This window comes from Salvelinus namaycush, chromosome 23 (assembly GCF_016432855.1).
Source record: "Salvelinus namaycush isolate Seneca chromosome 23, SaNama_1.0, whole genome shotgun sequence".
Taxonomy (NCBI): domain Eukaryota; kingdom Metazoa; phylum Chordata; class Actinopteri; order Salmoniformes; family Salmonidae; genus Salvelinus; species Salvelinus namaycush.
In genome coordinates, this window is record NC_052329.1 from 25,812,192 (window position 1) to 25,884,280 (window position 72,089).

At 45.8% G+C, this 72,089-nt stretch overlaps 1 protein-coding gene across 1 annotated transcript; it reads right to left on the reverse strand.

Annotated features, from left to right (window-relative positions):
• Positions 1-21,550: 21,550 nt before the first annotated feature.
• Positions 21,551-53,272, reverse strand: brip1 (BRCA1 interacting protein C-terminal helicase 1). Its single transcript, XM_038961785.1, has 19 exons — positions 53,180-53,272; positions 52,802-52,913; positions 52,386-52,583; positions 50,411-50,559; positions 49,943-50,092; positions 46,272-46,580; positions 43,718-43,939; positions 43,243-43,442; positions 42,589-42,721; positions 42,249-42,403; positions 41,893-42,061; positions 41,580-41,720; positions 41,107-41,268; positions 33,274-33,445; positions 32,951-33,072; positions 25,510-25,622; positions 25,255-25,337; positions 24,295-24,672; positions 21,551-22,509 (listed from the first exon to the last, which is right to left on the reverse strand). Exons 1-19 carry the CDS (start codon positions 53,270-53,272, stop codon positions 21,563-21,565), a joined length of 4,008 nt encoding a protein of 1,335 aa, XP_038817713.1. The 3' UTR covers positions 21,551-21,562.
• Between the last annotated feature and the right edge of the window lie 18,817 nt (positions 53,273-72,089).

Consider the following 72,089-nt stretch of genomic DNA (forward strand, 5'->3'; position numbering starts at 1 on the left):
AAGGGGAAGGTTACGAGTGGAAAGCCACACTCTCTGACCGCGACAATACCTAGGACTCCTTATCCTACGTTTATTGGCGGCTCTCACAGTCTGCGCCCTGTAACGGCAAAGTGCAGACCTGACCCTCCTCCAGGTGCGCTCACAACGTTGGACAAAAGCCTGAGCGGAGGGAACGCTGGACTCGGCGAGCTGGGACGAGAACAGAGGAGGCTGGTACCCAAGACTACTCTGAAACGGAGATAGCCCGGTAGCAGACGAAGGAAGCGAGTTGTGAGCGTACTCAGCCCAGGGGAGCTGTTCTGCCCAAGACGCAGGGTTTCGAAACGAAAGGCTGCGTAATATGCGACCAATCGACTGATTGGCCCTTTCTGCTTGACCGTTAGATTGGGGATGAAACCCGGAAGAGAGACTGACGGAAGCACCGATCAAACGACAGAACTCCCTCCAAAACTGTGACGTGAATTGCGGACCTCTGTCTGAAACGGCGTCTAACGGGAGGCCATGAATTCTGAACACATTCTCAATGATGATCTGTGCCGTCTCCTTAGCGGAAGGAAGCTTAGCGAGGGGAATGAAATGTGCCGCCTTAGAGAACCTATCGATAACCGTAAGAATCACAGTCTTCCCCGCAGACGAAGGCAGACCGGTAATAAAGTCTAAGGCGATGTGAGACCATGGTCGAGAAGGAATGGGAAGCGGTCTGAGACGACCGGCAGGAGGAGAGTTACCTGACTTAGTCTGCGCGCAGTCCGAACAAGCAGCCACGAAACGGCGCGTGTCACGCTCCTGAGTAGGCCACCAAAACCGCTGGCGAATAGAAGCAAGCGTACCCCGAACGCCGGGGTGGCCAGCTAACTTGGCAGAGTGAGCCCACTGAAGAACAGCCAGACGAGTAGAGACAGGAACGAACAGAAGGTTACTAGGACAAGCGCGCGGCGACGCAGTGTGAGTGAGTGCTTGCTTTACCTGTCTCTCAATTCCCCAGACAGTCAACCCGACAACACGCCCTTCAGGGAGAATCCCCTCGGGGTCGGTAGAAGCCACAGAAGAACTAAAGAGACGGGATAAGGCATCAGGCTTGGTGTTCTTATTTCCCGGGCGATAGGAAATCACGAACTCGAAACGAGCGAAAAACAACGCCCAACGAGCTTGACGTGCATTAAGTCGTTTGGCAGAACGGATGTACTCAAGGTTCTTATGGTCAGTCCAAACGACAAAAGGGACGGTCGCCCCCTCCAACCACTGTCGCCATTCGCCTATAGCTAAGCGGATGGCGAGCAGTTCGCGGTTACCCACATCATAGTTGCGTTCCGATGGCGACAGGCGATGAGAAAAGTAAGCGCAAGGATGGACCTTATCGTCAGAATGGAAGCGCTGGGACAGAATGGCTCCCACGCCCACCTCTGAAGCGTCAACCTCGACAATGAATTGTTTAGTGACGTCAGGAGTAACAAGGATAGGGGCGGATGTAAAACGCTTCTTGAGGAGATCAAAAGCTCCCTGGGCGGAACCGGACCACTTAAAGCAAGTCTTGACAGAAGTCAGAGCTGTGAGAGGGGCAGCCACTTGACCGAAATTACGAATGAAACGCCGATAGAAATTAGCGAAACCGAGAAAGCGCTGCAACTCGACACGTGACTTAGGAACGGGCCAATCGCTGACAGCCTGGACCTTAGCGGGATCCATCTGAATGCCTTCAGCGGAAATAACAGAACCGAGAAATGTGACAGAGGAGACATGAAAGGCGCACTTCTCAGCCTTCACGTAGAGACAATTCTCTAAAAGGCGCTGGAGTACACGTCGAACGTGCTGAACATGAATCTCGAGTGACGGTGAAAAAATCAGGATATCGTCAAGGTAAACGAAAACAAAGATGTTCAGCATGTCTCTCAGTACATCATTAACTAATGCCTGAAAGACAGCTGGAGCATTAGCGAGACCGAACGGCAGAACCCGGTATTCGAAATGCCCTAACGGAGTGTTAAACGCTGTCTTCCACTCGTCCCCCTCTCTGATGCGTACGAGATGGTAAGCGTTACGAAGGTCCAACTTAGTAAAGAAACTGGCTCCCTGCAAAATCTCGAAGGCTGACGACATAAGGGGAAGCGGATAACGATTCTTAACCGTTATGTCATTCAGCCCTCGATAATCCACGCAGGGGCGCAGAGTACCGTCCTTCTTCTTAACAAAGAAAAACCCCGCTCCGGCGGGAGAGGAAGAAGGCACCACGGTACCGGCGTCGAGAGAAACAGACAGATAATCCTCGAGAGCCTTACGTTCGGGAGCCGACAGAGAGTAAAGTCTACCCCGAGGGGGAGTGGTCCCCGGAAGGAGATCAATACAACAATCATACGACCGGTGAGGAGGAAGGGAGCTGGCTCTGGACCGACTGAAGACCGTGCGCAGATCATGATATTCCTCCGGCACTCCTGTCAAATCACCAGGTTCCTCCTGAGTAGAGGGGACAGAAGAAACAGGAGGGATAGCAGACATTAAACACTTCACATGACAAGAAACGTTCCAGGATAGGATTGAATTACTAGACCAATTAATAGAAGGATTATGACATACTAGCCAGGGATGACCCAAAACAACAGGTGTAAAAGGTGAACGAAAAATCAAAAAGGAAATGGTCTCACTGTGGTTACCAGATACTGTGAGGGTTAAAGGTAGTGTTTCACATCTGATACTGGGGAGAAGACTACCATCTAAGGCGAACATGGGTGTGGGCTTCCCTAACTGTCTGAGAGGAATGTCATGTTTCCGAGCCCATGCTTCGTCCATAAAACAACCCTCAGCCCCAGAGTCTATCAAGGCACTGCAGGAAGCAGCCGAACCGGTCCAGCGTAGATGGACCGACAAGGTAGTACAGGATCTTGATGGAGAGACTTGAGTAGTAGCGCTCACCAGTAGCCCTCCGCTTACTGATGAGCTCTGGCCCTTTACTGGACATGACATGACAAAATGTCCAGCAGAACCGCAATAGAGGCAAAGGCGGTTGGTGATTTTCCGTTCCTGCTCCTTAGTCGAGATGCGAATACCTCCCAGCTGCATGGGCTCAGTCTCTGAGCCGGGGGGAGGAGATGGTTGAGATGCGGAGAGGGGAAACACCGTTAACGCGAGCTCTCTTCCACGAGCTCGGTGACGAAGATCTACCCGTCGTTCTATACGGATGGCGAGTGCAATCAAAGAGTCCACGCTGGAAGGAACCTCCCGGGAGAGAATCTCATCCTTAACCTCAGCGTGGAGTCCCTCCAGAAAACGAGCGAGCAACGCCGGCTCGTTCCAGTCACTGGAGGCAGCAAGAGTGCGAAACTCTATAGAGTAATCCGTTATGGATCGATCACCTTGACATAGGGAAGCCAGGGCCCTGGAAGCCTCCTTCCCAAAAACTGAACGATCAAAAACCCGTATCATCTCCTCTTTAAAGTTCAGATAATCGTTAGAACACTCAGCCCTTGCCTCCCAGATAGCTGTGCCCCACTCCCGAGCCCGACCAGTAAGGAGTGATATGACGTAAGCGATCCGAGCTCTCTCTCTTGAGTACGTGTTGGGCTGGAGAGAGAACACAATATCACACTGGGTGAGAAAGGAGCGACACTCAGTGGGCTGCCCAGAGTAACATGGTGGGTTATTAACCCTAGGTTCCGGAGACTCGGAAGACCAGGAAGTATCTGGTGGCACGAGACGAAGACTCTGAAACTGTCCAGAGAGATCGGAGACCTGAGCGGCCAGGGTTTCAACGGCATGACGAGCAGCAAACAATTCCTGCTCGTGTCTGCCGAGCATTGCTCCCTGGAACTCGACGGCAGTGTTGCGAGAATCCGTAGTCGCTGGGTCCATTCTTGGTCGGATTCTTCTGTTATGCTGGGTGAATGAGGACCCAAAAGCGACGTAATAGAAACAGAGTCTTTATTCCAGTCTTAAACAAACAATGATTCTCCTGGAAATTATCAAAGGAAAATCCAACTCAGGAAACTGAAATCCTCTCGTCAGTAGAGAGGAATGACTGGAGACGCGACCACAGACTGCAGGTCGCTTCAGGAAGGCACAGGCCGTAGCTGACATAGACACCTGCTCACACGCGGCATCTGACGAAGGCAAAAACACGACAGGGCGGAACAAGAACACAGCACAGCAAACAACAAACGAGAATCCGACAAGGACAGAAGCGGAAAACAGAGGGAGAAATAGGGACTCTAATCAGAGGGCAAAATAGGGGACAGGTGTGAAAGAGTAATGAAGTAGTTAGGAAAATGAGGAACAGCTGGGAGCAGGAACGGAACGATAGAGAGAGAGAGCGAGAGAGGGAGAGAGGGAAAAAACCTAATAAGACCAGCAGAGGGAAACGAATAGAAGGGAAGCACAGGGACAAGACATGATAATAAATGACAAAACATGACACCCGCGTCTGAGTGATTGAAGCAGGGAGAACAGGTCATGGCTCGGGTGGCTGGGGTCCCTGATGATCTTCTTGGATTTCCTGCAACACCTGGTTTTCCAGGGCAGGCAGTGTGCAGCCAATGGTGCGTTCGGGTGCACATATCACCCTCTGAAGTGCCTTGCGGTCCGCGGTGTAGGAGTTGCAATACCAGGCTGTGATGCAGCCCGACAGTATGCTCTCGATGCTGCTCCTGTATAACACTGAGGGCCCAAGGGGACAGGACGAATTTCTTCAGCATCCTGAGGTTGAAGAGTTGCTGTCGTGCCTTCTTCACCACGGTGTCTGTGTGGTTAGACCATTTCAGCTTCTCTGTGGTCTGTATGCTAGTATTTCGAAGTTATTGACAGTGTCCACGGCGGCTCCGTTGATGATGGGGCGTGTCCAGCCTGGTTCCTCCTGAAGTCCACAATCAGCTCCTTTGTTTTGCTAACGTTAAGGGAGAGGTTGTTTACCTCAGCACACACCTCCGTATTAGGGGTCGAGGAGCGCGTCCAGCAGCCTGTGGCCATGCTACTACATCTCGGAACCGCCATGGATCGCTGGGAGAGAAGAGGAGTTCCTCCAGCGCCTCCACCAGCACCATTACTCACCCCTCCTTCACCCGGTCCCAGTGGGATTCGGCTCGCTCTTCTGAGGGAGTATGATGGGACGGCTGTGGGATGTCAGGGGTTCCTACTCCAGCTGGAGCTCTACCTGGCAACCGTCCACCCGGCTCCTTCGGGCCGTGAGAGCGTGTCCGCCCTTGTCTCTTGTCTCTCAGGGAAAGCCCTGGAGTGGGCCAACGCCATATGGGGGGAAGGAGAAGCGGTGTTGGACCAATTCGAGGATTTCACAGGGTAACACCACACTCCTGGTCGTTGTGGATCGGTTTTCTAAGTCCTGCCGTCTCCTCCCTTTGCCCGGTCTCCCTACGGCCCTACAGACTGCGGAGGCCCTATTTACACACGTCTTCCAGCACTATGGGGTGCCTGAGGACATAGTATCTGATTGAGGTCCCCAGTTCACGTCAAGGGTCTGGATGTCTGCTTCCGGGCAGTTTTCGACCACCGCCTGAGGGTAGAGCGGCGGGTGAACGTCTCGTCCACCTTAGGCAGGGGACGAGGAGCGCACAGGAGTTTGCATTGGACTTTCGGACCCTGGCCGCCGGCGCGGGATGGAACGACAGGGCCCTGATCGATCACTACCGTTGTAGTTTGCGCGAGGACGTCCGTCGGGAGTTGGCCTGCAGGGACACCACTCTCACCTTTGACCAGCTGGTGGACCTGTCCATCCGGTTGGATAACCTGCTGGCTACCCGCGGACGTCCAGATCGGGGTCTGTAGATTCCATCCCCCAGCTGGAGCCTCGCGTCAAGGGGGGAGGGGTACTGTCACGACTTCCGCCGAAGTCGGTCCCTCTCCTTGTTCGGGCGGTCGACGTCACCGGTCTTCTAGCCATCGCCGATCCACCTTTCATTTTCCATTTGTGTTGTCTTTGTTCTCTACACACCTGGTTTCATTCCCCAATTACATGTTCATGTATTTAACCCTGTTTCCCCCATGTTTTTGCGCGTGATTGTTTCTATGTTCATTCGGTACGTTATGGCTGGTTTTCGACGGGTGCTGTTTACACCCGTGCGTAATTGATTACCGTTTATTGTTGATGAAGTGTATGTTTACCTTCTGCCTTTATTTTGAGTAAAGTACGTTGCTCACTCATTCTGCTCTCCTGTGCCTGACTTCATGCACCAGCTATACCCACCTTCTGACACAACCTGGAACTTATTCCAGTCCAGTTGGAGCAAGAAGTCTGATAGGTCGGACCAACGCTGTACAGACCTGTCTCTATGTGCAGTTTAGCGTTATGAATGGAAGTCTTCCAGTCATTGCGTTAACGCTAGTTAGTATTTGCTCACGAAACAAGCTCTAACTTCCTTCATACTGGACGCAGGGACATCGACGAGTTCATCTGACTCTGGGGAAGTAGATTTTCCAAAATACATAAGTATCCCTTTAATTAAGGCATGAGCTCTATTTCATAGAATATTACAGCCACTATTCCATGAGTTCTACATGTGAAGACTTGTAGCAGCATAGCCATAGACTAGTAAACACGAGTAACTTAACACAACTTGAAATAAGATATTATGTTCTTTTGAAATACAATTCCTTCGTTTTTTGGTTTCTAAAGACCTGCCTAAATGAAATAATAGATTTATTTGTGATGGTGTAGGCTATAACACTTGAATTGTGGTGTTTTGTGTTTTTCATTACATATAGCCTACAGCAACATAAAACATTTTAATTAGTTTCCCCCCCTCAAATTCTAATGGTAGGCCTACCTAAAACCTTCATAAACACAACCAGATGATACATTCATATAAGCTATTGCAAAAAAGTATCTAGATCCCCAGCTTTTCTTAATAGTCGGAGTAGAGAAACACTACACTTAGTATGACCCCATGTCAAAATTCTACAAATATGCAGCTAAAAAAAGGACCTATATGCATTTCAGGTAAAATAACAACCCAATGTTCACCTCCCAGGACAAATTAGCTAGCAACAGCAAGCTAGCTAAATGTCCATGAATGTTTCATGTGTGTTTGACATGCCCCCAAATTAATATAGTTGGTTGACAGTTGGTTTAATATGTTAACCTGCGTGTCATGGTCTGATGTGGATGGACAAAATCAACATACACAGACACATGCGCGTGGCAGGTGTAGTCAGCATGTTCCTCCTTAGTTTCAAGTGCACTGTGTTGTATTCATGGCCAGGCAGCTAACCAGCAGGGTTCCAGCCACCATGCAAGCCTTTGTAACCCTTTAAACACTGTCTCACAGAACAGAGCAGAGGTCAGGTATGAAAGGCAGAAAAAAAAATGATAAAAAAAAAAATTGCATTCTAAAAAAACAGGTGTATTGACAATGAGACATTACATTTCCAACAGTTTCAACTTTTTATAATTAAATAGTCTTGCTGCGATTATCTGAAACTTCTCATCCATCCTGCAAACCACTCGCTCTCTCTCTGCCCGTCTGCGGGGAGGGTGTATGTTGTACGAGTCTCTGTCAGTGGCATTTGCAATGTGTTCCCAGCGCACTCTCAAGCTCGCGGCCATTGCTGTGGTCCTCCCTTTGTCCAGTGTTCCAGCTGAAAGGGGATTCAGCTGACATAATCAAATTCTGATCAGGAAATGCTCCCGTATAGGCTAGTGCAGGGTTCCCCAACTGGTGGCCCACGGGTGACTTTATTTGGCCCCCCAAGTTTTGAGCAAAAAAAATTATACGACTTTTTAAAATTGTTGGACATAAAATACGTTAAAATCATCATTAAATCAGCTCCAAGTGATTTTAATTTTGGACATCTGTTCCAAAGTGTTCCCACGCATAATAGAGAGATATGTGATCATATCCAAAATGTAAGCAAGGTTTGAAATTATGTTTTAGTCAAATATCATATCTGTTAATGTTTCTTTTGGGAAATTTGCAGTCTACAAATTATTTTGAATTATGTTCTGGCCCCTTGACCATCCGCTCAAGAAGAAAAAATAAATAAAATAAAAATAATAATAAATAAAATCGGCCTGCGATTAAATCTGATGATGAGAATTTCAATGGGGGAACCGGAGTACCGAAATTTTGACTTTGCTAGGGCATGCACCATTTTCTACAAGGGAGAAAATAGAATGCAACGGAGGGAGGGGAGGGAGATGAGGAAGTAAGATAATGAGCACATTAAATGTTGACAATATTTTATGTGGCAGTTTTCACAATAGTTTGTTTGCTGAAGTTCAAACCCGTTTGATTACTTGTTACATTGTGGTTAAAATTATGAATGTAAAAGACTGAAATCAAATAAATCATATTCATAATTAATTAATCAGATGCGTGTCGTGATCTTGTCATTTTTCCAATGCACCTAAAACGTTTGTAATTCATCAACACTGTCGAGTACAAGCATATTGAGGCTAATGACATAGGGTAAAGAAAACATTTTTACATACTGTAGCACCCTCTTGAACTGACCCATATTTTCCTGCATTCTAGAACACTGAGTGGACTGCTGTATTTATTGTCCATTTGTTTAATTAGAACGCAGGTGAAATCTGTTCAAACGCAGATTTTTGAAAATGATGCCGTTTGAAATATATTTTTTTATTTAACTAGGCAAGTCAGTTAAGAACAAATTCTTATTTACAATGACAGCCTAGGAACAGTGGCTTAACTGCCTTGTTCAGGGGCAGAACATAATTTTATCTTGTCAGCTCAGGGATTTGATCTAGCAACCGTTCGGTCACTGGCCCAACTCTCTAACCACTAGGCTACCTGCCGGATAAGGTTTGTAAGAAACGTGTCTTGTGTGTAGACACAGTGCACAACGTAAGTGGTAAACAAACTGAGCTGCAACACAGATGGCCAAAAGTCTGGGGTGTATCGATCGACAAAATATTGATCCAACATACACAGAAAACAATGTTGCTGGTAGTAGCGTTTTGCTGGTATTCACACTAGTGATTAGTATTTTGTGTATCTATGCACTCTCTTACAAACCTTCCTGTAATGTATTGAACAACTACATTTTCTTTAACTCAACTAGTAATCATGGTTGAGAAGACTTGTGGGAAATGTTTATACATGGTTTTCATATGGAGTTCACACATCAAACTTTCCCTTCTAATTTTCTACAACTAGCCTACCATCCCTGCTTTAATCTGTCATTGTCTGGTCAACTCAGGACAGAACTTTCCTAGACACTGCAGTGAATTTGTTCTGACCTGAGCTTACCAGTCAATCAAGGCCAAGCCTTTCAATCAGAAAAGAGGAATCGGCTAGCGGGCCTTGAGTTTGACAAGTGCTCTAGCCGATATAATTAGTATAAAAGATAATAAACTAGAAATAATATAAGATACAATCTCTCAGTTTATGTCAAAACAAGTCATTAAAATCATGTTCTAAAAACAGTACTGTTTATGACACAAATGTGCTAGCTGTCACACCCAAGCGTCCCCAGTGTGCTAGCCATTACCCCCAAGCTTTTGCAGAGGGGCATCTCTGTAATCTCTCATCACTCAATTGAACTATTAAAAAAGCAGCTTAGGAGTGATTAAGACGTCGTAATCGATTAAGACTTGGCAGCAGCCACATCTACCAACGGGTCAATAAAGGCTTGTTAACTCATTCACAAGGAGAAGCGTGACAACTTGGAATCGGTCTTCAGTCCGTCACCAATATCAGACAGATTATGGGAGATCTAATTAAATAATTATCCTGTCACTGTTGTGTTGTTGGTATTGATTTATTCACCCAAATGTCTCGCCACTCCACCCCAGGCGTAGTGTAGCATAGCATATGGACGCTTGGCAGGAGACAGAGTCTAAGTCCCCCAATTGCACCCTATATACCAAATAGGTCCTGGTCAAAAGTAGTGCACTATGTAGAGAATAGGGTGCCATTCGGGATGTAAACACAGAGGCACAAGTGACAAACACCAACTGAAACGGTCTGCCCTAAGAACATGATGTGCAAAAAAACAGTACAGTAGCCCTTTGTCTAGCACATGTACTGCAGTGTGAGGACATCAAACATATGGCCTGTTATTAAACCTCTTAAATGTAACTGCATGTAATCGAAAATGTAATCTACATAATCCCCCAAAATAAATATTTATCATGAGGGCCATAAACAATAACTAGTAATGCTGCATACATATCAGTGGGGCGGCAGGTAGCCTAGTGGTTATAGTGTTGGGCCATATGGGGATCGAATCCCGAGCTGACAAGGTTAAAAAAATATGTTGTTCTGCTCCTGAACAAGGCAGTTCACCCACTGTTCCCCGGTAGGCCATCATTGTAATTAAGAATTTGTTCTTAACTGACTTGCCTAGTTAAATTAAAAAATAAATAAATATTCCAAGAAAGGTTAAAATCTCACCTTTCTGGGAAAAATAGTTGCTGAGGTATGGACACAAGTACACATGAAATATATACCAAATAAAGTAAAAAATTATAAAAAGTAACACAATAACGAGGCTATATGCAGGTGGTACCGGTACTGAGTCAATGCGCGGGGGTACAGGTTAGTCAAGGTAATTTGTACATGTAGTGACGTGACTATGACGTAACTATGATAATGAACAGCGAGTAGCAGCAGTGTAAAAAAACAAATAGGGGGGGGGGCGGGTGTCAATGTAAATAGTTCGGTGGTCATTTGATTAATTGTTCAGCAGTTTTATGGCTTGAGGGTAGAAGCTGTTAAGCAGCCTTTTGGTCCTAGACTTGGCGCTCCGGTACCGCTTGCTGTGCGGTAGCAGAGAAAACAGTCTATGACTTGGATGACTGGGGTCTTGGACAATATTTTGGACTTCCCTCTGACACCGCCTAGTACGTAGGTCCTGGATGGCAGGAAGCTTGGCCCCAGTGATGAACTGGGCAGTACGCACTACCCTCTGTAGCGCCTTACGGTCATATGCCGAGCAGTTACCATACCAGGCGGTGATGCAACCGGTCAGGATGCTCTCGATGGTGCAGCTGTAGAACTTTTTGAGGATCTGGGGACCCATGCCAAATCTTTTCAGTCTCCTGAGGGGGAAACATTGTTGTCGTGCCCACTTCACAACTGTCTTGGTGTGTTTGGACAATGATAGTTTGTTGGTGATGTGGACACTAAGGAACTTTAAACTCTCGACCCGCTCCACTACAGCCCCGTCAACGTTAATGGGGGCCTGTTCGGCCCACCTTTCCCTGTAGTCCATGATCAGCTCCATTGTCTTGCTCACATTGAGGGAGAGGTTGTTGTCCTGGCACCACACTGCCAGGTCTTTGACCTCCTCCCTAAAGGCTGTCTCAACACAACAGGCCTACCACTGTTGTGTTGTCAGTAATGTCGTCAGCAAACTTATGTTTGGCCATGCAGTCGTGGGTGAACAGGGAGTACACACGAGGGGACTAAGCACACACCCCTGAGGGATCAGCGTGGCAGAAGTGTTGTTGCCTACCCTTTCCACCTGGGGGCGGCCCGTCAGGAAGTCCAGGATCCAGTGGCAGAGGAAGGTGTTTAGTCCCAGGGTCCTTAGCTTAGTGATGAGCTTTGAGGGCACGATGGTGTTGAACGCTGAGCGGTAGTCAATGAACAGCCTTCTCACATAGGTGTTCCTTTTGTCCAGGTGGGAAAGGGCAGTGTGGAGTGCGATTGAGATTGCGCCATCTGTGGATCTGATGGGGCGGTATGCGAATTGGAGTGGGTCTATGGTATCCAGGAGGATGCTTTTGATGTGAGCCATGACCAGCCTTTCAAAGCACTTCGTGGCTACCGACGTGAGTGCTACGGGGCGGTAATCATTTTTCGCTTCCTTGTGCACAGGGACTATGGTGGTCTGCTTGAAACATGTAGTTATTACAGACTCGGTCACACATTCGACAAGCATCAGAGCCGGTGTAGTAGTATTCAATCTTAATCATGTATTGACGCTTTGCTTGTTTGATGGTTTGTCTGAGGGCATAGCGGGATTTCTTATAAGCGTCTGGATTAGTGTCCCGCTCCTTGAAAGCAGCAGCTCTAGCCTTTAGCTCAATGCGGATGTTATCTGTAATCCATGGCTTCTGGTTGGGATATGTACATACAGTCACTGTGGGGACGATGTTGTCGATGCACTTATTGATGAAGCCAATGACTGAGGTGGTATACTCCTCAATGCCAATGGATAAATCTAGGAACATATTCCAGTCTGTGCTAGCAAAACAGTCCTGTAGCGTAGCATCCGCGTCATCTGTCCACTTCCGTATTGAGCGAGTCACTGGTTCTTCCTGCTTTAGTTTTTGCTTGTAAGCAGGAATCAGAAGGATAGAATTATGGTCAGATTTGCCAAATGGAGGGTGGGGGAGAGCTTTGTATGCATCTCTGTGTGTGGAGTAAAGGTGGTCTAGAGTTATTTTCCCTCTTCCACATGTGACATGCTGGTAGAAATGAGGTAAAACGGATTTAAGTTTGCCTGCATTAAAGTCCCCGGCCACTAGGAGCGCCGCTTCTGGATGAGCATTTTCTTGTTTGCTTATGGCCTTCCAGAGTTGGTTGAGTGCGGGTCTTAGTGCCAGCATCCGTTTGTGGTGGTAAATACACGGCTACGAATAATATAGATGAGAACTCTCTTGGTAGATAGTGTGGTTTACAGCTTATCATAAGGTACTCTACCTCAGGCAAGCAATACCTCGAGACTTCTTTAATATTAGATATCGCACACCAGCTGTTATTGACAAATAGACACACAGCCCTGCCCCTCGTCTTACCAGACGTAGCTTCTCTGTCCTGCCGGTGCATGGAAAATCCCGCCAGCTTTATATTATCCGTGTTGTCGTTCAGCCACAACTTGGTGAAACATAAGATATTAATTTTTAATGTCCCGTTGGTAGTATAATCTTGATTGTTGTTCATCCATTTGAATTTGCCAATGATTGCACAATAGCCAACAGAACGTACGGCAGTGGGGGTTTACTCACTCGCCTAAAAATTCTCAACAGGCAGCCCGACCTCCGCCCCATCTGTCTTTTCTTCACGCAAATGACGGGATTTGTGCCCGTTCCCGAGAAAGCAGTATATCGTTCGCGTTGGACTCGTTAAAGTAAAAATCTTCTTCCAGTTCGAGGTGAGTAATCACTGTTCTGATGTCCAGAATTTATTTTCAGTCATAAGAAACGGTAGCAGCAACTTCACTACATTCTTAAAGAAAAATATGTACTTTTTACTCCATACATTTCCCCTGACACCCAAAAGTAATTGTCTAATTCACACACTTATCAAGAGAACATCCCTGGTTATCCCTACTGCCTCTGATCTGGCAGACTTAATAAACACATGCTTCATTTGTAAATTATGTCTGAGTGTTGGAGCATGCCCCTGGCTATCCATAAATACACTGCTCAAAAAAATAAAGGGAACACTTAAACAACACAATGTAACTCCAAGTCAATCACACTTCTGTGAAATCAAACTGTCCACTTAGGAAGCAACACTGATTGACAATAAATTTCACATGCTGTTGTGCAAATGGAATAGACAAAAGGTGGAAATTATAGGCAATTAGCAAGACACCCCCAAAAAAGGAGTGATTCTGCAGGTGGTGACCACAGACCACTTCTCAGTTCCTATGCTTCCTGGCTGATGTTTTGGTCACTTTTGAATGCTGGCGGTGCTCTCACTCTAGTGGTAGCATGAGACGGAGTCTACAACCCACACAAGTGGCTCAGGTAGTGCAGTTCATCCAGGATGGCACATCAATGCGAGCTGTGGCAAAAAGGTTTGCTGTGTCTGTCAGCGTAGTGTCCAGAGCATGCAGGCGCTACCAGGAGACAGGCCAGTACATCAGGAGACGTGGAGGAGGCCGTAGGAGGGCAACAACCCAGCAGCAGGACCGCTACCTCCGCCTTTGTGCAAGGAGGTGCACTGCCAGCGCCCTGCAAAATGACCTCCAGCAGGCCACAAATGTGCATGTGTCTGCTCAAACGGTCAGAAACAGACTCCATGAGGGTGGTATGAGGGCCCGACGTCCACAGGTGGGGGTTGTGCTTACAGCCCAACACCGTGCAGGACGTTTGGCATTTGCCAGAGAACACCAAGATTGGCAAATTCGCCACTGGCGCCCTGTGCTCTTCACAGATGAAAGCAGGTTCACACTGAGCACATGTGACAGACGTGACAGAGTCTGGAGACGCCGTGGAGAACGTTCTGCTGCCTGCAACATCCTCCAGCATGACCGGTTTGGCGATGGGTCAGTCATGGTGTGGGGTGGCATTTCTTTGTGGGGCCGCACAGCCCTCCATGTGCTCGCCAGAGGTAGCCTGACTGCCATTAGGTACCGAGATGAGATCCTCAGACCCCTTGTGAGACCATATGCTGACACATGCACATTTGTGGCCTGCTGGAGGTCATTTTGCAGGGCTCTGGCAGTGCACCTCCTTGCACAAAGGCGGAGGTAGCGGTCCTGCTGCTGGGTTGTTGCCCTCCTACGGCCTCCTCCACGTCTCCTGATGTACTGGCCTGTCTCCTGGTAGCGCCTCCATGCTCTGGACACTACGCTGACAGACACAGCAAACCTTTTTGCCACAGCTCGCATTGATGTGCCATCCTGGATGAACTGCACTACCTGAGCCACTTGTGTGGGTTGTAGACTCCGTCTCATGCTACCACTAGAGTGAGAGCACCGCCAGCATTCAAAAGTGACCAAAACATCAGCCAGGAAGCATAGGAACTGAGAAGTGGTCTGTGGTCACCACCTGCAGAATCACTCCTTTTTTGGGGGTGTCTTGCTAATTGCCTATAATTTCCATCTTTTGTCTATTCCATTTGCACAACAGCATGTGAAATGTATTGTCAATCAGTGTTGCTTCCTAAGTGGACAGTTTGATTTCACAGAAGTGTGATTGACTTGGAGTTACATTGTGTTGTTTAAGTGTTCCCTTTATTTTTTTGAGCAGTGTATATTTAAAAAAAATGAAAATTATGCCATCTGGTTTGCTTTATAAGGAATTTGAAATTATTTTCATATTTACTTTTGATACTTAAGTATATTTAAAACTAAATACTTTTTTACTCAAGTAGTATTTTACTGGGTGACTTCCCATTTTACTTGAGTAATTTTCTTATCTTTACTTTTACTCAAGTATGAAAATTGGGGACTTTTTCCACCACTGCTTGTAACTGTGAAATACAGATGTATATTTAGTGTTAGAGAAAATGTGCATATTTTCTAAAGTTCTCTCTTGATCAAACATCTGCCCCATCACTGTGAACTTCTCACAGAGCTTGGCTTCCAGAACTTGTGAGGAACTTACCTATTAATCCTGTCCATCTATGACAGTGTTTTTAAAAATCTATGAATTATTTTAGATTACTGGCTATAAATCGGTCTCTGAATGTGCTACAGCGACGAAACCACTCTCTCCTGCTGCACTATGATGTAAGGATTCCAGGCATATGCATTGTTAGTGGCTATTCGTGACGTAGGGTTCAGTCAAAAGTTGATGGACAGTCGGAAGAGCGAATGAAATGGTCGGAGGGACATGCCAGCTTCAAGTGTTGTCAGATTTCACATCCTGCTTCACACAGGCAGAAGAGACATACTCCTGTGTCCATGAGAATCAGGACTACCACTAAATGCAAGCCATTTCGATCTATGGTGTCCACATACTGATTTATAAGTGAAAATGTCAGTCGGAACCGGTACTAGAACCAAGCAGGTCCCCAAAACAGGGGACTTTACATCTAAGAGGTTGTACAGTACAATGCCATCACACATGCATGCGTGCGCACACACTGTCGACAACAGATTGATATTGGCATGACGTTTCAGTCTTAATTTTGCATCATCATACAGTTCAATAATTACAGCATATTTCAACACAGAAGAGGGACAGATATTGGTTACAATGCAACTTTCATCTGTCACATTGGTTACTGAACCCACACTTCAAACCCACAGCAACATATGAAGATAGAAAAGAACATATTGTACTAAGCACAGAACAAAAGATGTATGTCATTACATAAATTATACCTCTCAGTTCTACAACTGATTCAACCTGTTATGGTCAGTTTAACATTACTGTCTTGATTCATAACTTGATTATGAGGCAAACATTTGGGGTATATTGACTTCCATTGGTTTTTGGTTAGAAAATGCTAATATTTTTGGTTGGTGCAAAGTTTGGTAACAGAATGATGTCACAAACCGTCATTCTGTTACAAAACTTTGCATCTGCACTGTTCTTCAAGCAAATTTATTTTTGTAGAATTTTCTGTGGAAATTGTGCTTAAACTGTATGGTTTGACCTGATGCTTTCAACTCTTAATGATCGGCTATGAAAAGCCATCTGACATTTATTCCTGATTATTATTTGACCATGCTTGTCATTTATGAACATTTTGAAAATCTTGGCTCTCTCTAATTCTCTCCTCCTCTCTTTCTTTCTCTCTCTCGGAGGACCTGAGCCCTAGGACCATACGTCAGGACTACCGGGCATGATGACTCCTTGCTGTCCCCAGTCCACCTGGCCTTGCTGCTATTCCAGTTTCAACTGTTCTGCCTGCGGTTATGGAACCCCTACCTGTCCCAGACCTGCTGTTTTCAACTTTTAATGATCAGCTATGAAAAGCCAACTGACATTTATTCCTGATTATTATTTGACCATGCTTGTCACTTATGAACATTTTGGCCATGTTCTGTTATAATCTCCACCCGGCACAGCCAGAAGAGGACTGGCCACCCCTCATAGCCTGGTTCCTCTCTAGGTTTCTTCCTAGGTTTTGGCCTTTCTAGGGAGTTTTTCCTAGCCACCGTGCTTCTACACCTGCATTGCTTGCTGTTTGGGGTTTTAGGCTGGGTTTCTGTACAGCACTTCGAGATATTAGCTGATGTACGAAGGGCTATATAAAATAAACTTGATTAACTTTACATTCATTGGTTTTTGTTTGACATACATTTTAAAGTGACAAATCTGAGTCTCAGAATCCTTCTGTTACCATGGAATTGCTCTAAACAAACCCAAAGAATGGATATTAGTCTCTCCTTATGCATAGGCTGCTTTCGAGGAATAAACAATTGTTTGTGTGTCTGTGGAGCACCAGCTAGAGGACAACCAGACCAAGCACACCTAGTACAAGGTGCTGTGTCCCTCCCTGTAAGGTTGAGGCTTTGAGGCTCACCTGGTCCAGGGTGGGGTCCCATGGGTGCTGGATCTCAGCTGCTACCACAGCAGCAGACAAGGAAGAGTAGGGGTTGTGGAAGGCACAACCTCTAGACTGTAGTAGCCTTGTCACAGAGCACTCCACTGGGTCCCAGATAGAATTGTAGGCTGTACGTGTGTGTGTGTGTGTGTGTGTGTGTGTGTGTGTGTGTGTGTGTGTGTGTGTGTGCTTCAGAGAGAGAAAGAGAAAATGAAAATAAAGGACAAAACAACTAAATGCAAAGTAACCCACAGAAAAGCCTGTAGGGAAACAGCATCAAAGGCCTCAGCCGCCAGCCACACATTAACCCACTCGTCAGCACAGAAAGTCATACACCTTAATCCTGGGGGAAAGTGAATATGTATAAACGCTCTTTGGCTAGTGACACTGATTGCTGTTTTATAACGACAGATAGTTTAAATGGATCATTACTTTGAAGGGACTGTAAATACATATACCAATGGAACTATAGAATGCTTTTGGTGAAGTGTGTACTGTATGTATGGATGAAAGGTGCTTGGATCAGAGAAATTGAATGATTCATTCTTATTCTTTGGCTTGGATAGCAACACTGTCAAAGGGAAAAGTGACTAGGGGATTCTAGCAGGCACCATGGCTTCTTTTGTCCTGAATAATCTATTGAGTCAGTGATTTGGGTGGATCCAGGTTATATCCTTTCAGTTGGGACATCGTTCAGACAGGTTGGTTTCTCTCACTCTCACTTCAAAGAGAGGGGAGCTCCCCAGCATAGCCTTATGGCATCAATGAAGCAGGGGTTTTGTAACTATGGAAACATCTTGCTGACTGCAATGTTTAGCTCCTATAACAGTGCTTCCCTCTCTTTATGGTCATCCCCAGAGGTACTAAAACAAGCCTGAACAAGGAAAGTCTGTAATAGCAGGTTCTTCGTATGTGGCTGTATTATTCCACAGTGAAATCACAAATTAACTAATTCCTGTAGGTTAGGCAACAACGTAAAGATTAAAGATAAAGTCAGATGTATGATTTATTTAATGTCTATCTGTAGTGTTGTTGTCCCTGTAAGGCTGAAGACAGCTTCTGAGGGCCTGTAGGGCCGCTATGCCCCCATACCACCAGTGTGGTAGGGGGGACATTGGGGTCTGGGTGGGAGGCATGGACACTGGGCTGGACCTGCAGCTGTGGCCCCCCACCCTCTGGTGCCTTTAAGCCTGGCTATCTGCTCCAGATAACACACAGTGCTCTGCAGCTCACTTAAGGTACACGGTCACAAGTTACAACATCCACTTTTGATTTGATTGAGGATTACTGACATAAGGATATGTGTTTATTTGTGGGAATTAAATGTACCCTCTGCCACAGGCAGTAGCTGCTGCCCACACACAGCACAGTCTAGTCCTCTGGAACAGGGTCTCTAGTTGTTAGTCCTCTGAAAGACAAGACTTGAGTTGGCATGATGTGCATCATATTAGCCTTGTTACACACAAACAATGTGCATCACTACTGTTCAGATACCTAGGCTCCAAACCTGGTCTATGCAGTGGCCCCTAATGCACCTTCCTCCTCCGAGAGGCCCTGTTGCCCCCTCTATCCTGCACCTTGATGCCTAGAGGGGGGAACAAGCAACAGATGGATGGTTTTGATTTAATTTTCCAAATGACTACTGATAAATTCACTGACAAAAAAAAGGATACCCTGACCAAATCACTCTGATGCGTACAGGCGGTCTAACCTTTCTGTAAAGAGTTCTGACTGCCAGGCCCTTCCTTTGTTAGACCAGTGGAGCTACTCTCAGTCTCAGGTTCACCTCCAGGACTTCCTGGGACACACACTCTACCCTCGCATTTAGGGTTGACAATGTCCAAGTGCACTGTTGTGGTGGCGGGGGTGCTGCTCGTGACTTCTTCCAGGCCCCCCCAAGAGGGTGGCAACCGTGCCTCTTTCCCCCTGAATCTCTTCACCTCTGTTCTGCATGTTGCCTTCAATCTCCCCCTGCTGCTGTACTGTTGGCAGAAAACACTAGTAACCTCCTGCCCCTTGGCCTTACTGCTGTTGGTCTCTGGCTTGGGAACATCCTCCTGCCCCCTGGCCGTCCTGCTGGTTCCTGACTTGAAAGAGTCCTCTGGCCCCCTGGTCTTGGCCATAATACTAGTCCCAGGCTTGGTAGAGGCCTGGTCCTTCCATCCTGTGACTGCCTGCTCTCCCTCAGTCTCCTCAGGACCAGCGACACTAGCAGATCTGACTCTGGCTGTCCTGCCCTGGACCTCTAGGCTCTGGTCTTTGGTCTGGGGCTGGACTGGGAGACTGGAGGTGGGTGCAAAGGGCACCCCTGCCTTGGTCCTGCCTCTGCCCCTCTGACTGCACCTGACATGGGTCTGGGCCTGGTTCTTAGCCTGAGTCTTGGAAAGAACAACTCTCCCTTTCCATGGCTGGGTCGGTCTTGCAACAAGGACCTCAGCGCAGTGACCTGCCAATTAAAGCAAATTATGTCAATATGCCAGCTGCCTCCTACTGCGTGGTGTTGTCTTTTAACTGGCAAAATCTCAAACAAGCTGAAACAAACTTACTTTCCAATTATCAGCAACATGGGACATAAAAAAATAATACTACAATTAGCCTACTGCGTGGATAATTGTATTTGTTCCAACTCGTAAGGATATATAAAGGCCTAGGCTCATCAGATACTAAAGGAACTTATGGAAGCCTCAGTAAATACTCCAATAACCTCACAGTGCTGCATAACAGCCTTACAGACCAACATCCGCTTACCCTCTCCCATGGTACCCTTGTTGATACTGATATTAACGAGGTACCCTGCCACATTCAGCCATGCAATTACATTAACTAACGAAGCTAAGGGACTGTCATATAGTGAGGCTGATGAGCAGAGGGATGAGCTTTAATTGAATGGTTCGGGTGTCCACGTTGGACTCCTCCGTCAACCAATCACAGGTTAGGGATCGTTAGGGAGGTTTGTGTTCTAACGAGACAACGTCCTGTCAAGCTAATGGGGCTTAATTTGCCAGACTTCACTGTTCCCGCCTCCCTCCATCTACAATTCAGCTTCTTTAACCAATGGTATGATTGATCATTGTCGGGGTAATCCCAAACCACGATCACAACTAATCCTTCTAACACTGTAAATGGCCTTTTACTCTTCACGACATCATTAAACCATTTTCTCTATTAAGGGGAATGGTTAGGGTGTCCGTGAGAACATATGCCATTTGCTTAACTGTTCGTACATACAGAACATTAGGCATATACGGGAAGCAATGGACATAAACAGGTCAATAAATATTTATTTACCAAGGTTTAATGAAAGCCATAATATCACATCAAATACAATAGTAACCTGCAAGCCGGAATGAAGAAATAGAGAAAATGACCACCACTATAGCAAAGACAAACAGGTCCAACTACTAATAAAATATTAACATAAAAACAACTACAGTTTAACAACTGAGACTAAAAATAAAAAAATACAGCATTTATAATTCTTCATCGGCTTTACCTTCTGATAGGAAGATAAAACTTATTTTTGGTACTATTGGGTCAATAACACGGTAACTGGCAAAGTAAAGCCAATACAAGGTGCTATATTGATGGTTCAAACTACCCATCTGCACTCTTCTACATCAATTTGACACCACACAAACAAAAACCTGCCAACATGATTTTATTCATCCATTTTCCATAACAGATGGCCACAATCATTATTTATTGATATATATATATGTAGTCACCCTGGAGATGTTCTCAAGATGAATGATGGTATTTCTGAGGTTTCTTGTGTTGCTGGAAAGGCCTTGTGTGTTTCCCCCAAGTCATTGAACACACATCCCCACACCCCACCTCCCTTCTAGTTTACATCAGATAATTAATTTATGAAAAGATTGTACAGTAACTTTGTAAAAATGCAAGATGTCTATCTGTGTGAAGTCAGGCATGCTGCATTCCCCCTCTCCTCACTCCAAATAACACACCTCATTAAAACACATAACAGGACAATGCTTCCATCGCATTTACATGAAAATAAAGACATTTTCATGCATTTTAATGATGTGTACAAAAATATAAGACTGCACGTTAACATGGCAATTTGTGAGAAGTTCGTTAGCTCCAGACTGTTTAAACAGATAATGTCGGTCAGACGAGTCAACCCAGTTATGCTGTCACGCCAGATAATGAGACATGATCTGAGAACTAACTGGCTTTACTGAGCGTTTTGGTGTGTCTAGTTATCTATATTTATAACCATAGTTTATGGGTAAAACCTGGGCCCGTGTCCATAAAGAGTTGATCTAGGATCATATCGCCCCTGTCCATTTAATTTGAATAATTATTATCTAAAATGAATAACTGATTCTAGATCAGCACTCCTACTGAGACCCTTTGTGAATACGGGCCCTGGTGCCTAATCATCTACAGTTATAACCTGGTGTCTAGTTGTCTATGGTTATAACCTGAGGGACAACAAAGAAGTAGCTGGTTAGTTTACCTGAGGATGGCTCTGGAGCTTTCTGTCTGGACCTGGACAGTCTGTGTGTCCTGCTGCCTGTCTGCCTGCTCTGGCCTTGGGTCGCCCCCTGGTTCACCTCCTGTCTCTGGGTCTGTTGGGCCTCGTCACCACTCCCTATCCTACTCCCCTCCTGCCTGTCCTGTTCCCATCCCAAACTGACACAGTCTCTACTGGCCGAGGGAGCGAGAGCGCCGCCCCTCTTGGTATCAGTGGTAGTGACTGTCTCTGTGTCCTCCCTGGGACCCTGCTCTGGGCCAAACAGGTCCTCAGACAGAGCCTGGGCTGTTCCGGTAGAGAGAGCAAGGCTGGACGCAAGCACAGTTTCCTCCCCTGTCATCATCCCCTGCACTGTCCTGGGGAGAGGCTTGGTGTCCACCACCTCCTCTTCGTCATCAAACATCTCAGGTGTGAAGAAGATGCTCTGGTCTTCCTCTTCCTCTAGCAGGGTGGGATCGTCAACAACTACAGTGGTCTGTCTGGGCTCACAACTGGCAGGGACCTCCACTGGGGAGAGGTCTAGAACCGGAGCCTGGTCCTGGCTGGGAGGGGTAGATGCCGATCCATCCAGCCCCTCACGGGCCATCCCTCCTGGGAAGGGGATCCAGGGATCCTGACTTACATTCTCCTGGTTCTTCTTCTCCTCCTCCACAGAGTCAGGCCGTGGCGGGTCATCCAGATGATCTTGACGCCTGCTTGGGTTCTGGGCCTGGAAGATTGGGGTCTTGAAGTGGGTGGAGCTCACAGGGGTGGAGGTGAAGAGGTGGTGCAGGGACCGTGGGGTGGTGAGGGGAGTGGAGATGTTCGGGGGCGGGGCCTTGGGATCACTGTTCGGATGAGTGGAGGGGTGTTGCCATGTCTGCTTCTGGTCACCTGCCCACAGAGAATACACACGTTATGGGAAATCATGGAAAGGAAAGACAACACGGTTGTATGAAGACTGTTACAATGCATTTAGAAATTCAGCTGAGGAGCTGATTGGAGCAGTCATCAGGTGTTGACAGTAAAGATGAGAAAATAACTGGGAAAGTACATTCAAGATGCCAACATTGGCCTCAAGGAACCTATAAGTTGGGCCCGTAACAGCTAGGTTAATGTACACATGTTTAGTGATTTAGGGGTGTCTCTCTCTCTTATCCAGAACAGTGCAGAGGAGAAGAAAACGGCACCACCAGCTCACGCTCAATATAACACAAACAATGGTCAATGGGATTTAATTAAAAGCAACAGTCCAACATCTGCTCATCAAGCTGCTTGCCTCAGCCCAACCCAGCACCACTCAGCCATGTAGAGGGCCTCGTAGTAATGAGACTGGTGTACACACACACAAACCCCACCCCCCATCACAGCCTGATGCAGCTCATGCCACCCCCACCCACCCCTCAAAACACAATTGAGCAAACAGCTCAGCCTTACAGTGACCCGAGTCACCCGACAGACAATAGACTAGAGCTCTAGAACGGAGAATACCCACCTCATTTAATAGACCCAGTGACCTCAGTAATATCATTGTTAGGCTCAGACGCATGTTTTTCTATTGATCCATCCTCAGTGAGGGCCAAGGCACTGTATGAAAACTGATATCTCGCTGCATTTACGCTCGTTTAGCTTGACACATATAAGAGGTTCAGTGGTAACAAACAGTGCAGGGTAGGAGCAGAAGAAAAAGCTAGCACTGTTAAATGAACCAGAGCAAGGTATCAATAACGGATTAGGGCCTTGGTCAGGGAGGTGACCAAGAACCCGATGGCCACTCTGACAGAGTTCCTCTGTGGAGATGGGAGAACCTTCCAGAAGGGCAACCATCTCTGCAGCACTCCACCAATCAGGCCTTTATGGTAGAGTGGCTAGTCGGAAGCCACTCCTCAGTAAAAGGCACGACAGCCGCTTAGAGTTTGCCAAAAGGCACCTAAAAGGACTCTTACCATGAGAAACAAGATTCTCTGGTCTGATGAAACCAAGACTGAACTCTTTGGCTTGAATGCCAAGCGACACTTCTGAAGGAAAAGCACCATCTCCACGGTGAAGCATGGTCGTAGCAGCATCATGTTGTGGGGATGTTTTTCAGAGGCAGGGACTGGGAGACTAGTCAGGATCAAGGGAAAGATGAACGGAGCAAAGTACAGAAGGATCCTTGATGAAAACCTGCTCCAGAGCACTCAGGACCTCAGACTGGGATGAAGGTTCACCTTCCAATAGGACAACAACCCTAAGCACACAGCCAAGACAATGTTGGAATGGCTTCGGGACAAGTCTCTGAATGTCCTTGAGTGGCTCAGCCAGAGCCCGGACTTGAATCCGATCGAACATCTCTGCAGAGACCTGAAAATGGCTGTGCAGCGACGCTCCCCATCCAATCTGACAGAGCTTATAGTGTCATACCCAAGAAGACTCGGGGCTGTAATCGCTGACAAAGGTGCTTCAACATAGCACTGAGTAAAGGGTCTGAATACTTATGTAAATCATTTATTTTTAATACATTTGCAAAAAATTCTAAAAACCTGTATTTGCTTTGTCATTATGGGATATTGTGCGTAGATGGATGAGGGAAAAAAACTATTGAATCCATTTTAGACTAACAAAATCTGGAAAAAGTAAAGGGGTCTGAATACTTTCCGAATGCACTGTATATACTGTATCTAATGTAATACATCTCACCTCTGTTTCTACTCTTTCCAGTGCTGGTGGTGGGGAGAGGCCACAGAGCAGGTGGGACCGTAGGGGGAACCCAGGACCTGAACCCCTGTAGCTGGGTGTGGGGCTCTGGGACCTGAGAGGTGGTAGTGTGGTGCACCGTGGCCCAGAGAAGGCAGTCTGAGCTGGGGCTAGGACTGGGCCGACAGTGGGACAGATCTTCCACAGTCACTGGAGATTGACTGGCTGGAGACAGGAAGGTGGTGCTGTTGAAGGTCTGGCTCCCTGCTCCATGGGTCTCTCCTGCCCCCTGTTGGCACTGGGAGAAGGCCACCAGCGACTGCATGGCACCGCTGAAAGTGTCGTGGTGCCTGACCAGGTTACGCACCCACTTGGACAGACCTGGGGTAAACAGAGACTAATCTTGTTAGTGGAAGGGCATTCCACCGCCTACACCCATTTAAAAACATACATTATTATAATATAAAAACAAATTATTTACAGTAATTTCTAATAACACTTATTCTAAGATAATTTTATTTGGCTAAATTCTGCATGTAAAAAGACCAATCCTCTAGGTTAAAACAATGTATAAATTTTTATTGTTTTTAAATGTATGTTTTATTTCCATACACTGGATAGGTGCAGTGAAATGTGTTGATTTTACAGGGTCAGCCATAGTAGTACGGCACCGCTGGATAAAATTAGGGTTAAGTGCCTTGCTCCAGGGCACACCGGCATACTTTCACTTTGTCGGCTCGGGTATTCGAACCAGCAACCTTTCCGTTACTGGCCCAATGCTCTAAACGCTAGGCTACCTGCCACCCTGCTCAACACAAGCCCTCTATCTTGTGGACTACCATCACCACCATGTGCCCAAGATATGAAACTACACATTGTGTAAGACAACGGGGACATTAGAGGGCTTGTTTGTGAGTACATGAAGCTCGAGTGGCTGCAACATGTGATCATTCATTTCAGTACCTGAGATGTATTTGTTGGGGTTGTTTCCAAACCTGTCGTCTACCAGAATGAGGGCTCCCCAGTCATTCTTGTGTCTGATACACCTGTGGTAGCAAAAACATTGTCAAGTTCAGGTAGTAACCACCTGGTTTTTAAAATGTATCAACACTTTTTCAGCCTACATGAGCCTGACTTGTGAGCTAGGAGGAAGCCTCCTGTGATAGGCTGAGTCAATGATGGAGAAACAAACAGGAACATAAACAAAGAGGCCCGTACCTGCCTAGGGCCTGGTTGAGGGCTCTGTAGGCCTGGATCTCATACCAGCGGGAGCCTGACAGCAGACCCCTGGCTTTACAGTGCTGGTCATTATACTTCATCTTCAGCTCCACCTGAAAACACAGCTGGAATGTTAGATAGAGACACACCTCACAGGACGGGTCATCAGGACACTGCTATGCTGCCACCACAGACCAATCAAAGCTGAAAACAGAGCAGAAAAGACAACAGGAGACAGACTGGTGTGCTTACAAAAACACTGAAAGATTAATAGAAAATATTTGTCCCATTTTTAAAACCTGGTTAGATGAAGTCACTAGTCTGTTACATATGGAAAGGACTGGTCACGATCCAGCACATTTGATAAGATATGGCAGCCCTTTCTGTCTTATCTATCATGTGATGGGCAACATGACACAGTCTGCAATCCACCCTGATCCATAGTAGCCTACTTAATCTTTAATGGAGCATATTCTGTTTGTGTCAAATTTAAATGAAGCATGGTAACGATTATTTTCTACTCTGTCCATTTTTTGTATAAGAGTTTTTGTTTTTGGGGTTTCTTTCAGGGGGTGTGTTATGTTATTGTTTGCTGTTATCTGTCTGTAAAACTGAAAATGTATGAATAAAATGTATTATTATATAAACTCAGCAAAACAAGAAACATCCCTTTTTCAGGACCTTGTCTTTCAAAGATAATTCGTAAAAATCCAAATAACTTCACAGATCTTCATTGCAAAGGGTTTAAACACCATTCCCCATGCTTGTTCAATGAACCATAAACAATTAATGAACATGCACCTGTGGAACGGTCGTTAAGACACTAACAGTTTACAGACGGTAGGCAATTAAGGTCACAGTTATGAAAACTTAGGACACAAAAGAGGCCGTTCTACTGACTCTGAAAAACACCAAAAGAAAGATGCCCAAGGTCCCTGCTCATCTGCGTGAACGTGCCTTACATGCTGCAAGGAGGCATGAGGACTGCAGATGTGGCCAGGGCAATAAATTGCAACGTCCGTACTGTAAGATGCCTAAGACAGCGCTACAGGGAGACAGGACGGACAGCTGATCGTCCTCGCAGTGGCAGACCACGTGTAACAACACCTGCACAGGATTGGTACATCCAAACAGCATACCGGTACACACGAGTTACACCAGGAATGCACAATCCCTCCATCAGTGCTCAGACTGTCCGTAATAGGCTGAGAGAGGCTGGACTGAGGGCTTGTAGGCCTGTTGTAAGGCAGGTCCTCACCAGACATCACCGGCAACAACGTCGCCTATGGGCACAAACCCACCGTCGCTGGACCAGACAGGACTGGCAAAAAGTGCTCTTCTCTCACGAGTCGCGGTTTTGTCTCACCAGGGGGTGATGGTTGGATTCGCGTTTATCGTCGAAGGAATGAGCGTTACACCGAGGCCTGTACTCTGGAGCGGGATCGGTTTGGAGATGGAGGGTCCGTCATGGTCTGGGGCGGTGTGTCACAGCATCATCGGACTGAGCTTGTTGTCTTTGCAGGCAATCTCAATGCTGTGCGTTACAGGGAAGACATCCTCCTCCCTTATGTGGTACCCTTCCTGCAGGCTCATCCTGACATGACCCTCCAGCATGACAATGCCACCAGCCATACTGCTCGTTCTGTGCGTGATTTCCTGCAAGAGAGGAATGTCAGTGTTTTGCCATGGCCAGCGAAGAGCCCGGATCTCAATCCCATTGAGCACGTCTTGGACCTGTTGGGTCGGAGGGTGAGGGCTAGGGCCATTCCCCCCAGAAATGTCCGGGAACTTGCAGGTGCCTTGGTGGAAGAGTGGGGTAACATCTCACAGCAAGAACTGGCAAATCTGGTGCAGTTATGAGGAGGAGATGCACTGCAGTACTTAATGCAGCTGGTGGCCACACCAGATACCAACTTACTTTTGATTTTGACACCCCCTTTGTTCAGGGACACATTATTCCATTTCTGTTAGTCACATGTCTGTGGAACTTGTTAAGTTTATGTCTCAGTTGTTGAATCTTGTTATGTTCATACAAATATTTACACATGTTAAGTTTGCTGAAAATAAATGCAGTTGATAGTGAGAGGACATTTCTTTTTTTGCTGAGTTTATATAGTGTATTCAAAAAATGTCCAGACCCCTTTACTTTTTCCACATTTAGTTACATTACAGCCTTATTCTAAAAATGAATAAAATAAAAAATCCTCTTCAATCTACACACAATACGCTATAATGACAAAGTGAAAACAGGTTTTTAGACATTTTTGCAAAATGTATAAAAAAACGAACAGTGCATATCAGAGCAAAAATTAAGCAATGGGGGCGAAGTTTCACCTTCCAACAGGACAATGACCCTAAGCACACAGCCAAGACAACGCAGGAGAGGCTTCGGAACAAGTCTCTGAATGTACTTGAGAGGCCCAGCCAGAGCCCGGAATTGAACCTGATCGAACATCTCTGGAGAGACCTGAAAATAGCTGTGCAGTGACACTCCCCATCCAACCTGACAGAGCTTGAGGAGAGAAGAATGGGAGAAACTCCCCAAATGCAGGTGGGCCAAGCTTGTAGCATCATGCCCAAGAAGACAAGAGGCTGTAATCGCTGCCAAAGGTGCTTCAACAAAGTACTGAGTAAAGGGTCTGAATACTTATGTGAATGTGATATCAGTTTTTATACATTTGCTAAAGACCTGTTTTTGCTTTGTCATTATGGGTTATGTAGCTTGATGAGGAGAACAAATAATTTAATCAAGTTTAGAATAAGGCTAAAAGGTAACAAAATGTGGAAAAAGTCAAGGGGTCTGAATACTTTCCGAATGCACTGTATATACAGTATATATACACGTACACACACACACACACATATATATATATAAATAAATAAATAAAGAGAAAATAAATAAATCAAATGTCCTTGTTGGGGATCAATAAATTAATGTTGAACTGAAGCAGCCTTCGATTTTCCAAAATCATGACATTTGAATTTATCTTGTGTAGCCCGGAACATTATCTTTGACATGAAGTGAGAAGGACAAATCAATCGCTACCCGTCAGACACCCCAAAACCACCAAATGTGCCCCAGTGGCTGGAAGGCAGCTAATAGGCTAACTATAGCTGTAGGCCATCACCTGTGCTCTGACCTGCCATCCAGCACCTTTCAGGCATCAGGCAGTGCTCATCCATTGAGAACTAATGTGATTAATGTGGGCTGTGGAGTGGGAAGGTGAGGGGCAGACAGGGAGCTCAGGGGGAGACGCCAACCCTGTTAAAAATACATAGGGCCTGAAGAGGTTTATTATTGCCTGCCTAGAATGCCCCCTCAGACAGATCTGTTGTGAAAGGGGGAATAAAGGGAGGATACAGCAGAGGTGAAGAAGAGACGAGAGGTAGGAGGGGGTCTAGTCAATACAAGTGATGAAGAAGGTGGTGTGGTAGACAGATCTGTTGTGAAAGATGGGGGAGATCGAGCAAACAGGCAAAGAGGTGGTGAGACAGGAGGTAGTTGGGGCAGAAAAGGTGGTCCAGTCTACACAAGACAAGCAACAAGCTATGCCACAAAAAGGCCACGAAGGCATCTATCTCCATCAATTTGCATCCATCCATCAGTCCTGGACTTTCAGCACTAACCTTTCGGGATTGACAAGTGAAAAGTTCATATGGCGTCTGACGGGCGGGACATATGGGACATGCCGGTGAACAAGGCTCTAACAGGGACTGACAGGCAGGTGCCGTGTGTTCACAGCCCAGAGCACCATGACCCCTAACGACACAGGCATGTACACACTGCTCCCCTCTCTCTGCTTTCTGTCCTAGGAGAGATGATGTGTCATAACTGGACGTCAAAATGGAAAACGGAAAGGGCACTTTTTTAATGTTGATCTAACCATCATGATTCTGTTTTATAAATCATTCATTGAGAGCATTCTGTCCTACTGCTTGACCTGCTGGTTTGGGAATATCAAGTTTGCACAGAAAAATGGGTTGAGAAAGATAGTCTGGACTTATAATTATAAAATTATAATAAAATAATGGGGCAGCAACAGCAACAACTGTCATCTCTCTACCTGGGCAGAACCCTCCAGAAGGCCAATCAAATAGCGGTTGACTCTTCCCATCCACTCCACCCTGAATACCAGCTCCATCCCTCAACGCAGGTACAGACTATCTAAGGTTAAAAAAATAGGGCCAAGGTCTCTTTTATTCCAAACGCAATTCTGTAATTTAACAAATGTTGGACTAATTGCACTTAGCACTTGCACTATGAAATTGCACTTACCCTGCCTATTTGTAAATAGCCATTTTTAGATGTTATATGTTTTATGACTGCTGCAAGATGAATTGCCTCTGAGGACATTAGAGTTCTGAATCTGAATGAGTCCGTCCATACTCAGTACACATATTTGATCTGAACCAAATAAAAAGGAGCAGGAACTAGATCACTTTTTAATTTTTTATTTATTAAGAAACACTTCACTAGACCATGTCAAAATGGACCTGCAGTAAGCCATGCTATTTTCTTGCTGGCCAGATGTATACTACCTCATGTTATTGGGGCTCACGAGGCGCAGGCTAGCGGCTGTATGGTGAGATGAGATGTCTCCTCCTGTCAACCAGAGGGGTTGACGCATCTACTTCTGAGAACACCAAACTAACGGAAATGGCCAGTAGCTAGCCCCGAGCCGCCAATGTCATCGAAATCCAAAGGGAGTCCATTTCAGCATCCCACCCTTCACGTCCCTGCACTATGTCAACACCAGATCTGACATGACAGGATGCATATGTGAAAAAGCCAATTCTAGCTTCTAGCGAATCTCCTCCTGAAAGTGAAAGAAACATCCAGCTAGAAGGGATTAGTTAAAATGTCAGGAGATCGCTAGTCGCTCGCTTTGGCCCGGTCCTCCCTCCGCTACCTGTTCATGCTTAAAAACATACATTTGACCAGCAAGCATGGTTTGCAGGTGAGCGGACCCGTTCGTGTGTGTGTGCCCTTGGCAGTCCTAACCATCTTGTGCCTGTCAGTGAGATTATGGAGTGCTCCATCTACCTAATGTGGCAGAGCTGACAGCTGGGTGCCTCGTCCTCAGTGTGTTCCTGTGTGACGTGAACACACATGCGCAAGCACCTAACCAGGACGCACGCACATACACACTCTTACACACCCCCCACACCAAAATTCCAAAGTGTCTCCCACTCAACAACATAGGATCTAAACTGTCTGGTCCTCCTCCTCCATAAAGTATCAAAGCAGAGACACCAGGTCTCTATAAAACAGTGTTCAGTGTCTTTAAATGTCTGCTGTGCTCCTCATTAAGCAAACAGAGATGCCATATCAGCTGTAAGTGTCCTTTAATTGCCTGTTAAACCAGAGAATTGTTTCTCTCCCACACACACACACACGGCTGCGTATTCTAAGACATGCCTGTTGGGGGAAAAAACTACTCTACATGTGTATAATGTAACATTGGGTGCGTCCCAAAAGGCACCCTGTTCCCTATATACAGTAGTGCACGGCTAAGGTCAAAAGTAGTGCACTAAATAGGGAATAGGGTTCCATTTGGAATGCGTACTTGATGTAATAGCAGCTTAGCAAAGCTTTCGGTGTGGAGGACTGTTTCCAGTTCACCTTTGATCTCAGGCACGATAAAAGGCTAGTAAACACAGTGCTGCTCTGTGAGTCGGTTAAAACCTTATTTTTTTTTGCTGAGAGTCGAGTCTGGGAAAAGCAGTCTAGGCACGAAGGTAGGCGTCCACACTACATGAGGGGTCTACATAAGCTATAGGGGGTGCATGTTTGAAATGTGGGACAGGGTGAGTAAGTCCAAGTTAATGTGTTCTGAGAAGGGAATGTCTATATGTGCTTGGGTAAAGGTAGAAATGTTAAACAGGTGGGAGAGTGAGAATATACAGCATGTATTTTTGTGGCTCTGGGCATGTGAGTGAGACGATTTGAGTGTAGTATGAGTGTAGTTGTGCGAGACAGAAAGTGTGCACTACATGTGTCATATGAGCATGCGAGTGTGTATCTGACCCCTCTATAAGATCCCTGTCACAGCCGGGGCAGCGTTGTGTTGCTGTATACCTGTGGCTTCCTGCCTGCCCGGCGCCCGCTGGGTTGTTTTAGCGTAGCTGTCAGAGGGGCCGTGGGAACATACAGTGACCTGGCCCTGACAGTCATTAGTGTCATGTCCAGTCCCTACTTCTGGTAATGGGGGTCAGCTAGCAGACCTTACCACCCCTAAGGGCTCCTCTGGGGCCAGGGCAGGCAGCTGACACACCACGAGAAGAAAGGAAAGAATAGAGATTTACCCTATTTACTCAGTAGAGAAGAGGAAAGGAATTTAACAGAACATATCTGCTGTGCTATTGGGTGAACCTGTTTCTCAGCATGAGAAGGACAAGGGGAGCCCATAGCTCTCTCCAGTCTTCGGCCACATCTAGCCATCTCCCATCCCTCAAGGGCTACTCAAAAGGGAGCTGCGAGCGGGCTACATAAGGCTAAATACTGATGTTGGGCCTCGCGACCCTGACCTGCTCATCACAAACTTAATTTGAACTTACTCTTACCTGTTGTCTGCTGATTTCGTCCTTATTTTGGGTGGAAATATGAGACAAAATATCCTCAGAAAGGTGTTATTAACCCGCATGTCTCTGTGTGTGGCTATCATAATTTGCTCATCATCCCCTAAGGCAAGCACATAATGATGAAAGTACACGCGATGCATACCAACCAAAGTCAAAGCGCTTTACATGGTTTTGTGCATGTACAAGGTGATTGAAATCCCCACAGCATTACCAGCGTTTTGAAAAGTTAAATAATAATAGTACTTTCTGTGGACATTTTTTTCGACCCAAAGGACCAATCGCACAGACAACCGGTAGAGTAAGTTAAAATGCTATATATTATCTGGCTTGTAAGAGAACTTTACAAGTGTTTGCAGTGCTTTAATTCAGACTTTGTACCCAGAAAGCTGGTATCAGACTGATTTATTAGGCAACACTGGGCCATGACAAAAAGGTAAGGAAGGATGGAGAGAAGAGGACAGGGAGGGAGGAAGAGAGGAGGGAGAGTGGAGGAGGGTAGAAACAAAGGTCAGCTCTATCTAACAGAACAATCACTTTGAGATTATGTTACAGATCACCAAAAAAGAGGAGGATATGCTTTTTGTTTGTGTGTGTGCACGTGTGTACAGAACAGAACGTTTTCAGGGTTGGCACTGGAGGTCTGTAGGAAAATACATTGGCACCCAGCAGATTCTGTGAAGCGCAAAGTCTAACCTGCAGGAGGCTGCTAGAGAGGTGGTCTCTCCACCTGTATGACTGGCTGGACAACTGTAAACATGGGTCTCTCTCTGTCCCTCTGGGTCCTCTGCTGTTAAACAGACCTGATGGGGCTCGCCACCAAGACGTTGAGCCACCTCTGACCTCGGTCTCTGGTTCTTACCTGCAGGTCCTTGATGTTGGGGAAGGGGATGCCGATGGTGACCACTGCTCTGGCGTTGTCGTCTGTGAAGTCCAATCCTTCACTCACCTTCCCTCTACACACTGCCATCAGCAGAGCTCCATCTGCGGGGGCAGAAACAACACCAAAGGTACCCAACACCAAACATTTTATAACTGTTTGTACACAGCTAATCAATGCTGAATTAACCAATTGGTGCTCTGTAATCCCTGGCAGAGAAGAGATAGACAGACAAAGATAGAGACAGAGAGAGAGAAGAGAGAGAGAGAGATAGAATGAAATAAAGAGACACAGCCCAGTCTCACCTCTGTCCCCTGCAAACTCTCCACTGATTCTGATGGCATCATAGTACATCTGCAGCAGCTCATCAAAGTCTCCCTTCCCTCCTCCTCTGGGCTCTGTGATCACAGTCTTCCTCTCCTCCAGCTTCTCCCACAGCCCTGTGTTGGTCCAGCGATCACGCAGCTTGTCCAGCATCTAGGAAAACAGAACACCAGCAAACTGATCAGGGCTTCATGCATGCATCAACAATATTAAACAATGTGATTTGTTCATATCTTTTTCAATTCATATTTTTGTTACTAATTTTCCAAACTCAGTCATCAGCAAATTCCTGAAGTCTACACTACATAACCTTCCAATAAATAAATAACTATCAATTGGTGCCAACATGAATCAGGCTTGGCACCACTATGGGATAGAAGCTATTCTTCACATGGGTCTTAATGACCTAATGAAGCAACAGAGCAGGAGTTGAAACTATAGTAAACAGGAGGAAAAACTAGGGCCATATTAGACCAAGAAATGTGGTCCACATTAGAGCACGCTGAGAAAACCTTTCACATAGCAGCATAATATACTCCTCTCACAGGACATACAGAGAAATAGGTTTCCAGGTTTCCTTTCTACAACTCTAAACTGTTTTTAGAGTTAGTGGGTGCACCTTGAATCTGTTCAGGAATACACAGTACAGTACACTGTCCTTACAGCTTGGCATCCAGACACTGCAGGTATGTGTATGTGTGTGTGTGTGTGTGTGTGTGTGTGTCTTAAAGTCTGAAACAAAGTTCACAGCATGATGGCACGTGAAGCTCCTCCGCCCCCCAACCCCCCAGCCAGCCGCTCTCCCCTTTTTGCCCTCCCATGGCTCAGTTCCCCCCTCCCTTTCCTCCACAGAGTTGAAGCGTTTAAACTCCTCTCCTCCATCCGTAATAAAATCACTGTAGCTGTGGTTAGTGCAAAAAGTCACGATCTCTCCTGGGAGGAACATTGATCTAAAAGCCCTCTCCTCGTCAGCTCCTAGCAGAGATCTAGTCATGTCTCCACCGCAGCGGATTATTCACATGGCTTCACAATCAAAGAGCATCTTCATTGGTTTGGAAATGTGTTCGAAGGGTTAAGTAGAAGTTATTTTCGTCTTGCAGTCAGCAGGAAAACTTCTCACAACAGGGCAACAGGGCTGGGTTTGCTCCTGGCTACAGGGGGAAGGCCGAAACAGAGGGGATTTTCATACAGGCCTTGCTGTCCCTGTTAAGTGAGATACAGAGAGAGACTAGGACAGAGAGATTGACCAAAAGGGAGGGGGAGAAATTCAAAGAGCGAGATGGGGAGAGAGCTGAAAGGGAGGAGGGGGTGTTTGTTTGGGCCACGTTATCCCTTGTTAAGTGTAAACGTGCTGTTTACTGTCAGTGAGCAGCGGCGTACTCATCAGAGACGATACCCAAAAAGAATCCAGGCAGTACATGGTTTAGGACAAATAATTATGTACGAAAAAAATATATAAGCAGTTAGTAGGTTACTCTAACAAAGTGAGAAAAGGGAAATGAAACATTACAAGAGGGTGGATGGATGGATGGTTCCTCTAGTTCCTGGCACACTAAGGTGACTGACTAGCTATAGCCTGCCTGTGATTGTGAAATGAAGCAGAGGCGGATTTCATTAGGTCGCCTCACTTAGCGTCACAAAACAAACGGGAGGGCCGGGAAACAGAAAAGTTTCCATCAATAAAACATGACACTTTCACAAAACCCTCAGCTTTACATCGACAAGGCCCCCCGCTGGTCTTTTAGCAGCTTTTCGTTCATCAACCACCACCACGACTCCTCCACAAAACTGGTTGTCCCAACAATTGCTTTCCGATCCAATCCTGACTGAAAATGGGCGAATTATTAAATGTTATGTACTTTAGGATGTGAAACAAAACAGTCATTATCTTCCATGCTGCACTTGAGGAAGACCAGAGGAGAGGCCGATTCAAGGAGGAAGGGAAGAGGGGGGAAAAAAGAGGGTGAAAAAGCTCCCAGCAAGGAGGGGAGAGGAGACATGCGAAGTTCATTCTCTTGCTGATCTAATTGATGGTCTGGGTCACTGTAGTCAGCATCTTGGATTGTTCTTTATGTAGCCGACGTAAACTTCTGCCAGGGAACAGCGAGTAACCTGATAACAAGGGAAGCGTAACCCAATAATAAAAGGCCAGCCAGGGCTCTTAAAACACAGGGTATGCGTCACAAATGGCACCCTATTCCCTATATAGTGCACTACATTTGACCAGAGGCCTATGGGACATGGTAGTAGTGCATTATATAGGGAGTAGTGTCCCATTTGAGACACAGAAGGAACACATGCACTTGAACAGCACAAACGGTCCTTGTACAGAGCTTGTTGTTTACATTCCCTGAGCTGTAATTTGTAAAGTCCTTATAAAAGCGGAGGGTGAAATACAATCCAGTCAGTGCCACTCCAGCAGGAGCCCCTTGGCTTGCAGCAGGGCCCAGGGTAATGGTCCCTAATGTTTTTATCTCTCAGACACTAAGAGTAAACATCACTCTGGCTGTGAACCAAATAGAACCCTACTCCATTTATAGTGCACTATTTTTGACCCGGACCATAAAAGTTGTGTACTTGATAGGGAACAGGGTGCCATTTGGGACAAACACTCTGTGTCTTGTTGCCCCGACTGATGCTGCCATTTAATTACGAGCACATTTTCCTTAATCTTGACTGAGTAGAGCCGGGTTCAAAGGTGACGAGGCGAGGCAGGGCAGAGAATAGGCAGGGAGCATAGACATTAAAACCAGTAGCTAGTGATAGCGCTGACGTCATCCACGTATTCCTATGCAACCGATGGTGCATGAAGCCGGAAGTATTTGAATTTGAAGCGCGCCATATCGCTGAACCTTATACCTCAGTGGGCTGAATGGCACAACGCCCGTCTAAAAACATTTTGTTTGGCCATTCTGGCGATCATAATTTACATAGGCTTTCTAGGGCAGACCAGGGCTTTTGGCACCGCTAGGTTGCTACTCAGTAGCCGACCATCAGAGCTCGTGACTTCAGACCGGACACTGGGGACCTGGCAGGGAGACAAGGAGGGCTGGCTAAGTCTAGGAGAGGAGACTGTGCTACACTACTTTATGGAAAGGCAGGCAGACAAATGACAATCACCTAGCTATTCATCTAGGCTCGTCTCCTCTGCCAGACAGCTCACCTTGACCTCCAACTGATCCAACAGCTAATGACAGCTAATGAAATGTTGCAAGAACTATGTACAAGCAACCTATGAACACCAAAGAGAGGACCTGTGTAGAGTTTATGCTTCTGAGTCCACACGTAGTACAGAGAGTATGAATGGAAGGACGCCATGGTGTGCCATGGTGTGTGTAACTTGGCCATGACTCATTTAAGGGCATTATCTGACAGGGAGGTGGTGTATCTACTGGGCTCACATTGGTCTGGGGCGGTCTACTGAAGCGCTATGGCAAATGTCAATCTGCACACTCGGCTGGTGCCCAGGTGCACAAACACGACAGGAACGACCCAGCGCACCCCCACAGAGGATAAACCACCACACACATTTCAAAGTAAAATGGCTCCTTTTGAATTTAACGGTATTGTACTTAATTTAGACAAATATGAAGGAAATAGAAACTGAAGAAGGTTGCAAACATGGGAATCAAACCCCCGGCCCCAAGTGGCAATGTGTAGTCCACAACCACTGGCTCTCCAGCAGGGCAGTGCTAGCAGGCCCCTCATTCAAAACATGCCATAAGGTTCCACAGCAGCCCTGAGATGCTGTTGGTCCACACAACATGGAAAGAGGAGGACTACAGTATTTAGCCAGTCTCAGAGTAACAAACAGGCACAACTAACAGTGAATAATTCATGGCGATTTCTGGGTATGGTGTATGTGTGTGAGCGAGTCGCTCAGCTTCTGGTCATAAACAACATGGTAGAGTGGGCCGGATCTCTACTTTGTCTGGTCTGGAGGGTCGAGTGCCACTCTTAGGTATTGAAGTGTAGACTTCCTCTCTCTTTCGCACGTCTTCGCTCCCTCCATGCCCCCAAAATCTCCATATTTCACCTCTTTCCGCTCCCCCCAGTGTCGGTGGGCTGTGTTGCGACACGTCACTGTTCTCCTAGCGCCTGATAAATAATGGAGGTGGTCTTGGGCGACGGTAGTATTAATTAAACATTAACGGGAGACGTGTTGCAGCCTTGAATTATTCAGCCGTTTAAATATGACAGCAACAATCACACCAAGAGTGGTGCCACTGCTTCCACGCCACCTGCCACTGCCACCCCAACCCCTCCCCTGGTGTCCACACTTCGAGAGTGAAGTTTGGGCTGTCAAGTTAAGCATTGAAGATCTTCTTGGTGTCAATCTCTCCAGAATGGTTAGCTGTTAGTAAGCACAGACAGGGGTCTAAAGGGAAACTCCACTGCAAAACGCATTATCATGATGTTGTGGACGGTGACACTTTGCTTCTTGAAAGTCCAATATCTTGAAAACGTGACCACTGACATGCAAAACATTTTGGGACTGTATCAACAATGGACTAATGAAAAAAATATAAAAATATAGTTTGAGTGGAACTCCCCTTTAATGCTTTGCCTCCTCAACGCTGTAGCTTAGTGAAACATTTAGCCTACAACAGCAGTTGTTTCCACTGTAAAAGGCCATATAAAACATCATCTCAGCTGGAACATTAAAGACGGATATGTGCCTGTCTGAGCCCACAAACACAGACACACACTGTAGAGATGACCGCACACCTTACGCTGAGTAATAATCTCGAAGTGTGACTGGGAGACAGCAGGGCGGACGTGTGTGTGTGTGTGTGTGTGTGAGAGCATGCCCCCAGCCTCATCCTCAGCCCCCTTCAGGCGCCAGCGCGGCTGCGTCTTCACAGACAGCTAGGCGACATCACTCCTAATGGCCCTTATCTCAATCTGCTTTAAAAGCATCTTGCGTTTCCCTGCAATCTTTTAACCTCTGCAAATCCCAGTTTTTAATAAACCCACCTCTCCACCCCTCTCTTCTCAACCCCCAATGGTGTGTTTTGTCCCTTTCCTCTAGCGGTGCGTCCAGACGGCGAGGCGCGGGCAGAGGGGTACCGTGGTTTTAATGGGCATTAACTGGGGGGCTGTTGAGGCTCAAGTGCTACAAACCACAGCTCCAGGAGGGTTCTGGGAGATGTCTGAGTGTGTAATGTCTGCATGAGAGTGTGTGTATGCCCACACACACACGTGCGTGCAAGCGTGAGAGAGAGAACCTTTAACTGTGTGTTCTTGAGTTGTAATGTATGTTCTGTGTGCGTATGCACATTCAGAGTGTGTCTGCCAGGAGTGTGTGTATCTGTCAGAGGGTGACAGACAGAGCCGAGAGGGAAGGAGGACGCCTCTACGGCCTTTGTGTGATCTTAGTACTGTGTGACTGGGGCCTCTGTCTCTCAGTACTGCAGCCTCTCCGATAGGCATCACCCAGACACACTGACAAGAGGTGAGCCTGGAGATGACCCATCCTCTGTCTCACACACACACACGACTCACCGGCTCCAGAGGGCCTCAGACTCTCCAATTAATACCCCAAGTAGCCCCTCATCTCTTCATCTTTAAGCTCCGAATGTCTGCACATTAAATATTAATGCACAGAGGACATAGAGCTCCTACACTAGCCATCAATAATACACAATATCCACCCAGTTGTTCTGTGGCTGTCTCTGCCTGCCTGGCGTCATGGCAGGGGGGGAAATGAGAGGGGAAAGAGACAAAACTGGATCCTAAGAGGAGACTGTCAGCTTTCCTTTCATATTCTGATATCATTGATATAGTCTCAACTGGATAGTCAGCTAGAGGAAAACCTGGAGCTTTGACAACACCAAAGGGTCAAATACAAACCATAGACCTATTGTATAAGCATAAAGAATGAGTGCAATGCAAGACACTAAACAGGCACACAAGTAGCCACACAAAGGTATGCAGCGCTATGCAAAAACGCTAACAAACCTTCACATGTAACACTCTCGTATGTGTGCACGTGTGAGCACCAACACGCCAACAGTGACATGAGTGAGCCAGCTGGTCCCTAAGTGGACTGGTGACAGAGACTGAATGGAAATCTATTATTGATGGAGGAAAGCATAACAAACAAAGGAGGACCAAGTATTTATCAATGGGCCCTTAGAAGTGTCTGGTTAACTGAAAGGGGATACAGGGTTTTATGTAAGGTATTTGTTAGCTTACCGCTATTTAAGAGATAACTATTAACTCTACATTATAGCTGCTCACCATATATGGACTCTTAGGACCTCTTCCTTTGTCACTCAAATCAAAATCTAATTTTAATGGTCACATACACATATTTAGCAGATGTTACTGTGGGTGTTGCAAAATGCTTCTGTTCCTAGCTCCAACAGTGCAGTAGTATTTAACAATTCACAACAATACACACAAATCAGTATATACATATAACATGAGTAAAATAGTATGTAAACATTATTCAAGTGTACAGTCCCTTCAGAAAGTATTCAGAACCCTTTACTTTTTCCACATTTTGTTACGTTACAGCCTTATTCTAAAATGGATTTAATAGAAAAAAAATCCTCATCAATCTTCACACAATATCCCATAATGACAAAGCGAAAACAGGTTTAGACATTTTTGCAAAAGTATAAAAATTCAAAAACAGAAATACCTTATTTACATAAGTATTCGAACCTTTGCTATGAGACTCGAAATTGAGCTCAGGCGCATCCTGTTTCCATTGATCATCCTTGAGATGTTTCTACAACTTTATTCGAGTCCACCTGTGGTCAATTCAATTGATTGGACATGATTTGGAAAGGCACACACCTGCCTATTTAATTTTTTTATTTAACATTTATTTAACTAGGCAAGTCAGTTAAGAACAAATTCTTATTTACAATGATGGTCTACCCTGGCCAAACCCAGACAACGCTGAGCCAATTGTGCGCAGGCCTATGGGACTCCCAATTATGGCCGGATGTGATACAGCCTGGTTACGAACCAGGGACTGTAGTGACGCCTCTTGCACTGAGATGCAGTGCCTTAGACCGCTGCGCCACTCGGGAGCCCTCGGGAGTCTAGAGAAGGAAACCTGCTGAAGCTCTCAGGACCTCAGACTGGGGGCGAAGGTTCACCTTCCAACAGGACAACAACCCTAAGCACACAGCCAAGACAACGCAGAAGAGGCTTCAGGACAAGTCTCTGAATGTCCTTGAGTGGCCCAGCCAGAACCCGGAATTGAACCCGATCGAACATCTCTGGAGACCTGAAAATAGCTGTGCAGCGACGCTCCCCATCCAACCTGACAGAGCTTGAGAGGATCTGCAGAATGGGAGAAACTCCCCAAATACAGGTATGCCAAGCTTGTAGCGTCATTCCCAAGAAGACTCAAGGCTGTAATCACTGCCAAAGGTGCTTCAACAAAGTACTGAGTAAAGGGTCTGAATACTTATGTAAATATGATATCAGAAGCAGAGCTGCCATGTCTGTCGGCGACATCTTATGCATCTTTCTGTTGAAATCAAACAAAATGTCTCTACTCTACTTATTAACTCAACTTCCTTCTCATACCAATTGTGCCAAATGTGCTTATACACAGCAAGGATGGCATAAGAGTACATTAAAACGTTCAAACTCAATATGTGGTCTCTAGCCCCTCCTGGTGGTAAACGGTAGGAGCTGAAGACGTTTTTAAACAAGAGAAAGAGTGGTGAGTGAAGGATCACATCAGCTCAGTGGTTCTTAAGCAAAACGTTTTGCATACGGAAAACAAAAATCAATTGGAAATGTTTCAAACCTCCCCGAACTAACTTTAGCAAAGAGACTGGTCTTACCTTGTAGGAGGGCAAAAAGCAGAGCACTCCCCTTCCAACGGCCTGGCAGACCCTGAGCAGCAGGGCTCCCACCTCATCCTGGAAGGCATAGGTCTCAGCATGCTGGAAGGTGGCACACAGCTTCCTCCCCTGGGGCCCAGAGCCCAGCGTACCCACCCACACCTGGCGGAAGGACAGGGACACGTCAGACACTGACTGAACACACTGAGCAGGGGTATACCAACTGACAAGCATGCAGGATTTGACTGTTTATACATTGAGGGGGTAAAGATGCCCTTCTGTCAGGATCAAATTCATGAAGGACAAGACCCAGTCAAATCTTATTGGTTTGGGCTTTTTTTGCTTGGCTACATAGTCCAGTTCCTTTCTGAGCATAGTTAATCATCAATCAGACTGTTTCTGGATACTATGATAAAATCACCACCCAGAACATCAGTTGAGAGGCTGAAATGAAGGCAGAGATTTCTACTGACCTGTGACTTGCTGATGACGTGGCTGGCCTCTAGCTGGATAGAGAACTTGACCCCCAGCTCTGAGGAGAAGGATCCCATAGGAGACAATGTGCCTGAGGTCAGCACGATGCTGTGAACACTGTCCGAAAGGTCTGAGAACGCCTGTCACGCGCGCGCACACACACACACACACACACACACACACACACACACAAAGACCACACCCCTTAGGACATGCAGCGCTCAAAGTAATATAATAATACGCTACTTTTGAGTAACAGCTACTTCCCCCCCCCAAATAAACGGTATACAGTACATCCTCCCTGCTACTCACCACAGCAGGGTTGAGGCACCAGAAGCTGAGTGTGTGTACGAGGGTCTTGGTCTTGGCACTGTGGCGTCGGCGGTTGGGCCTGGCGAAGAAGCCCTGAGCATCTGGCACGTCTGGAGCAGTGGTCCAGGTGTAGGACTGCTGCAGCGCCACGCGGTAGTCCTCTGCAAACCTGACCACGAGAACATGACCACGACAGAAGTGTTCGTCAGTGATCGAAAAGTGTTTGTATAATGTATTTTGTAGTATGTTCTTGTGTTGCTCTTGTTTTTCCACCCTGACTACAATACACATTTTCCAATTAAGACAATACAAATATTGACTGATTGTTAAAGACTTGTTCACAGACTGCCTCTGACCTGCTCTTATCCCTGTAGAGGAAGTCCAGCACCATGAAGAGACTCTTGAGGACAGAGGAGCTGGCTGAGCTGATGGTGGGGACCTCCACTGTGTCCTCTTTCCCGTTCACCAGCCCAACTCGCTCCTCCTTCTCCAACACCGCTGCCAGGTGTTTCTATACCGGGGGAGAGATGAGGGAGGGAGAGAGATGGGGAGAGAAAAGAGAGATGCTGTAGACCTCCTTTCTAAACACACAAACCTTGAAACAAAAAAGAAAAAGGGGGTGAAAGTGAGAGATCAAAAGACAGGGACTGAGAGACAGGTGAGCGGAGACCCAGGTGGTCAACAACATTATCTGACCTGCAGCATGGCAAAAGTGTCAGCAGTGATGCCCATGGTGTGGAAGAGTCCCAGAACCTCCTTGCCGTTCCACACCTTACAAGACATCTCATACTCCCTTTCAGCCAGAACACTGCAGCTCTCCTGCATCCAGCTACACCACAGGAGGAAGAGACAGACAGACACAGACAGACAGACAGACAGACAGACAGACAGACAGACAGACAGACAGACAGACAGACAGACAGACAGACAGACAGACAGACAGACAGACAGACAGACAGACAGAGAGAGAGAGAGAGAGAGAGAGAGAGAGAGAGAGTGAGAGGACGCCATCTTAGAAATACTGTTTGATATTGAGGAAAGTCTAGTGAAGATATTCTTTAGAAGTATTGATTACATTTAAATAAATGTTTAACCAAGACGGTTTGATTAGACCAGTTGTGCTTGTGCTGGCCTAGAAAGAAAAACATGCACCAGGAATAGACAGGTAGAGAAACACTGCTGTAGTTTCAGTAGGGGAGGAGGTGATGAGAGGGAGGTCTTACCTGAGCAGGCTGCAGCAGAAGACCCAGAGGGGTTAGAGTCTACCTAGAGGGGTTAGGGTCTACCTAGAGGGGTTAGGGTCTACCTAGAGGGGTTAGGGTCTACCCAGAGGGGTTAGGGTCTATTTACTTGAGCAGGGAGCAGCAGAAGGCACGTAGGGGTTCGTGGTTGGAGCGTCTGATGTTATGGGTCACCATGCCGTCCAGCTCCTCCCGGGCAGACAGCAGCTGGGGTTTGTTCAGGGTGTAGCTGGCACTCTCCCTGGCACAGTCCTCTATGTTGTGGGCCTCATCCAGAACCACGATCTGACCCTTCAGGTTGATCTGCATCTGCAGGGGGGGAGAGGGGAAGGGCAGGAGGGGAAAATATGACATACAGAGACAGATAGCCTCCCCTCACTCCTTTTCTCCCCCAGTAGACATGCAGTGGGTTTGACCAGGTGGTGGTCAAAGAATATGTTCAGCTAAAAGTAAAGGATAACACATCTATACTTCAATGTGTGAAACCACCTTTCTTCTGGCCTACATCCTCATCCCTCACTCCAACAACAATTCCCTCCATCCCTCGCCCCACCCTGCATCCTCCTCGCCCCAGCCCGACTCACGCTCTCCCTGATGAGGGGGTCCAGTAGGTAGTTGTAGGGACAGAAGACGATACAGGCTTCCTGCATGAGGTCCCTGGCAGCGTAGTAGGAGCAGGCCCTCAGCCGGCCCCCCAGCCGAACCAGGTCCTCTATATCCCAGGCCTGGTGGAGACCATGGACCCACTGCAGTGTGTTCTGGTCCTGCATCTTGTGCACGCCGTTTTTGAAACGGCACGACACGCCCTGCGTGTGGTAGGAAAAAGAGAGAGGAGGGGTTGTTTTCATCCTTGACAATACACACATGAAAAGTTATTTACTTCACTTGAGGACCTCTCAGAACCGACACTTTGGTCAATAGACCTTCATCATGGTTTACACACATAATACATGAGTCTGTTGGTTGGAATTTACCCCCGCCCCAAACAATATTGTAACAAATTCCCTGAGATATTGGTAATGCCAGAAGAGTTGATGTTGGTATCAGCCTATATTGAGTGTGTGTATATGTCCGAAGACCCATTACCTGGTCATCAGAGGCGCCTCAAATACCACCATGCCACAACCAGCCAGCTCCCCAGTGACACACACACGTGATGACTATGCTCCGTTACCGCCAAAGGCATGGAAAATCAGCTATCAAAGCGGTGGGTGAGCCCTCACTTTCTGCCAGACATCAAGGATAAACTTCGGCACTTAAAACAGTTTTGTTTCAAACGGTTCAGTGTGTGTGTGTTTGTGCGTGTGTGTGGCGAAAGTGAAAGGATTAGCGTCCACTCAAGTAATTGTTATATTGGGGCAATGGCAGCTTAGGGGTGTGATTTGACTTCATGACTCCACAAAAAGAGAAAGCACAACAGAGGAGTCTTACCCAATTGAGCTCAGTCAAAGCCAGAAAGTGGGGTGTATAGTGTTGTAACAAGAGACTGGCTTTAGACAGGGCCTAGGGGACTGGAGAGTGGAGGGGGTGGAGGGATAAACAGGGCTGGTAGAAGTAGGATGAGTGCAATGGAGCTGTGGTCATTCTATCCTCTGGGGTTGTCGCGGGGACACCCATTCTCTGTAACAGATCAGGATGTGACACTGTCACTGTGTCGACTGTAGACTGAGGCGGACAGGACAGGTAGACACCTCTGGTGAAAGCGCAATAGGGGCTTATTATACAATCAGTCTCACATTTGTGTGTGTGTATGTGTGAGTAATAGGTGCTCATTACACTAGCCACCTCACCTTGAGGAGAACAGGAGTTAGGACCGTAACACTATAAAGAGTCTCCCATCAGACACAAAACCTGTCTGAAGCCTCGTCGTCCTGCTCGAGAGTCTGTCTGACCGATTGGGGATATTATGTAATTGCCACCCGGGGCGACGGTGACGGGGGTTGTCTGCCTGTCTTTTAACTGTGGGGTTGGGTTACGAAGCCTTTCTTTCTAGAGCTCAGAGGCGGCTCGAATTCACTCCCTTTAAGTGTCTGTCACTGGGATTAGAAACACCACTCAAACTCAGGATTGGAGGTGTGTGTGTTTCCATTTCTGAGGAGGAGTTGGTTTCCACATTTGGATTGGGGTAAATCTCCATTCAAAAGAATCCAATTCAGGCCCAACCACCTCCATTGAGAGGTAACAGGGCAACACTAATGTAGCCTATCTAGGAGCTGAGCTGGTCTAAGCCATAGGGTGGAGCAGGCCAAGAGGCCTTGACCTCGGCTCTACACAACAAGACCCTATTGGTGATACCAAGGAGGACATCATGTTACTACAAAGAATGGCGGTAGGTGAGCCAGAGGTTAGGGAAGCGGGCCAGCAATTGGACAGTCGTCAGTTAAAATTCCAGGTTTGATCAAAAAAAAGTGTGTATAGGGTTGCAAAGCTAACTGTAGTTTACCAAAATTACCGGAATCTTCAGTAATTAAGAGGAAACCTTGAATCACTTAAAAAAAGTATTCATATATAGTATTCATTTTTTATATCTGTGTCTATATTGGCCATGAGTTTCTAGCAGATAGACCAGACCATATGGTTCAAGAGAAAATTGCCTAATTAATTTAAAAAGCATCAACAATGGCATTATTTTCAATTAACTCTGCAACTTTTCCAACTATTGTCTATTTTCACAAATGCCTTCATTTTGATGCTGAAATATTAACAAATACATACTGACATAGTCAAATACATAAGTGTATAAAAAATATATAAAGGATATCATGAAACCCTCATATTAAACACCACAGATACTCACTACGTTGATGGTTTATATTTAGGAAAATGTTTTACAGATTTGTCATTCTATTCTGTATTTGAAAATCATATTTAATTATTTATAATGTTTAATATGTGATAAGGACACACAGAGGGCCAGAGATAATTACAGACACCTCTACAAATCTGAAGCACCAAAAGGACCAACCGGATGTCTTGTGATAGATTACATAAAATCCTTGAAAGATACACATTTTCTAGAAGTTTACTGGTAAACTTAGAAAAGTTTCTAGAAATATACCCTCCCTTTGTAACCCTATGTGTGTATTAGGTCTATGTATGTGTAGGTCTGTATGTGCTGTGTGTCTATACTCTACTCACATTCTTGGCTTCCAGCAGTTCCTTGCAGCGTTCGTTGCGGTTGGAATGAGGCACCACCTCTGGGTGAACACAGGTGTGGTCCCTACTGGACAGGATGGTCATGGGGGCGGAGGAGTAGAGCGTACGCTTCATCTCGTGGGCGATCTGAGTGATCTGTTTGTGGGTGCGCGTGCCGAAGAAGATCTTGGGGACTTGTTTCTTCTTGCCCTCTTTGTCCTTCTCCTTCTCCTTTGAAGACTTCCCCGCGGCTCCATTCTGGCCGCCTTTTGACGAGGCACAGGGGCAGAGAGAGCAGGACACCACGGGGGACTGGTGGACACATGGAGGAAGACATGGGGGGAGAAAGAACAAGATCAAGAGAGTTCTCTTTAATCTCTTCAATTTTACATTGCTCACTATAAAAAAAAGGTAATGACCAATACCAGACAACTGATGAATCTCTTAACTGGTGAACTCTATATGTTCTAGTAGTTAACATATAGGAAAGTATAGCAATAATGTGTATCCACATAATACTGCCTGTCAGCCATGGTTAGATGACATTCTCTGACTACTGAAAGCTGATATGTGGCCATTGTTGGGGATGTGAAAGTGTAGCTGCTTTTTAATTGGCTGTCAGTAACCACAGTGGATGTGTGGCGTCCCTTTCTCTTGACACACAGGTGAAGTGTAGCCGACAGCGCTGCTGAAACCAATACCAATCAGGTGGTGAGCTCTTTTAAGTGGGACACTCCAACCCTTTCAATAACACTAACATAAACCTTAAGCTTAGTAACTGCATAAGTCCTGCTTTTAAAATAATAAGAAGTCCCTCACTCTCTTCCATCTTTTACAATCTGGCACCAACCGGTTTATATCCCTCACCGTATAAAGGAAAGCTCAGGGTGTGTGTTACACCTCTCTGCCAGCAGATCAAGCTAGCTGAGCCTGTGGTGCTTCAGTTGAGACTAGAGGGGCCAGGCGGTTCAGGTAACCCTCCTTAACGCTCCTTCTCAAACCATTCAATATTACAATGTGTGTTAGGGGACCCTAACTGAGCTCAGCCACTTTTCCCTTGATTGAACAGGTATTCACTCTCACTCTCAGCATCACACATGGAGCAACAGGCAGCGGCGGTGGGTGGAACTGTCCAGTGTTGAATGAATGAGCCGCTGTGTGTCTGTTGCAGAGGGCAGGCAACACCATCAGGCCCCATTAGTTAGTTATCTACATTCCATTCCAGGGGGGTGTCTGCTCGCTCCTATGAGCCCAGCGAAGCCCCAAACCGTGTCGGTCTGCGCCTCGGATGGGGACAGGCATGTAAAGGGATACCCTTGTCAGCAGTTTCCTGCTGCTGCCTCTTGACAAGGGTCTCTTTTCAGCAGTGGCCCCCTCCCCCCACCTGTCGATGAATAAGTAATTATTTGCCATGATCTCGCCGTAGGAGGAGGGACATGCGGAGGGGCCTATTTAACGTGGCAGCAGCAGCAGGTAAGGTGATCAGGCTCTGTTGCCCAGGCGAGTAGCGGAGCCGCAAAGCCGACTAGTCTGTTCCAATGATCTGGCCCTGCTGTAACCTGATCCTACTAGGGGACCCTAGAGGCCCCTCTGTTTATTCATCATGTCAGCTCAGGGGTGGGGTTCTTTATCCCCTTGACTCACAGAAGCTGCCTCCCAAATGGCACCATATTACCTTGCTTGTGGCTTCTCCCTACAGTGTTCATAAGAAACCCCCTCAAAGATATCACTTGGTATGTTTCAAACAGTACTAGCGTCATCCTTATTGTCAGGGCAGCGACAGTCAAAACCATGCCCTGGATGTAGGTGTTGGTGTGGTTCTCAGTCACTCAGTATACTTTTGGCCACGTAGACCTAGCCGATTCCAGCCCTATGTGCTTTTGGGTTTCAGCATTGCACAGCTGACACCTGAGAGACAGTAATCTCACACTCCGGGGGGCCAGGTAATGGTGGTGGGGGGTTGGCGGGGACAGGCTGGCTCTCTGGCGCCACTCGCTGGACGCCAATTTGCTCATCAGTCCTCAACCTTCAAGGTTCGGAATGCATTCCAGTGGGAGGTGGGGTGCACATAAAAAAACACACACACAGGGAGGGGGTGGGCTGGCTAAGTCTCAAAAAGATGACTGCAGTGCCATCCTGATCAAATACCTTAGGAGACATGACACAAACTAGCCATCACCCCTCTGCTCTGGAGTGAATCCCAAATGGCACGCTATTCCCTATATAGTGCATTACTTTTGAACAGGGCCCATTGGGCTCTAGTCAAAAGTAGTGGACTATGTATGGAATAGTGCCCCATTTGGGATGCACCCTGGTCTGCAACTGGCACAGGTGTGAGGTTGTGGGGCCCCCCGAATGGCCACCCAGCCCTCCCTCCTCAGAAAGCATGGGTTTATCCCTTTAGGTCCCAGGGCTCAGTAACCAGCAGGTGAACCCCATTCAATATTTATCCCTGGCTTTCACAGATCAGCGGCGAGGCGAGGCAAACCCTCTTAATTAAAAGTGGAGCTCTATCCCATCAAAGAGCCCCATTCATGACTTCAGTCAGCAGTTCACAGCAGAGAGGAGCCGTTCAGTTATCAGCTGGGGAACGCAAGATGAACAGCGGGAGGGAACTTTCTCCTCCTTCCACCTCCTCTTCATTTCTTTTTTACCCCCTTCTCCTCCTGCCTTATGCATTCTAAACACAACCTATATTACATGACACATTCACTTGGCACATAAGAAATGTGAGAACAATGCCAAATGGAGCACAGCCACAAATTAAATAGGCTATGCTGCCACCCAGTGGACACAATGTAGTACTTGGGTAGCGGAACAAAATTGTGTAGCTGTACAACACTAAAATACTTATCTTCATGGATTCTAATGGTTGGCATTAAAGTGGTAGTCAGTTGAGCTGATCCTAGATCAGCATTAAAAAGCAACATATCCTTAGTTAAAATAGATGTACTCACACAATAGTGTGCCTCAGGGGGCAGGTCCATCAGTTAGGGCTGGGCGATATGGCCAAAATAATTATCATATCACAATATTTTCCTCATTTTTAACGGTATGGCGGTATGGTTTTTATGTATTTTATGTTTTTGAATAATAAAACAGTTCTAAATATGTTTTATGAGTAGTGCATGAGCCTATGATGGAAACAAATGAATTCTAAGTGATTTGAATGGACTTTCTACATTTTGATGGTTTTATACTCAACCAAACTAAATCAAATCCAAGTTTATTGGTCACGTACACAGTTTAGCAGATGTCATAGCGGGTGCAGCGAAATACTTATGTTACTAGCTCCTAACAACGCAGTAAAATGTTAAACAATACATAATACCAAAAAAATAGGAAATCAAGAAATGTCAGAACTAGGTCACAACTGCCTGTGAAAGGAGTCCAATTTGTAGAACTTTTCATTAAATTTAGCACTGTATCAAAATATCTTTGTAGACGGTAAAAATCCATATCGGTATGTGGATCTGTACCGGTATACACAATATATTTCCCAGCCCTACCATCAGTTGAGCTGATCCTAGGTCAGCATTAAAAAGCAACATATCCTTAGTTTAGAATAGAAGTACTCACATAGTGCGCCTCAGGGGGAAGGTCCATCAATTTAGATCAGCACTTACAGGCAACTGGCAACATATCCTTAGTTAAGATACAGTAGACGTACTCACACAGCAGTTTCTATCAAGGGGCAGGTCTATAGTCTGTGCCTGGGTACTCAGCTCCACAGTCCAGGTCTGTGCTCCAGGCACTGGCCGCTCTCCTTCTGGCTCATCATCTATAAACACCACTCCCTGCTCCAAGCATCTCCTCTTACGACCCTGAGGGAAACAGAGAGTAAGGGTTTATGTTATTATTGACTGAATTTTGTACATTGTCCTATAAAAAACATAAAACACTAAGGGTGTATCATTATCAGCACAGGCCTGCATAGATTATAAGATCTTTATATCTTGTTTAAGTAGTTCCTGAGATGTCAAATACTTCTTTAGGCATTCAAGGCAGCAAAGAACTGAAAATCAGCAGACATGCAGATTTTGTATGCCCTAGAACTTGAAACGGGGACAAATCAGAATGGTTAAACTTATTGTTAATATGGCTACCCATAAAAATACATTAAATTCTATAAGGTGTCCTACCTTCTGCTCCATGGCAGGGGTGCGGATGCGTTTCCTATCAGGCTGGAAGTCATCATCCTCGGAGGTGAGGGAGGTCTGGACCTTGTCAGACAGACGAGAGGCTAGAGACTTGGGCTTGTACTCTTCTGGTGGTGGGGGCACTGAACAGACTGAGACAAAGGTATCAACATTTGTATTGAATTGAAAATGTACAAACTGAGCTGAGCTAGGGGATTGGGAATAAGACTTACACTGCAGTACAGATGGTTTTTCTCAATCCATTCCTGAGGTGATCCCAACGGGGTGCACATTTCTGTTCGAACTCAGCGCGAATACACTGTATTCAACTAATAAAATAATCACCAAGCCCTTCATTTGTTGAATCATATGTTTTATTAGTGCTGGGTTAGAATGGAAATATTCACCCCCTGGGCATCCCCCAGTCACACTGACTAGAGGTCGACCGACTATGATTTTTCAACGCCGACACCAATTATTGGAGGACCCAAAAAAGCCGATACCGGCTATTATTTTAAGTTAAAATAAGTGTTCATTCAGTATTGTAATTGTCATTATTATATATATATATTTGTAATAATGACAATTACAACAATACTGAATGAACACTTATTTTAACTTAAAATAATACATCAATAAAATCAATTTAGTCTCAAATAAATAATGAAACATGTTCAATTTGGTTTAAATAATGCAAAAACAAAGTATTGGAGAAGAAAGTAAAAGTGCAAAATGTGCCATTAAAAAAGCTAAAGTTTAAGTTCCTTGCTCAGAACATATGAAAGCTGGTGGTTCCTTTTAACATGAGTCTTCAATATTCCCAGGTAATAAGTTTTAGGTTGTAGTTATTATAGGACTATTTCTCTCTATACCATTTGTATTTCATATACCTTTGACTATTGGATGTTCTTATAGGCACTATAGTATTGCCAGCCTAATCTCGGGAGTTGATAGGCTTGAAGTCATAAACAGCGCAATGCTTGAAGCACAGTGAAGAGCTGCTGGCAAATGCAGGAAAGTGCCGTTTGAATGAATGCTTACGAGCCTGCTGCTGCCTACCACCGCTCAGTCAGACTGCTCTATCAAATCATAGACTTAATTATAATATAATAACACACAGAAATACGAGCCTTAGGTCATTAATATAGACAAATCCGGAAACTATAATTTCGAAAACAAAACGTTTATTCTTTCAGTGAAATACGGAACCGTTCCGTAATTTATCTAACGGGTGGAATCCCTAAGTCTAAATATTGCTGTTACATTGCACAACCTTCAATGTTACATCATAATTATGTACAATTCTGGCAAATTAATTACGGCCCTTGTTAGGAAGAAATGGTCTTCACACAGTTCGCAACGAGCCAGGCGGCCCAAAATGCTGCATATAACCTGACTCTGCTTGCACAGAACGCAAGAGAAGTGGCACAATTTCCCTAGTTAAAATGAAATTCATGTTAGCAGGCAATATTAACTAAATATGCAGGTTTAAAAATATATACTTGTGTATTGGTTTTAAGAAAGGCGTGGATATTTATGGTCAAGTACACATTGGTTCAACAACAGTGCTTTTTTCGCAAATGCGCTTGTTAAATCACCCGTTTGGCGAAGTAGGCTGTGATTCAATGATAAATTAACAGGCACCGCATCGATTATATGCAACGCAGGACAAGATAGTTAACTAGTAATATCATCAACCATGTGTAGTTAACTAGTGATTATGTTAAGATTGATTGTTTTTCATAAGATAAGTTGAATGCTAGCTAGCACCTTACCTTGGCTCCTTGCTGCACTTGCATAACAGGTAGTCAGCCTGCCACGCAGTCTCCTCATGGAGTGCAATGTAATCGGTCATAATCGGTGTCCAAAAATATCGATTGTTATGAAAACTTAATCGGTCGACCTCTAACACTGACCAACATAGTGGATGGCTAAGTGGTTAGGAATCTCACTATTACTGTTTCTCAACTAAGATTACCTGGGTCTGTGGGAGAAGATGAGCTCTGTGCCATCACTACCTCCGGTGAGCCTGTGAGGTCCACCACCACAGTGGCTAGTGCTTTGGGCCTGTTGTCTGGGACACTGGCGGGTTTGCTATGACAGGCACACTGACAGGGGGTGGTGACAGCTGGCTTCTTACCCTCTGTAGGACTGCTGCCGTCCTGTTCAAGCTTACCTGGACACACACAGGACATACATACTGGAATCATCATCACAGTTAACCTCAGAGACTATGATTTCTAGTATACAGCTGCAGAATATGCTACACTTGAATATACACTACATGCAGTAATGCTTTATGTGGACCAGAAATGTAAAATAAAAGCATTGCTTGTGAATGCAAATAAGCCAAGAATCAAAACTCATAAGAGGTTGCCTAAACAGCACCCTTACCATATTGTGCCTGCTGCCAGGCCAGGGCAGAGCAGAGCAGTGCTAGGCTCTTGCCACTCCCTGTAGGGCTCTCCAATAGACAGTGCTGTCCATGATTCAGCCCTCGCACTATCTGGGGAGACAATCACACAAAACAACAGGGGTTAGTCAGTCACACACTCAATAACAGACTGATAACACAGAGTAGGCTAACTACATACAGTATTTATGGGATATGGGGTGAATCTCAAAAGTTTTTCCACTCCTCAGATCTTATCCTCCAGTCTCCTTGCTTCCCTCTGACCTTTTAAGGAGAAGGCAAGGAGAGAGGACGAGTAATCAAGGAAAGACTTTTGAAAATCACCCATGGTTAAAAGTGTGTGATGCTTACACACTTACAGAGTTCATCATGGCCAGCTGCGAGGGGTAGGCTTTGCAAGGGAACTGTATCTTCACCCCTCCTATGGTGTACTCCACTGGGGGAGCAGCCATGGTGACTGCCTTGTCCAACTGGTATACTATCTGGGAAAAAAAATAAAAACAAGCTTGAAGCCAATAACGTTACATGTTGCTGCAACTGACAATATAATTCACATCAATTGGTCACATCCCCCTCACAATATGGCTCTGACTAGTTAACTAGCTAGATCTAGTTATGTGGTTTTTGCGAAATATAATTCTCTGCATCTAGTTACGGTAGCTTATCGAGCTAGCAAGCAATGTGTCATAACGCACACAGCAAAACTAACATCAAGCGCTAAAATGTGACGTTTGCTACTGGAAACAGACTGTTTGCTTCTTAAGGTTAGCTTAAGCTAAATTAACCGCTTTCACTTTTATCTGTGTGATTTGAAGTACTAGGTAACTAGCTAGCTGTCCTTGCTAGCTTGTATAGCCTCCATCTACCACAACTTTCAGCAAGCATAAACGAACTAGCTATTTACAATATCAATGAAATTCATGTTTGAATGGTGTTAATTTACCTTTGTATCTACAAATTTGATATACACGGCTTGTTAGCTAACTGTAAACATACCTGACTAGCTAGCTAGAAGTTCCCGCCGTGAAAGCAAGTCCCACAAACCAATCAGATTGTATAAAACATATTCGTCACGAAAAATGAGAGGTGACAGTAGCCAATTACCACAGAGCATTTGCTGGGGTCTCCCATGGGCTAGCAAAATATGAACAACCAATGTATAATTGTCTACATTATAACAGTTTTTTAAATAACATTATACATTATCATGCTAAATGTGTTTTTTTTATGGAGGACCAAACCTGCCATCATTATAAATGCATAAATAAATAAATGCACATATAAATGGATGAATGAATGCACACATAGATACATAATTATTTTAATAATTAATCCCACTTTCATTCCTTTTTATTATTTCTTCAGTTATTTATGTATTTCTTCCTCCAAATGATAATAAGCAAAAACATATTGGTGGTATCTAACACACCATAAGTTAATTAATGTCACGGCGCAGTGCTCTGTTGCATTTGCCTGGGGTTCGTTCAGTACGTCAGAACGGTGTTTAACATTTAATTAAACAGAAACGGTACTGTACTGAACGACCAGTTGAACAACGGCGTGATTATGGTGGCCCAGACGGCAATCGTCTATAGTGTACTGCACCAGGACTCTCTGTTATCACTTCAACTCTGGCAAAGTCACCAGGCAACTTCATCCAAATTAAAATTAAGAAATGAAGAACTAACGGGTTCACTTCTGTTTCTGTTGTACCAGCTAGCTGACTCAAGTTTTTGATGCATGCCTCTATAAACGGGGTCAGTGTGCTAGCTTAGCATACACCGGTGCCTCCCTGAACTTGCCACTGACTGGACTTAAACCAGGTGCTAACCGATTGAGCTATGCAAAAGCTACTAATTGGATAGCCCCTTCAGCGACATTTCAAGCTAGCTGTGAAGTGACGTTACGTTCTTAACTTCGTTACACCTCCACACGGAAAAGCAGGTAATCTGGAGAGGTGTCGTTTTCAGCAGCATTAACCAGCACTACCAAGTCTCTGGCTACTGCTCGCCTGATTGCAGCCATACTACTTGCCAGAAGAATTGGGCTACTGTAGCTTTCTACCGGTTGTAAATATCTCAAGTGTGTGTAGTTTGATTCTTTACTTTCGGACCATTAGAGCCAGGCAAAAGCAATCAACACACCGTGAAATTGATCAATCAATCCCACTGTGTCATTTCAACATCTACTTTTGATTTACATTGGTTGAGTTGTCAACTAAAGTGAATTCAAAATAAAATCCTTCAAAAAATTTCACCATGTCATTGGAATTGGGTTAAGAGTAAAAAAAAGACATAATTCCCTTACGTTGATGACTTTTTGCAAATCCAATCAGTTTTCCACATTGATTTAACGTGGAAACAAAATTGATTCAACCAGTTTTTGCCCAGTGTTAGATACCACCCACAGATGTTTGATTGATACCATCATTTCTTTAAAACATGAAGGTCAGTCAATCCGGAAAATGTCAACAACTTTGAAAGTTTCTTCAAATGCAGTTGCAAAAACCATCAAGCTCTATGATGAAACTGGCTCTCATGAGGACCGCCACAGGAAAGGAAGACCCAGAGTTACCTCTGCTGCAGAGGATACGTTCATTAGAGTTACCAGCTTCAGAAATTGCAGCCCAAATAAATGCTTAAGTAACAGATACATCTTAACGTCAACTGTTTTAATTTAAAATAATATTTTTTTATGGTCGAATTGCTGCAAATAAACCACTACTAAAGGACATCAATAAGAAGAAGAGACTTGCTTGGGACAAGAAACACGAGCAATGGACATTAGACCGGGGAATGTGTCCTTTGGTCTGATGAGTCCAAATTTGAGATTTTTGGTTCCAACCGCAGTGGCTTTGTGAGACGCAGAGTAAGTGAACGGATGATCTCTGCATGTGCGGTTCCCACCGTGAGCATGGAGGAGGAGTTGTGATTGTGTGGTGATGCTTTAATGGTGACACTGTCTGTGATTTATTTAGAATTCAAGGCACACTTAACCAGCATGGCTACCACAACATTCTGCAGCGATACGCCATCCCATCTGGTTTGCGCTTAGTGGGACTATCATTTGTTTTTCAACAGGACAATGACCCAACACACCTCCAGGCTGTGTAAGGGCTATTTGACCAAGAAGGAGAGCGATGGAGTGCTGCATCAGATGACCTGGCCTCCACAATCACCCGACCTCAACCCAATTGAGATGGTTTGGGATGATTTGGACCGCAGAGAGAAGGAAAATCAGCCAACAAGTGCTCAGCATATGTGAGAACTCCTTCAAGACTTTTGGAAAGCATTCCAGGTGAAGCTGGTTGAGAGAATTCCAAGAGTGTGCAAAGCTGTCATCAAGGCAAAGGGTGGCTACTTAGATTCTCAAATTTAACACTTTGTTGGTGACTACATGATTCCATATTTGCTATTTCAAAGTTTTGATGTCTTCACTATTATTAAACAATGTAGAAACTACTGTCGTAAAAATAAAGAAAAACCCTTGAATGAGTAGGTGGGTCCAAACTTTTGACTGGTACTGTATGTGTGCGTTCTGGACTCTGACATTGCTAGTTCTGATATTATATATATATATATTTTTTTTTTGGAGTGGTGGGTATTCTTTGTATTGTTAGGTATACTGCACTGTTGGAGCTTGAAACATAAGCCTTTCGCTGCGATAACTTCTGCAAAATATGTGTACCCGATCAGTACGATTTGATTTGAACTAGCTGATTCAACAGACATGCTCCTTAGCTCTATCTTTACTGCCTGTATTGCATGTAGCACACATTATTACATTTCTGAGATAGATAGCTGTCTCACCACAGAACCATATTTGTTCCTAACTGTTGCCCATATTTTTCCCTTAGTGCCTAAAATACAGATTAGTACCAGAAGTCCTTATTCCTAGCGACAGGATGCAAAGCCACAAAACCACACAAGACATTTTGGAAGCCCTTTGTGCATGGCAAATGGCACCCTATTCCCTATATAGTGCACTACAATGGCACCCAAAAGTAGTGCAATATATAGGTAATAGGGTGCCATTTGGGACACATCCCTTGTCTTTGGAATCAGCATGTCTCGTTGCTGAGGTCATTGGAAAATATCTGTGGTTTGACATATTTAAAGCAGCAGTCTAAGACCAGTTGGCTCACTTATTCTTTCAACCAAGTTGCTACTACTTCAGACAACATATTTGCCAAATAAGGGCAAAGTTGAACTTCAGACGAAAATTAAATGGACATTCAACCTACCATTTCTCTGGTTGGCTGGATGATTTGGATGTTTTACAGAGTATTCTATTTGCATTCTGAAGTGTGTTGATTTGAAAAACAGAAAATGCATATGCTGATAAAGTCAGCTGTTTTGTGGATAAACTCCACTGATAAACCCTATCAGTTCAAATCCAATTGAATGTCCAGCAGAGGTCAGTGCTGTCTATAATAAACACCATTGACAGGACATCATTACCTCAGCTTCGTGGTTGCATTATATTGTGAGTGCACATGCATAGTGTTGCTGTATGGTTTGTCCAGCAAGTGCTGTGCCTCTTTCTGGCCTGTCTGTGAGAGGGGGAAGTGTGAGTGAAAGAGGTGAAGGGAGAAAGACTGAAGTTAGAGGAGTAGAAGAGAACAGAGGGAGAAACAGACTGAACATGGAGCAGAAAAGGAGAGGGGAAAACAGAGGAGAAAAGTTGAACGGGGAATGTGGAGGAGGAGGATAGGAGAGAGGGAAACGGAGTGAATGTGGAAGAAGAGGAGAGAGGGGGAAACTTGAGTTTAGGTGACAGAACCAGAGGCTGGACACCCGATATCACCTTATCCTCCCGGCAACCCCCCAGCAACCTCCCGGCAACCCCGACACACTGAAAGAATTAGTCCTGTCGCCCAGCGTCACGGCTCTCCTTTCCCCAGCCTGCCAGACCCCTCGGCTCTGATTTATATTAGGTTTCTTATCTAATAACTCCAACTGCAGGAACCGTGGACCCAATGCTGTTTAACAGCAGCTGTAAAACACAAGTTGTAAAAACACAGCACACTACAGCCACAAACACACCCCAACTCCTTATTCCATCACACAGACCCCAACCAACTCCCTCCATGACACAGGCCCCAACCAACGCCCTCCATGACACAGGTCCCAACCAACCCCAACTCCCTCCATCACACAGGCCTCAACCAACCCCAACTCCCTCCATCACACAGGCCCCAACCAAGCATAACTCCTTCCATGACACAGGCCCCAACCAACTCCCTCCATGACACAGGCCCCAATCAACTCCCTCCATGACACAGGCCCCAACCAACGCCCTCCATGACACAGGCCCCAACCAACGCCCTCCATGACACAGGCCCCAACCAACTCCCTCCATGACACAGGCCCCAACCAACTCCCTCCATGACACAGGCCCCAACCAACGCCCTCCATGACACAGGCCCCAACCAACCCCAACGCCCTCCATGACACAGGCCCCAACCAACCCCAACTCCTTCCATCACACAGGCCTCAACCAACCCCAACGCCCTCCATCACACAGGCCTCAACCAACCCCAACGCCCTCCATCACACAGCCCTCAACCAACCCCAACTCCCTCCATCACACAGCCCTCAACCAACCCCAACTCCCTCCATCACACAGCCCTCAACCAACCCCAACTCCCTCCATCACACAGCCCTCAACCAACCCCAACTCCCTCCATCACACAGGCCTCAACCAACCCCAACTCCCTCCATCACACAGGCCCCAACCAACTCCCTCCATCACACAGGCCTCAACCAACCCCAACTCCCTCCATTACACAGGCCTCAACCAACCCCAACTCCTTCCATCACACAGGCCTCAACCAACCCCAACTCCTTCCATCACACAGGCCTCAACCAACCCCAACTCCCTCCATTACACAGGCCTCAACCAACCCCAACTCCTTCCATCACACAGCCCTCAACCAACCCCAACTCCTTCCATCACACAGGCCTCAACCAACCCCAACTCCCTCCATTACACAGGCCTCAACCAACCCCAACTCCTTCCATCACACAGGCCTCAACCAACCCCAACTCCTTCCATTACACAGGCCTCAACCAACCCCAACTCCCTCCATTACACAGGCCTCAACCAACCCCAACTCCTTCCATTACACAGGCCTCAACCAACCCCAACTCCCTCCATTACACAGGCCTCAACCAACCCCAACTCCTTCCATCACACAGGCCTCAACCAACCCCAACTCCTTCCATTACACAGGCCTCAACCAACCCCAACTCCCTCCATTACACAGGCCTCAACCAACCCCAACTCCCTCCATTACACAGGCCTCAACCAACCCCAACTCCCTCCACCTTGAGAAAGAAAGAAAAAGTAAAGAAAGGATGAATAAAGTAAGGAAATGTCATGTAATTGTCTGGCTCTGTGCTCAGGTGTGAAGCGCAGGTCCAGAGGCAGGTAGTCAGAGAGGAGAGACCATGGTTTGTATAAAACAGAAAATGTGGACAGACAGACTACATCAGTATGGTCCATGAGGGCATAATGAGACAATAGAAGACAGACTGCAGCAGTATGGTCCATGAGGACATAATGAGACAGTAGAAGACAGACTGCAGCAGTATGGTCCATGAGGACATAATGAGACAGTAGAAGACAGACTGCAGCAGTATGGTCCATGAGGACATAATGAGACAGTAGAAGACAGACTGCAGCAGTATGGTCCATGAGGACATAATGAGACAGTAGAAGACAGACTGCAGCAGTATGGTCCATGAGGACATAATGAGACAGTAGAAGACAGACTGCAGCAGTATGGTCCATGAGGGCATAATGAGACAGTAGAAGACAGACTGCAGCAGTATGGTCCATGAGGACATAATGAGACAGTAGAAGACAGACTGCAGCAGTATGGTCCATGAGGGCATAATGAGACAGTAGAAGACAGACTGCAGCAGTATGGTCCATGAGGGCATAATGAGACAGTAGAAAACAGACTGCAGCAGTATGGTCCATGAGGACATAATGAGACAGTAGAAGACAGACTGCAGCTCTGGTCTAGAGAATAGTGAACCCGTACAGGCTCTTAGTGTGGTGCTACACCCCCACAGTCTTTATTTCATTTCCATCGCTCCCCACTCAGTTTTCTGTCACACCTGTGTTCTGACCCTGTTCCAGAACACCAGCCAGCACAGGACATGGTCTGCGGCAACAAATAGCACTCTATTATTTATTTAGTGCACTACTTTTGACCAGGGCCCATAGAGCTCTGGTTAAAAGTAGTGCACTATTAGGGAATATGGTGCCATGTGGGATACATTTTCCCAGACCGACCATTGACCTCTGCATCCCAGCTCTGGTCCAGGAGGGCTGCTGGCTGGGGTCACCTCAGGGCTGACCTGCTGTAAATCTCTCTCTTTCTCTCGCTCTCTGTGACCCTCTCTCTGACCTCTTCTCTCACTCTCTCTCTCTCTCTCTCTCTCTCGGACCCTCTCTCGCTCTCTCTGACCCCTCCTCTCTCTTTCTCTCGCTCTCTGTGACCCACTCTCTGACCTCTTCTCTCACTCTTTCTCTCTCTCTCTGTCTGACCCTCTCTCGCTCTCTCTGACCCCCTCTCTCTCTCTCTCTGACCCCTCCTCTCTCTTTCTCTCGCTCTCTGTGACCCTCTCTCTGACCTCTTCTCTCACTCTCTCTCTCTCTGACCCTCTCTCGCTCTCTCTGACCCCCTCTCTCTCTCTCTCTACCCCTCCTCTCTCTTTCTCTCGCTCTCTGTGACCCTCTCTCTGACCTCTTCTCGCACTCTCTCTCTCTCTCTCTGACCCCCCCTCTCTCTCTCTCTCTGACCCCTCCTCTCTCTTTATCTCACTCTCCTTCACTGTGCCTGTTTTAATCTCATAATGGAGGGAAACGGGGTTCCCACTGGGCACACACCGCTGAATCAATGTTGTTTCCACGTCATTTCAATGAAATGACGTTGAACCAATGTGGAATAGATGTTGAATTGACGTCTGTGCCCAGTTGTGTATTAGAAGCATGGGAGTTGGTGACTGGTTCAGCTGAATTGTCTGGATGTATTTCCTGGCTTGGACAACCTCCACACTGTCTTACTGGGGAGTTGTGTCCTAAATCACCCCCTTATCCCTGTATACTGCACTACTTCTGACCAGAGCCATATGGGAATAGGATGCCATTTGGGACATCCTTGGTTTGCATTTTTCAAACAGGCCCTGCAGAATGTTTCAGTAATATGTTTTGTCTTGGTGTTGCTACAGTGCATTCTCATAAATGCTGTCATCAGCTATAAGTGCAGTTGGCCAGGCTGTACTGTAAAGAGAAAAGACTGTGATTTGTTCTGTAGTTAGCCAGTCTCACCTCTTCTCATTAACACCTGGCCCGCTGCAGTAGACATATATGGTGCAGTCCAGGCCTTGTCTAATATAAGGGAGAGGCTGAGTCACAGTGCTTCTCTCAACAATAGACCTCTTCATCCTAAACCACCCTTCTCTCAGCCCTGGACCCAAGGACCACCTCATAACCTAAACAGACACAGACAGACGGACCCCTTCCAACCCTTCCCTCTCCCCTCCCAGGTCTGTATCTCAGGTTCACTCTAACTCTATGTGGCTGTTTGATATGTCTAGTTCCACAGCTGAGAGTCTCCTGGTGGGAGGAAGTACAGAAGGATTAAATTGGCGTTGGCTTTCCTGTTGAGGGAAGTGGACGTTATAGCCCTCCCCTCTGGACTTCTCTTAATTACTCCCAACTGAGGCTCCACGTCTAATTTCCCTCCCATTCTCTCTGTTCCCGTGTCAACTGGTTGACTCTGAAGCCTTTTCCCAGCATCCTCCACTCTAATCTGATTACTGGAGGTATTCCCAGTGCATTGTGGGAGAAGGCTGTGTGAAGCCCAGCAAGCTTCAGAATGACACAGAGAAAGAGTCTCACGGAGAGGAGGAAGGGAAGAGGATCTCTTTTTCTCTCTCTCTGCCTCTCCCTCTCTCCCTCTCTCCCTCTCTCCCTCTCTCTCTCTCTCTCTCCCTCTCTCCCTCTCTCCCTCTCTCTCTCTCCCTCTCTCTCTCTCTCTCTCCCTCTCTCTCTCTCCCTCTCTCCCTCTCTCCCTCCCTCTCTCTGCCTCTCTCCCTCCCTCTCTCTGCCTCTCCCTCTCTCTCTCTCTCTCCCTCTCTCTCTCCCTCTCTCCCTCCCTCTCTCTCTCTCTCTCTCCCTCTCTCTCTCTCTCTCTCTCTCTCTCTCCCTCTCTCCCTCTCTCCCTCCCTCTCTCTGCCTCTCTCCCTCCCTCTCTCTGCCTCTCCCTCTCTCTCTCTCTCTCCTCTCTCTCTCTCTCCCTCTATCTCTCTCTCTCTCTCCTCTCTCTGCCTCTCCCTCTCTCCCTCTCTCTCCCTCTCTCCCCTCTCTCCCCTCTCTCTCTCTCTCTCTCTCTATCTCTCTGGTGCTGCGGAGCATCAAACACTGCGTGAGTGTCTGGGGAACCCCACACTAACTACAGACCTACAACAGAGAGAAAGGAGAGGAGAGCAGTCTTATAATAGCAAACTACAGGTGGAAAGACTAGAAACATAGCTAGCAAGGCTCTAGCAAAGAGACAATCTCTAAGAAGCCAGCTACATATTCTTGCATTTTATTTAAAATGTTATCTGAATCATCATGAAACACATAGGCCAGACTTGTAGCGAAGTTCCTTGTTAGGGTGGTAACATGTCTTCCTGATGGTAAAAGCCTGGGCCATCGGGCCGTGACTAGGCCTGGAAGGCGTTGTTGTTTCATGCATGGAGAACAATCAACCATGACGCCTCATTACAGACTGGTAGTGGAGTGGTTGGCCCTCTCCTCTCTCCTCTTCCCTCTCTCCTTCCTCCTATCCACCTCCGCTCTCTCCTGTCCCCTCAGCCCGCTCCTATCATTTTGCAACGACATTTTAGTCATCTAGCAGATGCTCTTATCCAGAGCGACTTACAATTAGTGCATTCATCTTAAGATAGCTAGGTGAGACAACATATCACAATCGTAGCAAGTCCATTTTCCCTCAATAAAGTAGTTATCAGCAAAGTCAGCGGTAGTAGGAAAAGACAAGTGTGATTTCTCCTCTCCCCGAGGGGCTGGGAGTGTTAGCCTCTGGACTACAGAGGAAGCAGGAGTGGCTGGGCCATGCAAAGCCTTTTCCAGACCATAAACGACAGGTTTATTTTTAAAGTTCTGCCTCAGTGTGCCTCGCTTCCTAAAATACCTTTCATGCAAAACAAAATGCTGGGTGTGCAGGGCCTGCCAGAGCCCTCTCTCTCTGCCTGTCTGCCTGTTGGAGGACTGGGTTGATTGGTCAGTTGGCTGGTTGGTTGGTCAGGCAGGCAGCATGCCTTGGTTTCTGGGCATTGGTGGAGAGAGACAGGGGTGGTCATCGGGGCCAAATCCCCAGCCACAAGTGGCCTAGACAGAATTATCATGTTGTCAATGGGTGGAACAGTGTGTGTCGGTGTGCGCATGCTTGTATTTGTGTGTGTGTGTGTGCGTGCATATGTGTGTGCTTACGCGGGTCCTTGCTTGTGTGTGTGTGTGTGTGTGTGTGTGTGTGTGTGTGTGTGTGTGTGTGTGTGTGTGTGTGTGTGTGTGTGTGTGTGTGTGTGTGTCATTGCAGTGGAAGGGTGAAGCATCATGTTCCTGCCCGCAGGGGAATGAATGGAAGAGAGAATTATTATTTATGGTGTGGGTCTTTTCCATGCCACAATGTGCTACAGTACTCAGCCCTGATGTAGGACTTGAATAATATTTCACAGATGAAATAGAGCAAAGCAACATGTTGCTAAATACATTACCACTGCCGTATATTTCTAGTTTTTTTCCGGAGCTTGCAAAGACCATGCAAAGGCCCCTAAATGTCGCCTTCACGTGACTTAAAATCCTTGTATGTTTTACTGTATGTTATTGACTGGATTTTCAGACTTATTTTAGTGCCTCTGTGGTGATGAGGGTGTAGAATTGATATTTCAGTTTTATTTTCAACTCCTTATTTACAATTTATTTCCTAGATGTTTTACCTCGTCTTCTACAACCCCAATAGCTACAGTGAGGAATACGTCTGGGGAGTCTGAGTTTGGTTTTAGTTATGGGTTTGTGGCAGGGGATGGGGTTGGGTCTGGGCCTGACTCTTTCTGGATTTGAGTTTCGGGCCTGGGCCTGTAGATCTGGGTCTCCGCCTGGGTGTGGCTGCTGGGTGGTTTCCAGATGGTTCCTCTTCACAGCTGGTCTCTCTACCCTGCCTGTCTTCACCCCGCTGCACCACAGGCCTCTCTACCCTGCCTGTTTTCACCCCGCTGCACCACAGGCCTCTCTACCCTGCCTGTTTTCACCCCGCTGCACCACAGGCCTCTCTGTGAGGTTACCCCACTTCCGCTGAGCTCTACACCCTCAGACCCTGTCACGAAAACACTGCCGCCAACGCAGCCGAGCCAGCACATCAAACACGGCCCCACACGTAACAAACAGACACTTCTGGCCCAATCAGAAACATGTGGTGAACGGTTGGGGTGCAGCTGTTTGCCGCTCCAATCAATGCCCACACCTCCAACCGACCGACCGACAGGCCTGGGCCAGATGTGGAGAGAGGGAGAGAGAGGAAGAGGACCATCTCACGTAAGGTGCAGATGTTTCTTCTCCCTCTCCTTCCTGCCTCAGAATCACCACCACAAGGAAAACTGTGCTGCTGTGTGACTATGAATCGGTGCTAGTAAATTTAGCATGTTGGTGCTCCACCCAGATCAGATTCAGTACTGGAGTACAGACAGGACAGACCACTGAGCTGAGGGTTGCCACCATGCAGGATGGAGGGGTAGAAGAAGGAAGGGAGGGATGCCTGTTACCATGCAGAAAGCTTACTGAAAACAGAGAAATGGAGAAAAGCATGTTACCCCTTCCAGACGAGGCAGTGAGAGTGCACCACTAACTACCCCCTCCACTCTGAGCTCTGCTGATAATACAGTTTATATAGTAGCCATCTGACACTATGCTGTATGTGACATTTAATGTGACAGTCTTGAATGACAGAAGCTATCCCGCTGTGTCTCTACAGAGATGTAATTTTGGTGTTGGCAAAAAAAGATATATGTTTGCCACAGTGGACCTCGGAATGTCCCTTGGAGTGGGAGGATGGTAAGGACTGACAGTAGACCCTGGGCTCCATGGCTGTGTGTCCCAAATGGCACCCTATTCCCTATATAGTGCACTACTTTTGACAAAAGCCCTATGGGTTCTACTCTAAAGTAATGCACTAAATAGGGAAAAGGGTGCCATTTGGGACGCAGACACTTACACTCACCCTTTCAAACCACCAATGCTATATTTGGTGGAAATATACACTACCGTTCAAAAGTTTGGGGTCACTTAGAAATGTCCTTGTTTTTGAAAGAAAAGCAAATTTTTTGTCCATTAAAATAACATAAAATTGATCAAACATACAGTGTAGACATTGTTAGTGTTGTAAATGACTATTGTAGCTGGAAATGGCTGATTTTTTTACGGAATATCTACATAGGCGTACAGAGGCCCATTATCAGTAACCATCACTCCTGTGTTCCAATGGCGCGGTGTGTTAGCTAATCCAAGTTTATCATTTTAAAAGGCTAATTGATCATTAGAAAACCCTTTTGCAATTATGTTAGCACAGCTGAAAACTGTTGTTCTGATTAAAGAAGCAATAATTCTGGCCTTCTTTAGACTAGTTGAGTATCTGGAGCATCAGCATTTGTGGGTTCGATTAAAGGCTCAAAATGGCCAGAAACCAATAACATTCTTCTGAAACTCGTCAGTCTATTCTTGTTCTGAGAAATGAAGGCTAATGATCAATTAGCCTTTTAAAATGATAAACATGGATTAGCTAACACAACGTGCCATTGGAAACAGGAGTGATGGTTGCTGATAATTGGCCTCTGTACGCCTATGTAGATATTCCATTAAAAATCAGCAGTTTCCAGCTACAATAGTCATTTACAACATTAACAATGTCTACACTGTATTTCTGATCAATTTTATGTTATTTTATTGGACAAAAAATTAGCTTTGCTTTCAAAAACAAGGACATTTCTAAGTGACCCCAAACCTTTGAACGGTAGTGTATATTATACAGTTGAAGTCGCAGGTTTACATACACTTAGGTTGGAGTAATTTAAAACTCATTTTTTCAACTACTCCACAAAGTTCTTGTTAACAAACTATAGTTTTGGCAAGTCGGGTAGAACATCTACTTTGTGCATGACACAAGTAATTTTTCCAACAATTGTTTACAGACAGATTATTTAACTTATAATTCCCTATATCACAATTCCAGTAGGTCAGAAGTTTACATACACTAAGTTGACTGTGCCTTTAAACAGCTTGGAAAATTCCAGAAAATGATGTCATGGCTTTAGGAGCTTCTGATAGGCTAATTGACATCATTTGAGTCAATTGGAGGTGTACCTGCAGATGTATTTCAAGGCCTACCTTCAAACTCAGTGCCTCTTTGCTTGACATCATGGGAAAAGCAAAAGAAATCAGCCAAGACCTCAGAAAGAAATTGTAGACCTCCACAAGTCTGGTTCATCCTTGGGAGCAATTTCCAAATGCCTGAAGGTACCATGTTCATCTGTACAAACAACAGTATGCACGTATAAACACCATGGGACCACGCAGCCGTCATACCGCTCAGAAAGGAGACGCATTCTGTCTTCTAGAGATGAACGTACTTTGGTACGAAAAGTGCAAATCAATCCCAGAACAACAGCAAAGGACCTTGTGAAGATGCTGGAGGAAACAGGTACAAAGTATTTATATCCCCAGTAAAACGAGTCCTATATCGACATAACCTGAAATGCCTCTCAGCAAGGAAGAAGCCACTGCTCCAAAACCGCCATAAAAAAGCCAGACTACGGTTTGCAGTTGCACATCGGGACAAAGATCATACTTTTTGGAGAAATGTCCTCTGGTCTGATGAAACAAAAATAGAACTGTTTGGCCATAATGACCATTGTTATGTTTGGAGGAAAAGTGGGAGGCTTGCAAGCCGAAGAACACCATCCCAACCGTGAAGCACGGGGGTGGCAGCATCATGTTGTGGGGGGTGCTTTGCTGCAGGAGGGACTGGTGCACTTCACAAAATAGATGGCATCATGAGGCAGGAAAAGGATGTGGATATATTGAAGCAACATCTCAAGATATCAGTCAGGAAGTTAAAGCTTGGTCGCAAATGGGTCTTCCAAATGGACAGTGACCCCAAGCATACTTCCAAAGTTGTGGCAAAATGGCTTAAGGACAACAAAGTCAAGGTATTGGAGTGGCCATCACAAAGCCCTGACCTCAATCCTGTGGAAAATTTGTGGGCAGAACTGACAAAGCGTGTGCGAGCAAAGAGGCCTACAAACCTGACTCAGTTACACCAGCTCTGTCAGGAGGAATGGGCCAAAATTCACCCAACTTATTGTGGGAAGCTTGTGGAAGGCTACCCGAAATGTTTGACCCAAGTAAAACAATTTAAAGGCAATGCTACCAAATACTAATTGAGTGTATGTAAACTTCTGACCCACTGGGAATGTGATGAAATAAATAAAAGCTGAAATAAATCATTCACTCTACGATTATTCTGACATTTCACATTCTTAAAATAAAGTGATGATACTAACTGACCTAAGACAGGGAATTTTTACTAGGACTAAATGTCAGGAATTGTGAAACTGAGTTGAAATGTGTTTGGCTAAGGTGTATGTAAACTTCTGACTGTATATTCCCCTTTTGTTAAAGTTGAAATTCCTCAAGTTGGTGTTTGGCGTTTGATGTATGTCATTTCTAGCATGACTGTTGTGCTGTATGCTGCTAATGCTGTATGCTGCTAATGCTTCTATACCAGAAGTCCTCTTATTCTGGTATCATAGAGTAATTACAGCGGCGGGGTCCCGAGGCATTTCTCTTACTAATCTGACCAGGATTTTTACTCATTCAAAACGGGCTGTTCTTTAAGTGCCTGCTATTCACATCGAATACTAAAGCTAACTGACTACCTCTCCTTTTTATTTGACATGTCAAACAGCAGTGATGTTTCCGAGTATACATCTCTATTGTATTACTAGCCTGGTCCCAGATCTGTTTGTTTCCTTGCTAACTGCATTACTCATTGTCAAACCATACATGTTAGGCATGACAATTAGTGACAAGGAGTTGGCATGATAGCACAAACAGACTGGCACACTCAGCACACACTTGAATCAATGTTGTTTTAACATAATTTGGCAACATATTGTAACGTGGAAAATACCTTAGATTGGAAAAAAGTTATCAACCAGTACTGTTTTAATCTAATTTCGTTTAAAAACGTCCCCTTTTCAGGACCCTGTCTTTCAAAGATAATTTGTGAAAATGTAAATAACTTCACAGGTCTTCATTGTAAAGGGTTTTAACACTGTTTCCCATGCTTGTTCAATGAAACATAAACAAATAATGAACATGCACCTATGGTCGTTAAGACACTAACAGCTTACAGACGGTATTCAATTAAGGTCACAGTTCTGAAAACTTAGGACACTAAAGAGGCCTTTCTACTGACTCTGAAAAACACCAAGAGAAAGATGCCCAGGGTCCCTGCTCATCTGCGTGAACGTACCTTAGGCATGCTGCAAGGAGGCATGAAGACTGCAGATGTGGCCAGGGCAATAAATTGCAATGTCTGTACTGTGAGACGCCTAAGACAGCGCTACAGGGAGACAAGGAGGACAGCTGATCATCCTCGCAGTAGCAGACCACGTGTAACACCTGCGGGACAGGTACAGGATGGCAACACCAACTGCCCGAGTTACACCAGGAACGCACAATCCCTCCATCAGTGCTTAGACTGTCCGCAATAGACTGAGAGAGGCTGGACTGAGGGCTTGTAGGCCTGTTGTAAGGCAGGTCCTCACCAGACATCACCGGCAACAACGTTGCCTATGGGTACAAACTCACCGTCGCTGGACCAGACAGGTCTGGCAAAAAGTCTTCTTCACTGATGAGTCGCGGTTTTGTCTCACCCGCTGTGATGGTCGGATTCGAGGTTTATCGATATTGTTACCACGATATTTCTACCACGGATCGTGACAGTGAGCCAGCCCCCCCAGCCTACCCTGCCGTCTAACCAGGTCAGCGCTGCGCGACTATCCCTTCTGGAGAAATATGACGGCACTCCATTAAAATTACATGGCTTCCTACTCCAGTGCTCCCTCTATTTCACCTATCAGACGGGAGCCCCCACCACCGAGAGGTCCAAGGTTGCCACGGTCATTTCCCTGCATCTACTTTCCTACAGGGGTGAGAGATCGGCTGTTGACCTGGGCACACACATCCCTCGCTGCTGGAAACCCAGGTATCACCCACACCATCCAATCCCTCTCCCAAAAGTACTGGTGGCACACCTTGGTGCAGGACGTCACCCACTATGTCAACTCATGCCTCCAGCATGGAAACTACTGGGGTCCCGGTGGCGAACCCCAACATCACCCGAGATTTCCTTCTCTGCTGTCCGGACTGGCCCGCTCCTCGCCCTCGGTGCCATCCTCCTGGCCAGCTTTGTCCTGCGGCTGAAGCCGCGCGTCAAGGGGGGTACTGTCACGCCTGCTCCCTCCCTCCAGTGCTCGACGTCACTGGTCTACTAACCACCGGTCCTGGCTTCATTATTACGCACACCTGTTCCCCATCATTACGCACACCTGGTCGTCATTCCCTCCTTGATTACTCCCCCTTTTTTTTTTTTTTTTTTTTTTTTTTTTGGGGGGGTGGATCAGCTTAATATTGCGGAAAGAATGTTGCTTCCAATGTAATTGTCTGCATCATTTCCAATCCCCCATATTTTTTTGGGTAAATATATATATCCATTCACGTATGCATACATATACACATATATACATACACATACCTACATAGACATACATACTTTTTTAAAGAGTATACCTTTATTATTATTCCCCGCAAACCCTACCACCGATCCCCCAATTGGAGTAAACTGATAAACATTTCTGTTTTTACCTTCAATTTATACATCTTATACACATTTTACAGACACAGTCTACTTTATAATAGTTCTCTCTTGTTTGTTCTTAGTCCTTCCTCTATTTCTGTTGTCCATCCAGTTTGATTTCCACTTGTAACTGTGCTATTTCACAATAGCTCCGCACCTATACACATTTCACAGATCCCGTATGCCCTACATTGTTTATCTTGTTATTAGTCCCACCCTTCAGCTCCACTCAACCTTTCCCATCTATCTTCCAACATCATCCATTTCGGATTTTTATTTGCCATATATTTTTCAACTGTGCTGTGATGCTTCACAAAAGATTTGAATCTTCCTATTCTCATAGCTTCCACGGATTGTAAATTAAAAATAAACATTTTTGCTAAAATAATTATTATATTATTGATTGATTGACTATGGCTTTTCAAATCCCCCAGTATTGCTATCTGTAGCGTTAGTTCTACGCAAATGTTGCAATTCTTCAACCATTCCTGGACCTGTGACCAAAAACGAGCTACATGCGGACAATACCAAAATAAATGGTCTAATGACTCTGCCTCCTCACAGCAGAATCTACAGAGCTGGGAAGATTGTATCCCCCATATATATAACATTCTATTAGTTGCAAGAATTTTGTACAATAATTTAAATTGAAAAATTCGAAGTTTTGAATCCGGCGTTGTTTTGCGTATCAATTCATACACCATGTGCCATGGAATGGGTACATCGAAAATCTCTTCCCAACTATTTTGCAATTTATATGGCACAGGATTACTCCCCCTTTATTTAGCCCTCAGTTGTCTTCAGTCACTAGGTGTTATTGTTATCCTCATGTTTGTTCATCTGCAGTGGTTCTTTATTAAATACGTTACATCAATCTAATTTCAACATAATCATCAGATGTAACAACCTGTTAGTCAGGTTAAGTAAATGTATTTAAGTCGAAGTGTTACCCTAATGTTTACTTACCCTAATGTTACCCTTCAATGTTTACATTGCTGATTGAAATGAGATGAAAACAGTGCTGGTTGATGACTTTTTTCAAATCCAAAGTATTTTCCATGTTGATTCCATGTAACAATGCATTGACAAATGACGTTGAAACAACATCGATTCAACCAGTGTGTGCCCAGTGGGGGGGGATACTGTATTAAAGATCTCAAACCAGAATTTATCCATTCTCTACTCCACTGTGGATCAGATCACCATTTAATTGCATTACTCCGAGTGGGAAGTTTGTTGACACTAATGTGATGGTGATGAAGGTCTAGTGCAGGAAATAGGTTTTTAAGTGTTTTTAACTCTCCAAATGTTCCTCCTTCAAAACCTGAATGTTCTGACTCAGCTGGCTTCTGTCAACCAATATTTAAGTGTCTATTTTGCACTTTTATTAAACTCTTCCACTGAAGGATAGAATCAATTATTGTTGTTCCTTGTTGGGGCAGGATACTGTAAAATCTTGATCTGAAAAGACAGTCTGTTGCATTTAGAGGTCAATGTCCCTATTTAAATTTATGGCCAAGCACAAACACATCATCACGCACAATTTCTCTTTACGAGGAGACTCTGTCAGGTTCTGTTTCCGTTGCTGCTGGGTCCAGAGCTCAGGAGAATAGAGGAGAGAAGGAGGAAATGAGAGGAGGAGGAAAGGAGAAGAGGAGAGGGATGTAGACTAACTCACCATAGAGAGCTTAACTCAGCAAGAGAAGAGAAGAGAGGAGAGAAGGCATATGGGAGGATGCATAGTGAGTCATTAAGGGCCTGACGTTTTAATGCAGTGAATATGAATAATGGTAACACCAGGCCTGAGAGAGAGAGAGACTTCTGCTCCCCCAGCCTCCCTGTGTTGACTAGAAAAACACTAGTATATATTACACCCTGTTATTCTTTCTCTCTCGCTCTCTCTGTCTCTCTGCATGTTCCCTCTCTCTCTTTCTCTGCATGTTCTCTCTCTCTGTGCACCATTAAAACAACATCTCAGAGCCAGGTTCACTGAACGGTACATCGGAAGCAAAGTACCCTCACTATGACCCCTCCCCTCCCAGGAAATAAATGCCTCAAAAGGCCATGTTCTGTTTTCGACTGAAGCTGAAGCATTGTTGGGTGAAGAGTTGTAGACAACTTTTACTATAGTGGTCTTCTGATAACAGCAGTGCCCCAGATAGATAATTAGGGCATTTGTTTTCAGTCTTACATGTAAATGTTGGCTACCTACCAAATGGCACCCTATTCCCTATGTGGTGTACCCTACATCCAGGAAGCTTTACAATAAAATATAA

What these genes read in the sequence shown, in the direction of transcription:
- brip1 (XM_038961785.1), bottom strand. Translation starts at nt 53,272, where the DNA reads ATGGCTGCTCCCCCAGTGGAGTACACCATAGGAGGGGTGAAGATACAG. An exon ending in AGAGTTTGCAGGGGACAGAG is followed by an intron (nt 33,073 to 33,273) that starts GTGAGACTGGGC and finishes CTGCCCCCGCAG; the next exon opens with ATGGAGCTCTGCTGATGGCA. An exon ending in CTCAACCAGGCCCTAGGCAG is followed by an intron (nt 25,338 to 25,509) that starts GTACGGGCCTCT and finishes TTGCTACCACAG; the next exon opens with GTGTATCAGACACAAGAATG.